Below are 72,089 nucleotides of genomic sequence, written 5' to 3' on the forward strand. Positions count from 1 at the left end.
ATCAACAGGTTTCTATGCCACTGTTTGCATAGTTTGGATGCTGGAAAAATATTTTGGTGAACGTGCGCAGGTAGACTACAGGAGGTTTTAATGTAGCCTAATCAGATGGGAATCAGAGTTAAGCTTTTCTGAATAACTGGGCCTGCTGGGAGCATATTATTATAAAACAACTGATCGAAATGGAATTAAATATGCCATTTACAGAATATAGTAGAATTGCGTGCACACTTGAAAAAAATTATGCAATTAATTATTCATTTCAATGTGGTGTTGTAGGCTAGTCTAGGTAGCCTTGTGCATCAACAAGAAGAATTGAAGAAGAAAACCATCCTTAAAATAGAATCAGAATTTAATTGGAATTTAGACTGCCTGAATTGGAATTGAATTGTAAAATAAAAACAGAATTGGAATGAAATTTGAATAAAACATTCTAATTGTGCAAATTCCATTTACTGGATTTAATGCATTTAGCATTGACATTGAATGCAGATGTTATTTTAAATCAAATAATTACAAGTATTACTGTTTATAAATATTTTTTTTTATTTTGGTCCAATTAAAGTGATAGTTCAGCCAAATGACATATTGGTTTCTTTACCCTTAAGCAGTCTATGAACTATGTCATTTTGTCGATGCATTTTATATGGAGGCAGAATTTGAATTCTACTAATTTATTGTTTACTCAATTATTGCATCTACAACATATACATCTATAACATATGCCATTTAGCAGAAACCTTTATGAGAAGCAACTTACAGTGACGTACGCATACATTTTTTTACCTAAGGGTGTTCCCGGGTATTGGGAATACCCTTAGGTGTTTGTCCCCATGTGCAGTTGCAAACCGTAGTCTGGCTTTTTTATGGCTGTTTTGGAGCAGTGGCTTCTTCCTTGCTGAGCGGCCTTTCAGGTTATGTCGATATTGAACTCGTTTTACTGTGGATATAGATACTTTTGTACCTGTTGGTAGAGCATGGCACTTGCAACGCCAGGGTTGTGGGTTTGATTCCCACGAGGGACCATTACAAAAATATATGCACTCACTACTGTAAATTGCTCTGGATATAAGTGTCTGCAAAATGACAAATATGTTGCAAGAGCCATGCGCTACCAACTGAGCACTGCAACATTCTGTATTGCTTACTTTTAGACTTGGAAAAATACATTATAAATGATGTCAGGGGACTGATCAAAATCATTCCCAGCATGCTGTTTTGATGGTCTATTTTTCAAATTATTTGATGATATGTGTGTGTTTTTGGATGTACAAGGATTGTTATTTATATTATGTTGAGCAAAGACAAACAACAAATATTTTTTAAAGTCTACTATAATCTGTTAGTGGTTGGATTTTTTTGCAACCGTTATTGAGATGGTGGAACCAGTTAATATGGTTTGGGTTGTTTGGGAGCAATATGTTCCCAACCTTGTCCAAATGTATAAAGTTGGTGATGCAGTATTCTAAACTTGACATTTTGCTAGATTTCAGTGGGAATGAAAGAAGAAGATCATTGAAATTTTATGAAATGTGTTGTATAAATCCAATACAGTTGTAGTCAGAAGTTTACATACACCTTAGACAAATACATTTAAACTCAGTTTATCACAATTCTTGACTTTGAATCTTTGTAAAAATTCCCTGTCTTAGGTCAGTTAGGAACAAGACTTTATTTTAAGAATGTGAAATGTCAGAATAATAGTAGAGAGAATGATTGATTTCAGCTTTTATTTCTTTCATCACATTCCCAGTGGGCCAGAAGTTTACATACACTCAATTAGTATTTGGTAGCATTGCCTTTAAATTGTTCAACTTGGATCAAACGTTTCGGGTAGCCTTCCACAAGCTTCCCACAATAAGTTGGGTGAATTTTGGCCATTCCTCCTGACAGAGCTGGTGTAACTGAGTCGGGTTTGTAGGCCTCCTTGCTCACACATGCTTTTTCAGTTCTGCCCACAAATTTTCGATAGGATTGAGGTCAGGGCTTTGTGATGGCCACTCCAATACCTTGACCTTGTTATCCTTAAGCCATTTTGCTACAACTTTGGAAGTATGCTTGGGGTCATTGTCCCTTTGGAAGACCCATTTGCGACCAAGCTTTAACTTCCTGACTGATGTCTTGAGATGTTGCTTCAATATATCCACATAATTTTCCTCCCTCATAATACCATCTATTTTGTGAAGTGCACCAGTCCCTTTGGAAGACCCATTTGCGACCAAGCTTTAACTTCCTGACTGATGTCTTGAGATGTTGCTTCAATATATCCACATAATTTTCCTCCCTCATAATACCATCTATTTTGTGAAGTGCACCAGTCCCTCCTGCAGCAAAGCACCCCCACAACATGATGCTGCCACCCCTGTGCTTCATGGTTGGGATGGTGTTCTTCGACTTGCAAGCCTCCCCCTTCTTGCTCCAAACACAACAATGGTCATTATGGCCAAACAGTTCTATTTTTGTTTCATCAGACCAGAGGACATTTCTCCAAAAAGTACAATCTTTGTCCCCATGTGCAGTTACAAACTGTAGTCTGGCTTTTTTATGTCTGTTTTGGAGCAGTGGCTTCTTACTTGCTGAGTGGCCTTTCAGGTTATGTCAATATTGAACTTGTATTACTGTACATATAGATACTTTTGTACCTGTTTCCTACAGCATCTTCACAAGGTCCTTTACTGCTGTTCTGGGATTCATTTTGCCCTTTTCTCACCAAAGTACGTTCATCTGTAGAGGACAGAACACATCTCCTTCCTGAGCGGTATGATGGTTGCGTCGTCCCATGTTATTTTTACTTGCGTACTATTGTTTGTACAGATGAACATGGTACCTTCAGGCATTTGGAAATTTCTCCCAATGATGAACAGGCTTGTGGAGGTCTACAATTCTTTTTCTGAGGTCTTGGTTGATTTCTTTTGATTTTCCTATGATATCAAGCAAAAAGGCACTGAGTATGAAGGTAGGCCTTGAAATACATCCACAGGTACACCTCCAATTGACTCAAATTATGACTCAATTATTGACTCAATTAGCCTATCAGAAGCTTTTAAAGCCAAGACATAATTTTCTGGAATGTGCCAAGCTGATTAAAGGCACAGTCAACTTAGTGTATGTAAACCTCTGACCCACTGGAATTGTGATGCAGTGAATGATAAGTGAAATTATCTGTCTGTAAACAATTGTTGGACAATATACTTGTGTCATGCACAAAGTAGATGCCCTAACTGACTTGCCAAAACTATAGTTTGTTAACAAGATATTTGTGGAGTTGTTGAAAAACGAGTTTTGATGACTCCAACCTAAGTGTATGTAAACTTCCGACTTCAACAGTACATAATTTTGCTGTGCAAAGGAACAACAATCAACAATGTACAGTCTGGTATTTTAACAACATTTTGATACACAAAAATGTGAACTCTTAATCAACCGCAACCTGCATTTAGAATAACTGCAAGCATTTGGAGCAGGGGGACTACCTACTGTACATCATTTAAACTGGAACAACCATCTCAGTTATGGGTGCAATAAGTCCAACTACTAACATATTTAATTAGCTTGGTAATAAGCTAATTCTGGGAAATTTGATCGGCATGGTTTTGACTAAGTGTTTTACTACAGAGTAAAAATGACATAATCACACTCAACTCTGGTTATTAACACCGACAGGTTCTTTTACAAACTGAGTGTTAATTTAACTCCTGAATAAATAAACATCTCATTAATTTTATGGAGAGTGGAGTTCCACTGTACCTTTAGTATTTTTCTTTATTTAGACAGATACATAGCATGAAATAAGGAGAAGGGAATAACATACATATGTAACATTTACAAATGTTGTCAAGTGCTTAAATGCATAGTTCGAAAGAAGATTCGTGATAGAAATGAGAGGATTGTCCAGAGCCATGGGCGTGTGGGCAACACTCCCAGCAACACGCTAATGTGTGCTTCCCCACCGGAGACCAAGGTTCAATTGAAGGATATGTTACATAAAGGGGTTTGTTTGAATATAAAAAAATGTATGATTTTGTTTTTTAGGTGTTTCCCAATCTCATTAAATCTCAATTTTTTTGTTTGTTGAGCATTGGGCTTTGTTCCACAGTGTGCCAAACAAATTGGGGGGAAAACTGTATAATGTAATATTGAATAATACAGTAGCCACTACCGACTGGAATAGAGTATTTAGCATTTTCAGCATTATTTAATGCTGTTCCTTTTAAACAGCTTTAACTTATCAATGATATTCACTAATTGGATGGGTTATATTTAGAACAATGTTTTACATCTTTATGATTGTGTGTTTAAATTTGAAAAGCATCTTATTGTGTTATTTAATATATTCTGCATGTTAAGCTTCCTGAAACTTTTCAGAATTAAGGGGACATTTTGAGTTTTACCAGGAATATTCCCTCTTAGTTCGTGAAGGGGTTAATTGATGTCTTTTATAGGGAGAGGGAATTGAATTGGAATTGAATTTGTGGAATTTGACCCCAACCCTGCTGGAGTTTTGACTTTAATTGACAGAATTTATAGGGAGAGATAATTGCATTGGAATTTAATTTGTGGAATTGACCCCAATCCTGCAACCCTCCCCTAATTTGGACCCCCACTCCAGTAAGTTTCTAACTGTCCCTAAATTCAAAATTGCACCTTGAGAATTGTACTATTCAAACTCTCAACTGTAAGTTGAAAGCCCAACTGTTTTCCTAGAGCTCGAGGCCCCAGGGCACATGCCATGCGTCCCCCATCAGTAATCAGGCCCTAAGTGGAAGGCCCAGAGCTAAGGATAAGCTCTGGGCCAAGACAAGGAATGACAATAGTACCAAGAGAAAGAGCCTACTGAACAATGGCTAAATTAAACTCTTGAACACACACTCGCACCTGTGTGGTTGAATAAAAATAGCATTGGGCAAACTCTGACCCTAAACATTGGCGCATGTCATAAGCATGTGGTCTCTGTAGCTGCAGACAGTCACTATAACGTAGCAAGGCGTACACTGATTACATTCTACACATACTCTGTCATTGACTTATGAGGATAGTTGGCTGGTGTCTCCTGAAGTATATTTCTTGGAAACTACACTTACTCAGTTTCACTTGTAAATATCTGTTACTGTCTGTAGTTATTTGTTTTGTATGTGTGATTTCAACTAGCTCTCAACTAGCTCTCACAGTCTCATATCAGAATTAGATGTTCATCCATGTTTCTTAAAAATGTCAAAGTTGTTGCAAATGTGTTTAAGGTTAAGTTTAGAAATTAACTCCACATTTTTAAGGTGAGGGTTAAGTTTAGGCATTAACTCTGAAATCTTAAGGTTTGGCATTAACTCTGAATGCTTATGGTAAGTGTTAAGGTTTTGGATAGGGTTAAAAAAAACTCTCAAAAGCAACTTTGTATTGCTGGATTTGAACTCACAACCTTTGGAATCAGAGGCTGATGTTCCCATCCACCATCCCTGTCCACAATACCCTAGCAAAACTCAAATCTACTTGAAGGTAACAGCGCCCACTGTTGTCCCTAGTGGCTGGTTTCCACGTCATCTCCCAACATCCTCAGATATGGATGGACGTTGAATACTGACTTGTAATCAAGGGTGACCTGGTTGGTATGTATTGTGTTGCTGCAAAATGAATTGCCTCATTGAGGACTTAAAGTTTTCAGTTTCTGAATCTGAAACACAGCACCACTGGCCTGAATGGAATTTACTGTAGAAACAAGGACCCAGAGATCATACGTTTTGACACACACATACACACTCTTAAGATTATGTCTTGTAATATAAACAAATAAGGGCTCAATTCAACCCTTATAGTGGAAGATCCTCTGTATAGGGCGATTTAAATTTGAAGTCCCACTCCAGCAATGTTTGTACTTTTCCTGTTAAAAAACGATATTCCAGGTATAAATACATATTTTGAGCAAAATTGTGTTTTTGGACACAATTGCGAAATTTAAGGGTTTGGCAATTCAAGGAATTTGATGGTGCACTCTGATGTCATCAGCTCCCCCCCCTGCTTACAGGAACAATAGAGAAGCAATTGAAGACCAAAGGCCAACCCCCCCACTTGTGCCATGTCAGAGGACACCTGGACCACCTATCAGGTGATCAATTAAGTTCTAGGGAGGCTGGAGTGGGTCTTTAAAGGCAATGTTCACTAGTTTGCGGAGACTACATTCACTGTTAATGCTGCATATGCTGCATATGTCCGCTCAATCAGAAATTAGCTTTACATTTAAATTGCGCTATACCGTATCACTATTGCGATAAGGTCGGAATCATGCCCTAAACCTTTGAAGTTGTGTTTGGTTTTAATTGGGACCATATTTCACATCCCATCCTGTACAGAGAGGCACAAGAGGATCTTAACTTAATGTGGGTGTGTTTGAACTTCAGTTCTAACCCAACCATTATGCAATGTGCATGCCAACCAAATGTACTCTTACTCCTGTTTTTACTTGTAGTAGGCATAGTACCTTCTGGTCTGCCTTGAGAGCTCTCACGTCACTTTGGAAGTTACTAAAGTAATATATTGTGCGAGCCAAACCAAGATGTACTCTTAAATTACCGCTGTATATACTTCTAGTAGTACCCACTGATCCGCCATGACAGCTCTCATACATGTCTCTGTACGAGACCAAGCTGTTGCCTACCTGTTGCCTGGTGTCAGGGGTCATTAAAACGATGAGCTGGGTGATCTTGTGCTGTCAGTGGAAAAAAGTGTGTTGCAGGCTCATCTGTGGTGCTTCAGCATTGTGTAGGTGAGTGTGGCAGTGCCATTGTAACAGCTTGTGCCACATAGTCGTGTGGTGGGGTTTTCTCTATCATGGTTGCTGCATATATAAAGTAATGTCCTCTGTTGTTCAAAATCATTGTGCACTGTATGAAAAATACCACTTTAATTCAAATATATCTGTTTGATATGCATTGAATTGTATCATGCTTGCAGTGTGTCGTGTTTTACACCGCATCTCAACTGTTTTGAAAATAAATGTATGTGGTTGTTCAATAACCCAGGTTGTGAATTAATATGTTTGACAGAGTTTCACAGCACAGCAGGATTAACAGGTATTTTATGAATGCCGGCATAGCAAGCATTTTATTCATGTTACATAGACCCATAACTTTACTAAAAACATGTAATAGTTTAGGATGCGTGAGATATAAACTAACAGTTTAGGATGCGTGAGATATTTATATTTTCAGTAATGAATGGCTCATCAGTCCATTGGGACCTTTTTTCCCCCTCCGTCACCAGGAAGATTATCTTGAGCAAGTGAGTCTCTCTATACATCACATAGTGACCCTACAATTTACAAAAAAATTGCGCCCAAGTTATTCAGCACAAATGCAGACAAAAATGTATGAGCTCTGCGAAATCAAATCAAATCAATTGTTATTTAAATCAAATCAAATTTCATTTGTCACACACACATCAATAGCAGATGTTAATGTGAGTGGAGCGAAATGCTTGTGCTTTTAGTTCCGACTGTGCAGTAATATCTAACAAGTAATCTAACAATTTCACAACAACTACCTTATACACACACAAGTGTAAAGGAATGAATAAGAATATGTACATAAAAATATATGGATGAGCGATGGCGGAACGGCATAGGCAAGATGCAGTAGATGGTATAGAGTACAGTATATACATATGAGATGAGTAATGTAGGGTATGTAAACATTATATAAAGTGACATTGTTTAAAGTGGCTAGTGATACATTTATTACATCCAATTTGTTATTATTAAAGTAGCTAGAGATTTGAATCAGTATGTTGGCAGCAGTCACTCAATGTTAATGATGGCTGTTAACAGTCTGATGGCCTTGAGATAGAAGCTGTTTTTCAGTCTCTCGGTACAAGCTTTGATGCACCTGTACTGACCTCGCCTTCTGCGAGCGGGGTGAACAGGCAGTGGCTCGGGTGGTTGTTGTCCTTGATTATCTTATTGGCCTTCCTGTGACATCGGGAGGTGTAGATGTCCTATCTCCTGTCCTGGAGGGCAGGTAGTTTGCCCCCGGTGAAGCGCTGTGCAGACCTCACTACCCTCTGGAGAGACTTACGGTTGTGGGTGGAGCAGTTGCCGTACCAGGCGGTGATACAGCTCGACAGGATGCTCTAGATTGTGTATCTGTAAAAGTGTTTTTGGTGTCAAGCCAAATTTCTTCAGCCTCCTGAGGTTGAAGAGGCGCTGCTGCGCCTTCTTCACCAAGCTGTCAGTGTGGGTGGACCATTTCAGTTTTTCCGTGATGTGTACGCCGAGGAACTTAAAACTTTCCACCTTCTTCACTACTGTCCCGTCGATGTGGATAGGGGGCTGCTCCCTCTGCTGTTTCCTAAAGTCCCCGATAACCTCCTTTGTTTTGTTGACATTGAGTGTGAGGTTAGTTTCCTGATACCACACTCCGAGGGCCCTCACCTTCTCCCTGTAGGCCGTCTTATCGTTGTTGGTAATCAACCCTAACACTGTAATGTCGTCTGCAAACTTGATGATTGAGTTGGAGGCGTGCATGGCCACGCAGTCATGGGTAAACAGGGAGTACAGGAGAGAGCTGAGCACGCACCCTTGTGGGGCCCCTGTGTTGAGGATCAGCGGGGTGGAGATGTTTCCTACCCTCACCACCTGGGGGCCACCCGTCAGGAAGTCCAGGACCCAGTTGCACAGGGCGGGGTCAAGACCCAGGGTCTCAAGCTTAATGACGAGTTTGGAGGGTATGGTGTTAAATGCTGAGCTGTAGTCGATGAACAGCATTCTTACATAGGTATTCCTCTTGCCAGATGGGTTAGGGCAGTGTGCAGTGTGATTGCGATTGCGTCGTCTGTGGACCTATTGGGGTGGTAAGCAAATTGGAGTGGGTCTAGGGTGTCAGGTAGCGTGGAGGTTGTATGGTCCATGACTAGTCTCTCAAAGCACTTCTTGATGACGGAAGTGAGTGCTATGGGGCGATAGTCATTTAGCTCAGTTACCTTCGCTTTCTTGGGAACAGAAACAATGGTGGCCCTCCTGAAGCATGTGGGAACAGCAGACTGGGATAAGTATTGATTGAATATGTCCATAAACACACCAGCCAGCTGGTCTGCGCATGCTCTGAAGACGTGGCTAGGGATGCCGTCTGGGCCGGCAGCCCTGCGAGGGTTAACACGTTTAAATGTTTTACTCACGTTGGCTGCAGTGAAGGAGAGCTACCAGGTTTTGGTACTGTATTGTTCTCAAAGCAAGCGAAGAAGTTGTTTAGTTTGTCTGGGAGCAAGACATCGTGGTCCGCGACGGGGCTGGTTTTCTTTTTGTAGTCCGTGATTGACTGTAGACCCTGCCACATACCTCTCGTGTCTGAGCCGTTGAATTGCGACTCTACTTTGTCTCTATACTGAAGCGTAGCTTATTTGATTGCCTTGCGGAGGGAATAGCGACACTGTTTGTATTCGGTCATGTTTCCGGTTGCCTTGCCCTGATTAAAAGCAGTGGTTCGCGCTTTCAGTTTTGCGCGAATGCTGCCATCAATCCACAGTTTCTGGCTGGGGAAAGTTTCAATAGTCGCTGTGGGTACAACATCACCGATGCACTTGCCAATAAACTTGCTCACCGAATCAGCGTATTCATCAATGTTATTATCCAACACTATGCGGAACATATCCCAGTCCACGTGATCGAAGCAATCTTGAAGCATGGAATCCGATTGGTTGGACCAGCGTTGAACAGACCTGAGCACGGGCGTTTCCTGTTTTAGTTTCTGTCTATAGGCTGGGAGAAACAAAATGGAGTAGTGGTCAGATTTTCCAAAAGGAGGATGGGGGAGGGCTTTGTATGCGTCGAGGAAGTTAGAGTAACAATGATCCAGAGTTTTGCCAGCCCGGGTCGCGCATTCGATATGCTGATAACATTTAGGGAGCCTTGTTTTCAGATTAGCCTTGTTAAAATCCTCAGCTACAATAAATGCAGCCTCAGGATATGTGGTTTCCAGTTTGCATAGAGTTCAATGAAGTTCTTTCAGGGCCATCGATGTGTCTCCTTGGGGGGAGATATACACGACTGTGATTATAATCGAAGAGAATTCTCTCGGTAGATAATGCGGTCGGCATTTGATTGTAAGGAATTCTAGGTCAGGTGAACAAAAGGACTTGAGTTCCTGTATGTTGTTATGATCACACCACGTCTCGTTAATCATAAGTCATACACCCTCGCCCTTCTTTTTACCAGAGAGATGTTTGTTTCTGTCGGCGCAATGCGTGAAGAAACCAGGTGGCTGTACCGACTCTGATAACGTATCCCGAGTGAGCCATGTTTCCGTGAAACAAAGAATGTTACAATCTCTGATGTCTCTCTGGAAGGCAACCCTTGCTCGGATTTTGTCTACCTTGTTGTCAATAGACTGGACATTGGCGAGTAGTATACTTGGGAGCGGTATGCGATGCGCCCGTCTACGGAGCCTGAGAATGCGGCGCCGTTGTTTTGGGTCACTGGGATTCGCTGGGATCCGATCCATTGTCCTGGGTGGTGGAACAAACAGAGGATCATCTTCGGGAAAGTCGTATGCCTGGTTGTAATGTTGGTAAGTTGATGTTGCTCTTATATTCAATAGTTCCTCCCGGCTGTATGTAATAAAACTTAAGATTTCCTGGGGTAACAATGTAAGAAATAATACATAAAAAAACAAAATTGTTTCCTAGGAATGCAAAGCAAGGCAGCCATCTCTGTCGGCGCCGGAAGTGTCTGAAGGTTGTGCTGAAGGTGTTCTAAAGGAGGATACTTGGCTATATATATATTTCTCCTGATGAGCTGTGTGTGAGGGAAGAAGAGTACAAACAAGAATGCCGTTACCAGAAGAGAATCAAAAAAGGTGATACAACCATATTGAACAGAGGCCTACAAAATACTCAGTACTGTCTATATTTATTCATATAGATAGTATATGTATAAGTATTCTTGATGTGTTGCTTTACTAACCCTCCCGCCTGTCTTTTAATTCAGTAAGTTATGACAAAAACATAATAAAACATATCCTTTGACATCCTTCAAAGCGATACAAATGCCGTATTTACACAGGCAGCCCAATTCTGATCTTTTGCAACTAATTGGTCTTTTGACTAATCAGATTCAATATTTTGTAATTAATTGGGAAAAATATCAGAATTGGGCTGTCTATGTAAACGCAGCCATGGTCTCACACATATGCTGCCATACAGTGCCTTCGGAAAGTATTCAGAGCCATTGACTTTTTCCACATTTTGTTACATACAGCCTTATTCTAAAATGGATTAAAAAAAACATTTTTAAATCCTCAGCAATCTACACACAATACTTCAGAATGACAAAGCAAAAACAGGCTTTTAGAAAAAATGTGCTACTTTATTAAAAATAAAAACCAGATATACATTTTTTACATGAGTATTCAGACCCTTTGCTATGAGACCCAAATATTTTCTCAGGTCCTGTTTCCATTGATCATCCTTGATATGTTTCTACAACTTGATTGAAATCCACCTGTGGACATGATTTGGAAGGCACACACCTGTCTATATAAGATCCCACAGTTGACAGTGCATGTCAGAGTAAAAACAAAGCCATGAGGTCGAAGGAATTGTCCATAGAGCTCAGAGACAGGATTGTGTCGAGACACAAATCTTAGGATGGGTACCAAAACATTTATGCAGCATTGAAGGTCCCCAAGAACACAGTGGCCTCCATCATTCTTAAACAGAAGAAGTTTAGAACCACCAATACTCTTCCTGGAGCTGGCTGCCCAGCCAAACTGAGAAATTGGTGGTGGGATACCCAATGGCCACTCTGACAGAGCTTCAGAGTTCCTCTGTGGGAGAACCTTCCAGAGGGACAACCATCTCTGCAGCACTCCACCAATCAGGCCTTTATGGTAGAGTGGCCAGACGGAAGCCACTCCTCCTGAGTATGCCAAAAGGCACCTAAAGACTCTCAGACCATGAGAAACAAGATCCTCTGGTCACATGAAACCAAGATTGAACTCTTTGGCCTGAATGCCAAGCATCAAGTCTGAGGGAAACCTGGCACCATCCCTACGGTGAAGCATGGTGGTGGCAGCATCATGCTGTGGTGATGTTTTTCTGTGGTAGGGACTGGGAGACTAGTCAAGATTGAGGGAAAGATGAACGGATCAAAGTACATAGAGATCCTTGATGAAAACCTGCTCCAGAGGGCTCAGGACCTCAGACTGGGACGAAGGTCCACCTTCCAACAGGGCAACAACCCTAAGCACAAAGCCAAGACAATGTAGGAGTGGCTTTGGGAAAAGTCTCTGAATGTCTTTGAGTGACCCAGCCAGTGCCCAGACTTGAACCCGAACAAACATCTCTGGAGAGACCTGAAAATAGCTGTGTAGCGACGCTCCCAATCCAACCTTACAGAGCTTGAGAGGATTTGCAGAGAATAATGGGAGAAACTCCCCAAATACAGGTGTGCTAAGCTTGTAGCGTCATACCCAAGAAGACTAATCGCTGCCAAAGGTTCGGGAACAAAGTACTTAGTAAGGGTATGAATACTTATGTAAATGTGATATTTCAGTTTTTATTTTTTAAATATTTGCAAAACTGTCTATTAACCTGTTTTTGCTTTGTCATTATGAGGCATTGTGTGTAGATTGATGAGGGGAAAAAAATATTTAATACATTTTAGAATAAGGCTGTAACATTACAAAATGTGGAAAAAGTGGTGGTCTGAATACTTTCCGAATTAACTGTATATTAGCTCTGATCATAACACATTAATCACAATGTCAGACAGCACTGACAGACCCATAGAGATGTTATATCTCTAAGGACAAACTTTGTGGTGAAAGACCCATACGGTTCACAATGATGCACTTTAATGTCTCCCTCCATGCAGGAATATTGGATGTAAATATAATCATTACGCACAATTAGACTACATGGATCAGTCGCGTAAAATAATAATCCCTTTGCACAAAGACTTTGTACTCTGGACAATATAACTGCTTAGTCTTTCTCTGTGCCAATCTGATTATAGAATAATTGGGAGAGAAAACAGAGAACCAGAAGAATACAGAGACAAATCACTGTGACTGTACTGGAGAGAAACCTCTACTCCTGTTATGTCATATACATTGTCCTCGGCGTCCTCTGCAACAATGGAAATATGACCTCCTTAATATGGTTATAATTAAAGGTACAATCAGCAATATTGCCTCATCCCTCTGCTTTACAGCCAACCAAGTGGCACAGCTGCCATTTGGCTGCACTGTAAAAAGTGGGATGGCACTGTTGTTCATCTAAGTGCTTTTTCTGATTAGTATGAGGCAAAATGACGCTTTGGTTCATTCAACCTATTCTATTCAATTTGTCTGAAAGTAAATAACAAATTTGACAGATAAAGTACATTCAATTTTTTTACTGAATGAAAGCTTTTAATTTGCTTTCAATACCTCATGCACATTCACATTGCGTAGCGGGGGGTGCAATGTAGCTGCGGCAGCGTATCAGAAGAGTTGGAGGCGTGGACTATTGGGAGCTGGATTTCAGTTTATTTTTGGCTACCAGTGACAGTGGATGTCATATTCCAGGTAATGTGGTCAGTTTTTCTTTCAGTTTTTTTTTGCATTACCTGTTCACTGCCAGCACTGAATCTTAAATTATATCTGTGTAAGTATTGGGATATTAAAATGCAAGGAATAGTGACCATTAATTAGATGGTCACTATTTAGTTACAATGTTGTAACCAGTTAATGTGAAATTTTTATGAAAATAAAGTCTTTGGAGTCATTATTTCATATTATGTAACCAATTTAAAATCAGAAAATGTATTTAGGCCTAAATTCAATCAGATCAAACGCTAACCGGTGATAGACACCCGCATAGCCGATGTTTTGGCCGTGTCTCATGTACTGTAGCCTCTCATGTACTGTAGCCTCGTACGAACCATCCTGATCTTGCAAGCTGACATTCTGTTTCTCTATACAGATACAGACTGGCCACGACCATATTCAAACCATTTGAGCCCCGCCCTCTCCCTCCACCATATGGCCGGACTAATCAGCATCCTATGATAATCTAAGAGAGTGGTTTAGTTCATGGTGACAACGAGAAGGGCCTGTACTGGGCGCTGATGTCGAAAATCATAACAATGACATGTTCGCTCTTGAGGAGGTTGGTTGCTATAGAAGCAGTTATAGCAGAACTGGAGGGCATAACTTCATTGAATGAATAGCAAATAACTGCGTTGAAGGCTTTTCTCAGGAGAGAAGATGCTTTCACTCTTCTCCCGACTGGATTCGGCAAGAGCTTGATTTACCAGCTAGCTCCGCTGGGATGGATCGAGAACCCAATTCTCACTGTTGTGTTGCTGTTGGACGCCTTCATGGAGGACCAGACTGGCTGCAAAGCTGGGGATCAATCAAATCAAATTTTATTTGTCACATGTTGGAGTTGTGCTTGGCCACACAGTCATGGGTGAACAGGGAGTACAGGAGGGGACTAAGCATGCACCCTTGAGGGGCCCCAGTGTTGAGGATCAGACCCTTACCACCTGGGGATGGCCCATCAGGAAGTAGAAGGATCCAGTTGCAGAGGGAGATGTTTAGTCCCAGGGTCCTTAGCGTAATGATGAGCTTTGTGGGCACTATGGAGTTGAACGCTGAGCTGTAGTCAATAAACAGCATTCTCACATACAGTGAGGGAAAAAAGTATTTGATCCCCTGCTGATTTTGTACGTTTGCCCACTGACAAAGAAATTATCCGTCTATAATTTTAATGGTAGGTTTATTTGAACAGTGTGAGACAGAACAACAACAACAAAATCCACCAAAACACATGTCAAAAATGTTATAAATTGATTTGAATTTTAATGAGGGAAATAAGTATTTGACCCCTCTGTAAAACATGACTTAGTACTTGGTGGCAAAACCCTTGTTGGCAATCACAGAGGTCAGATGTTTCTTGTAGTTGGCCACCAGGTTTGCACACATCTCAGGAGGGATTTTGTCCCACTCCTCTTTGCAGATCTTCTCCAAGTCATTAAGGTTAACGGCTGATGTTTGGCAACCTTCAGCTCCCTCCACAGATGTTCTATGGGATTAAGGTCTGGAAACTGGCTAGGCCACTCCAGGACCTTAATGTGCTTGTTCTTGAGCCCCTCCTTTGTTGCCTTGACCGTGTGTTTTGGGTCATTGTCATGCTGGAATACCCATCCACGACCCATTTTCAATGCCCTGGCTGACGGTACATGGCCCCGTCCATCGTCGCTTTGATGCAGTGAAGTTGTCCTATCTCCTTAGCAGAAAAACACCCCCAAAGCATAATGTTTCCACCTCCATATTTGACTGTGGGGATGGTGTCCTTGGGGTCATAGGCAGCATTCCTCCTCCTCCAAACACGGCGAGTTGAGTTGATGCCAAAGAGCTCCATTTTGGTCTCATCTGACCACAACACTTTCACCCAGTTGTCCTCTGAATCATTCAGATGTTCATTGGCAAACTTCAGAAGGGCATGTATATGTGCTTTCCTGAGGAGGGGACCTGGCTTCCCTTGACACTTGTTTTGGGTGAGCCAGGACCATTCACAGTTGACCTCACTTATTTGAGCTCAACCCCATTTAGCAAATATTTTAGATTATTTTTATAGAGGGACGCCAAATGCTCGCTTGCTTCCCTTGCTATTGAATTCAGTGCTATGGGCGGCAACAATGCCATACACTTTTAGGCCAGACAGCATCAGATACATGGGCTACATATACACTGACTGTACAAAACATTAGGAACACCTGCTCTTTTCATGACATAGACTGACCAGGTGAAAGCTATGATCCCTTATTGATGTCACTTGTTAAATCTACTTCAATCAGTGTAGATGAAGGGGAGGAGACAGGTTAAAGAAGGATTTGTAAGCCTTGAGACTATTGAGACATGATTGTGTGTGCCATTCAGAGTGTGAATGTGCAAGACAAAATATTTAAGTGCCATTGAACATGGTATGGTTGTTAGGCTCACCGATTTGAATGTGTCAAAAATTGCAATGCTGCTGGATATTTTAAAGCTCAACAGTTTCCCATGTGTATCAAGAATGGTCCACCACCCAAAGGACATCGAGCCAGCTTGACACAACTGTGGGAAGCATTGGAGTCAACTTGGCCAGTATCCCTGTGGTACACTTTTGACACCTTGTAGAGTCCATGCCCTGATGAATTGAGGCTGTTCTGAGGGCAAAAGGAGGTGCAACTCAATATATATATTTAGGAAGGTGTTCCTAAATGGTTTGTGCACTCAGAGTACTGAGCCAGAGGGTCGTTGTTTTGCTCGCTCCGAGACATTCAGCCTCTTGTAAAACTGAAGAAATATTTTGAAACAGAGAGATGATAGCTAAATTATTTTAGATGTTTTTTTCTTTTTTTCTTGGTACATTTTTGGGGGAAGCCTGGCTTCCCTTGGCATCCACTAATACGCGCCACTGCTTGAGATCATTGTCACGATCACTGATCATTGTCATGAAGCCACACCTGCCCCACTCATGTTAGATGTTCAGATTGAGAAATTTAGGATGTAAAGAAATAATTGCACTCAAATTGAAAAATCATTCAAATAAATAAGGAGGACATTCCAGTGTTCAAACATGGGATTTCTGTTAATGCGACTCCGTGCAGCCAATGCCAATGTCCGCCACATTGAATACTAATGCTAGTCATTGCTAGCTTGCCTTAGTGGCTGTCACTGGTATATTAAAAACACAATTCATTATTAAATGAATTAAGGTGAATTATGAATGAATGAATTACTTCAATTATTTGTATTACTATTAATATCACACATTTAGGTTTACTACACTTTTTCAGAAATAAAATGCAAGCACCACTATAAGGTTTTTTCCAGCACCCCACAACATTGCTACACTAAAATATATCTTAGTTGCTTGAATAAAACACACAAATCCACTTAATCACTTCTTGAATGAATTTCAGTAGAGCATGAGAAAGCAAGTAATAGGATTTGCATTTAGGCTAAGCAGGGCCTGAAACTAAAGTAACCCCCATGGAAGCTAGTCCTGGGCCAAGCTGGGTGACTCTTGCCAGTACTCTGCTTAAATCTTCTGAAAACACTTTCTTGAAATTTCAAATGTGGCGCTTACATGGGTTGAATGGGGGGGTATACGTGCATGTCAATCTCTCCTGGCTCAAAGTAGAGAGATTGACGCATCACAACATGTCTTTGTGAGAGGTATTGACATGTTGAGTAGCTGTCTGTTCAAACGACCAGCACACAGCTCAGACATCCATGCAAACCCATGCATACCCCGACAAGACACATTCACAAGACATGCAACCAGGGGTCTCTTCACAATCCCTGAGTCTAAAAGAGAGGCTAGAAAACACACAGTACTACATAGAGCCATGACTACATGGAAGTCTATTCCACATTAAGTAACTCAAGGAAGCAGTAAAATCAGATTTAAATCAGATAAAACTACACCTTATGGAACAACATGGACAGTGAAGACACACACACACACAGGCACACATACACACGCATAAGCACACACACGCAATCTACAGACACGTATATTATAATGATGTAATATTGTTTTAATGTAGATATGTGGTAGTAGAGTAGTGGTGTAATAATATGTTGAATGATGTACTGTTGTTTGTGTGTGTGTGTGTGTGTGTGTGTGTGTGTGTGTGTGTGTGTGTGTGTGTGTGTGTGTGTGTGTGTGTGTGTGTGTGTTTGATGTAATTGCCTTGATCTTGTTTGGACCACAGGAAGAGTAGCTGCTGCCTTGGAAGGAACTAATGGTAATACATAATACACACAAAAAATACCTCAGGCGGAGGAATATGAACGGGCCTAAAAATAAGGGTTCCTCAAGGGTTCTTTGGGAAGGGTGATAGTTCTATGTGGAACCATAATGACTAAAATAACCATTTGAGCTCTTCAAGGGTTATTTGCTGTTCACAAAAGGGTTCTTTGCTCTTTTAGTGATATTTCTAGATAATTGCTAGCTAGCTATTCATGGGTTTTTGTTACATTTAATACACAGTTCTCTTCTATAATGTGTGTGTACAATTAGCACTGTATACATAGAGTGAATGTGTATTTAGTGGTTAAAAAGTAGCCTGCTAAAAGTAGCTAGCTAGAAGGGCGAAATGGCAGACTAGATAACGCCTAGCACTGAGCTATAGAACATTAGCTTTTAGCAATTAGCATGTGGCCATTAGATACAAATGTAATAAAAAGTAAACTTCTAAAATAGATATCATTAGCGTGGTTCATATGTACATGTGTAAATTCACTTAATATGAGCCATAATTTGTCAAATATATATACATACACTACCATTGAAAAGTTTGGGGTCACATAGAACTGTCCTTGTTTTGGAAAGAAAATGTAAAAAATTGTCCATTAAAATAACATCAAATTGATGAGAAATACAGTGTATACATTGGTAGTGTTGTATTGTGGCTGGAAACAGCTGATTTTTAATGGAATATCTACATAAGCGTACAGAGGCCCATTATCAGCAACCATCACTCCTGTGTTCCAATGGCAAGTTGTGTTTGCTAATCCAAGTTTATCATTTTAAAAGGCTAATTGATCATTAGAAACCCCTTTTGCGGGGGAGCACGTGATGCCGCAGAGCTGAGCAGACATTGACAAACCGAGCTCTTCAAAGTTATTCTATTTTTACCTAAATAACAACCTCTTGCGAGCCTGCCGACATGCTGGCTACTCTCCTCCGGGAAATTCAGGATGGTAACAGAGGTATTTCTATGAAAATTGATAAGAAATCGGCTGAACTCCATTCTTCCATTGACGACCTGAGATCCTCCATGAATGATCTCCTTTTGAGAATGACTGAGGCAGAGTTGCGCAATAGCACAGTTGAAGATACCATCGCTCGACATGACCAGGTCTTGATACAACTGCAAAAGGACAATGCCTACCTCAAAAACAAGGTAGATCAGCTGGAGAACCAGAGTAGACGTAGTAATATCCGTGTGGTGGGATTGAAAGAGGACAGCGAGGGCCGTGACCCGGTCCGTTTCTTCACTCAATAGATCCCGGAGGTCCTAGGCATAATCAACTTCACCAAGCCGCTGGAAATCAAATGCACCCACAGAACATCAGCGCCGAAACCCTGGCCAGATGAGCCCCCATGAGCCGTTCTGATCAGGTTCCTCCGTTTCCAAGACAGAGAGAAGATACTGCAACTCTTAAGAGCCAAAGGGGACATCACCATCGATGGAAAGAGGGTCAGCCGTTTCCCAGATATGAGCGCGGATCTCGCCAGACGTCGCAAGCAGTTCAGACCTGCCGCCAAAGCACTGAAGGAGAAGAACATCACCGGCTACCTCATCCACCCTGCGCGGATGAAAGTTCAGTACATCGGCCGAAGCCATCTCTTCAACAACACCGGGAGAAGTGCACACTTTTCTCAAAGAACTGAGCAACGTCTGAGCCAGGACGGTCTCTCTGGGGGATAAAATGCAGTTTGTTTGTTTTCTCTTATCCGGACTGAACTGCTGGTATCTCCCGGTCACTATAATTGATTTGTACATTTTCAACTAACCGTATCTTTCCGGGGTGAGTTCTATTACATTTACAGGAGAGTATATTTTGGTTTAGTCCATATCCACTGGGCGAAGCAATAAGTGGGCTTAGGCCCACTGCTTTCTCCCTCATTTATGTTAATCTTTTGAAAAGAGACTCAAGCAGCCCTTACCTTGGGCAGTAAATATTCAGCCATAAATATCTATTCACAACGTTTGTTTTCAACTTAGAGAGCTCGCAGGTTTTAGTTTACGCCAAGGTTTAGCTAGTAAGAGCAAGATGGAAAGCGAGCAGCAACGTATCTCTACAAGTGTATTCATGTTTGATTGTTGGGATTGTTGTTTTAGTCTGACAATCGGGGTGGGTGGGATTATTATTATTATTTTTTTTTTCTTCCTTTTTTCTATGTTCATTGTTTCCTTCCTAAAAAGACACATAGGTCACTTTTGTGCTCAAACCAAAGTTGAAACATTTCCTAATTATCTGCATATGATAGATTTCCATTCAGTTACATATTTGAAACCCAACCTATGCTTAATCCACTAAAATATGTCACATCCAACGTAAAAGGTCTTAACAGCCCGATTAAAAGGAAAGAGTCTATACATACCTTATTAAGAAATTAAAGGCTGACATTATGTTTTTACAAGAAACACATCTTACAGCCAGTGAACACAAGAAATTGAAGAGGGAATGGGTAGGACAAGTTTTTGCATCCTCATTTAACTCCAAAGCAAGAGGAACTGCAATTTTGATAAGTAGACACATCCCCTTCTGCGTCAACAACACCATCTCTGATCCCTCGGGCAGGTTTGTTTTGGTGCAGGGGCATATGTTTTCAGAGTCTTGGACCCTATTGAATATTTATGCTCCTAACTTCGATGACCATATGTTTATTCAGAATGTCTTCCTTCAGGTCACTCAAGCACCACCAGGATGGCAACTGGTTGGAGGATATTTAAATTTTTGCCTAGATACAGTTCTTGATAGGTCTTCTGATAAACCCTCACTTCTTACCAAAGCCGGCAAGCTCACCATGTCATTCATGAAAGATCTCAATTTACTAGACATCTGGAGACAGTTGCACCCACAGGATAGGGACTACTCTTTTTATTCACACCCACACAAGACACACACACGCATAGATAACTTTTTACTTTCGACAGAACTGTTTCATAGAGTGTTAGATGTCGAGTATCTCCCCAGATTGCTTAGTGACCATTCTCCTCTGGTATTATCAATCTCCATTCCTACCAAGGTAAATGGAGAATATAGATGGAGACTAAATTCTACACTCCTAAAGCAACCTGAATTTTGTGCATTCATCAAAGAGCAGATCAATATTTTTTACTTTGACAAACAAACCCTCTGCTCCTGACAGCTTCATTCTTTGGGAGACATTGAAGGCCTATCTGAGGGGACAGATTATTTCCTATACTAAAGGGCTGAAGAGAAAACACGGTGCGGAACTGAGTGCCCTTGAATCTGAAATCTCCGAGCTAGAGAAAACCTACCAAAGAGGCCCGACTAAAGATGTATACAGGCTTTTGGTAAATAAAAAACTTAAATATAATATTCTGAACACATATCAAGCTGAGAGGGCCATCACTAAATCAAAACAGCGTTATTATGAGCTTGGAGAGAAAGCTCACAAAGTAATGGCATGGCAACTGAAAGCAGAGGAAAGTAAGAGGAGAATTAATGCCATAGAAACTCTAACTAATGAGATATCTTTCGACCCTACTGAAATTAATAATACTTTTAAGAAATACTATGAAGACCTCTAAACTTCTCAATCAAGCGATGATCTATCAGAGATCGACTCCTTTCTCTCCTTTCTCAACCTCCCATGCGTGTCAGAGGAAGACAGAGAGCACCTGAGTGAACACTTCTCAGTTCCTGAATTGTTGGAGGCCATTAAATCCTTACCTTCTAATAAATCTCCTGGGGAGGATGGCTTCCCTCCAGAGTTCTATAAAGAATTTAGGGAGCTGTTGGTCCCCTACCTTATGGAGGTACTTAAAAAAGCCAGAGAAGACAACTGCTTTCCAGAGCCCATCTCTCAAGCAGTGATTACTGTAATCCACAAGAAAGGGAAAAACCCGCTAAAGTGCGCCTCCTATAGACCAATCTCTCTCCTTAACACAGATTGTAAACTGGTCACCAAGATGCTATCTAAGAGACTGGAGTCATGTTGGTCAACCCAGATCAGACTGGCTTCATAATTAATAGATTGTCCTCCAATAATCTCAGAAGGTTCTTTGACATAATTCACCTTGCTAACAAAAACAAAATACCTAGTGTCACAGTCTCCCTCGACGCTGAAAAGGCCTTTGATAGGGTTGAATGGCCATACCTCTTTCACGTCTTGGAAAAGTTTGGTTTAGGCAGTGTTTGTAAATTTGATAAAATCACTCTACAAATCTCCTAAAGCTAGGATTGCTACCAATGGGATTATTTCCACCTCTTTCCCTCTTTATAGGGGGAACAGACAAGGTTGCCCAATTAGCCCCCACCTCTTTGCCCTCGGCATCGAACCGTTGGCTGAGGCTATTAGAATGTGCCCTGACATACATGGCTTTGAGGTGGGCCCCCATACCCATAAATTATCACTCTTTGCGGACGACCTTATCTTATTTCTAACAAACCCAGAACACTCCCTCTCTCACTTGCAGATCCTACTACAGTATTATAGTTCTTTCTCTGGATATAAGGTCAATTTTGGTAAAAGCAAAATCTTACCGTTGTCTGTCTTTGACCATCATACCATCAAGCACAAGTTTCCTTTTAGATGGTTGCCTATGGGCTTCACATATTTGGGCATAATGGTGGATGGTAATCTGAACAACCTCTATAAACTCAATCTGGCCAGTTTGTTGCAAAAAGTGGAGGTTGACCTTTGTAAATGGATGGACTTACCTCTCACTCTACTGGGTAGAATCAATGTAATTCAAATTAATGTCCTGCCCAGATTTCTATATCTGTTTCAATCTCTCCCTATCCCTGTTCCCGCAGCATTTTTTTCCTCTCTCGACAAGCTGACCAGACGGTTTATCTGGCACAGCAAAACCCCTAGGGTTGGCCTGGATAAACTGACCCTTGATTACAGTCAAGGGGGCTTAAACCTCCCCAATTTTGGAATGTACTACTGGGCTGCACAGTCTAGGGTGACTCTCAAGGGACAATGGAACCTACCTAAGATGTCACCTATTGAACAACTCTGCCACGCAGACCAACCACTGTTCAAGACCATTTCCCATGTATACGATGCTCTTATGTCAGGAATAACACTGCCTGGGCTAGATAAACCCCGACTTAGATGGGAAAAAGATCTGGGTATTGATCTTGATGAGGATCTATGGAGTGACCTATGCAGGGATGGTGTTACATCCACATTGAACTCCAGATACAGACCGATCCAGTTTAATTTCCTCCATCAGCTCTATATCACCCCGTCTAGACTGCACAAGTTCAACCCAGATATCTCCTCCCTATGTTTTAGATGTGGCTCAGATGAAGGAACATTCCTCCATTCCACTTGGCAGTGTTCAAAACTACACGGTTTCTGGCAGGGGGTATGCGATACCATATCCTCAATTCACGGGGTTGCATTTCCTTTAGACCCGGAGGTCTGTCTACTGGGTAACTTTACTAACACCAATCTTAGGCAAAGCCATACTATAAAGCTAACAGAAATATTGCTAGCGATTGCCAAGAAATGTATTGCCTTGAAATGGAAATTGGATTCCTCCCTGCCAGTTGCAATGTGGCTATCGGAAGTTAATAGTTGTATCCCTTTGGAGAAAATCACTTACTGCTTGAGGAATAAGTTAAAGACATTTTACAGAATTTGGCAACCTTTTATTTACTATATGGAGAATCTCCCCCCACATCTCATTGATTGAATCTATATATAATCCTCACATAACGTTTCACTCGTAATGTATAATATGTAGCCTACAGCAGGTGATCCAATGTCTCATTATTTTTTTCTTATTGTTTGTTTGTATATATAATTACAATTATTATTATTTTTTGTTACGCTCGTCTGTTACTGTCACTTTTTCCTATCGTTGTCTAATATCTTTTCACTTTTGTTTTGAATGTTCTTAATTGGAAATTGCAAAAAAATATATTTATAAAAAAAGAAACCCCTTTTGCAATTATGTTAGCACAGCTAAAAACTGTTGTGCTGATTAAAGAAGCAAAAAAACTGTCCTTCTTTAGACTAGTTGAGTATCTGGAGCATCAGTATTTTGTGAGTTCGATTACAGGCTCAAAATGGCCAGAAACAAATAGCTTTCTTCTGAAACTCGTCAGTCTATTCTTGTTCTAAGAAATTAAGGCTATTCCATGTTAGAAATTACCAAGAAACTGAAGATCTTGTACAAGGCCCATTCCTCCTGACAGAGCTGGTGTAACTGAGTCAGGTTTGTAGGCCTCCTTGTTCGCACACGCTTTTTCAGTTCTGCCCTCAAATTTTCTATGGGATTGAGGTCAGGGCTTTGTGATGGCCAATCCAATACCTTACTTTGTTGTCCTTAAGCCATTTTGCCACAACGTTGGAAGTATGCTTGGGGTCATTGTCCATTTGGAAGACCCATTTGCGACCAAGCTTTAACTTCCTGACAGATGTCTTGAGATGTTGCTTCAATATATCCACATCATTTTCCTGCCTCATGATGCCATCTATTTTGTGAAGTGAACCAGTCCCTCCTGTTGCAAAACACCCACACAACATAATGCTGCCACCCCTGTGCTTCACGGTTGGGATGTTGTTCTTCGACTTGCAAGCCTCCCCCTTTTTCCTCCAAACATAACGATGGTCATTATGGCCAAACAGTTCTATTTTTGTTTCATCAGACCAGAGGACATTTCTCCAAAAAAATACCATTTTTGTGCCCATGTGCAGTTACAAATGGTAGTCTGGCTTTTTTATGTCTGTTTTGGAGCAGTGGCTTCTTCCTTGCTGAGTGGCCTTTCAGGTTATGTCGATATAGGACTTGTTTTACTGTGGATATAGATACTTTTTTCCTCCAGCATCTTCTGTTTATAATAGAAAAATAAAAAATAAAAACATCTGAGACGCCATCTTGTTCTCATTCATTTACAAACAAAGTTAGCTAGCTTAGCTTGGCTACAATCATATAAATTGGAAAATGTCACACATTTTTCACTCGGTCAAAACACTTAAATTATACATAAAAAGGACCAGAAAAGTTTAGATATACATGTTGTCTATAGATTTTGAAAAGGAATCAATGCTTATAAATGTTACAAAGCTGAAAACAGGATAAATAAGGAGACACAGAGTGTTGGCTGTTCACTGGGCTTCTCTTCCAACACATGAAGAAGTAGAGGCACGCACCTGCAGCCGTTGAGAGTTTACGTGACACAGTCTGGAAATGTATTTTTAATGCATAATCAGGAATTTCCTATCCCAGAAATATCCGTATCACACAAGTGTTCTTGGATGCGCAGGAGTGCGCAGGAATCCACACCCTCACATGGGAAAATCCCACTCAGGACCTTGTGAATATAGCAGTTCGAATTTCACCCAGAAACTGCTTTCATGCCGTGAGATGTTTATCTACAAATCTACTTTTAAAAGTTTGGAAGGTTATAACCAGAAGTATTTAACTTGACTTGAGTCTGCCTGGAGTCTGAAGAATACGGGGTCACCAAAGTTCCTTTCTTTCTGTATGTTCACTTTGTGAAGCTTCACCCTTCTTATTCACACAGTTTAGTAGTCTTCCTGAGTTCACCAACTAAAGCCTTGTTGATTCCGTTTCTCAGCATGGTAATGTAGTTACCAGTATGACAGGAATGACCTTCTCCAGAATCCATCAACAAGCTGAGTCATTGTCACTTGTTTCCAGGTGTTACAATGAGGAATAAGACTTTTTGTCTAATAGAAGAGTCTCAAAAAAAGTACCAGTAATTGTGTTTATGGAGTGTTTACTTCCAGGAGCAGGGCTGGTGTTACCTTTGATTATAAGTTGAGACCTTTGACTTATTGTTGGGACAGATTCCGGCTCGACTTCTGTTCTTTAACGTGTTTTTGTTGTTGTTGTCATTGTTGTCTCAAGATTTTCCTCATTGCGTACATTTCATCTGATTGAAGACACTTTCGGAAAAGTACTGCTGTTGCAAGTAGCAAGCCGTACCCAATTTAGTCGTCAATAGGGTGCCATTGCGTAATGAATAATGATGTGAGTTGATCAGCGTGTTTAGAGTTTTTGCATGCATGAGCTTACATCTTTACAGCATGTGTGTGTTGTGAGCATGGATGTTGTTCAGCTCTCTCCAGTAGCCTGCTGATGTGTTCAAAGAAGGTGAAGAGACCTAATAATGGTACATTAAGTTAGGAATGATTCTGATAACACAATAAGGCATAATGGAGAGTTGTGTTGTTGTAGAACAATTGCATGATAAAGACTGAGGACATCCTGCTGAGACTCATTATACCCAGGTCTCTCCATTCTCCATCATAGAGGGGGGTAGTGAACTGAGGGTTCTGACTATGTCCAAATCGCACCCTATTCCCTAGTGCACTACTTTTGACCAGAGCCCTATGGGCCCTTTGTAGGTAATAGGGTGCCATGTAGGATTCAGCCTTTGTTTCAGACAGGGGTAGTGAATGGAGTGTTGTGCCTCAGAAGGGAATTAACGGAGGGTTCTACCTACCTTCAGTGTCAGGCCCCCCTTGGCCTGATTATCCTAATAGGGTCTGATAGAGGAGCCGTGATCAGGGCCCATATTCGCAAAATAGTCTCATAGTAGTGACCTCTGTAAAATGGGTCAGATGAGGCACACTTTAGTTTCTGAATTAGAGAGCCCAAAATAACGTTGAAAATAAATATTTTCCAGACGTTGACATCGTGCATTTCAGGCGCTGATTGAAAGGCTAGAAGACGTCTTATCCGGACATCAAAAATATGTTTTTTCCGGACATTGAAAATATGTCTTATATGGACGTCGAAAATGCGTCTTAAATGTCTGTTGAAAATACATATTTTCCGGACATCGAAGAGATGTCTTATACAGACGTTGAAAATACCTCGTCAAATATTTGTATTTTTCGGTCATTGATTTAATGGACAAATTTCAACTGCACATACATTCTCAATAAAGTAAATATGATATCACAATAATAATTTTTCAAGTCTCTTAATATAGGAAAGAGGAGCCAAATGAAGAGTGCAACAGAATATTTATGATTGCTCCCATATGTCACATGCACTTATGTTAGATTTCTCATAAGCTTTAAAACTGGAATTGAATTAACCAACAGACTACTTTAACTACAATAATAATCTTAGTAACGATTACAGATTTTTTTATTATCTTGCTATGACTGTATATGTTGTTCTTTTGTCTGCGTTGGTTGAATGCACTGATTGTCAGTCGATATGGATAAGAGCGGCTGCTGAATGACCAAAATGTAAATGTTGGAAAAACAAACACTTGCAAAGCATGCTGGGTAAACAAGTTCAAATTTGGTCGGTGTGGACCAGATCCAAATCTGAACGAATCATAGATGTCTAGCTATGCTTGACAAGTTTGAACATCACATTTCAGAATGGCAGTTTAGTATAGTAGAGTACAGTACAGTACGGTATGGTACGGTACAGAACAGTTGAGTTTTATTCAGTAGAGTACAGTATGGTACAGTACATCACAGTACAGTAGAGTTAAATTCAGTAGAGTACAGTAGACTACAGTACAGTAAAGTTTAATTCAGTAGAGTTTAATTCAGAGTACAGTATTACAGTACAGTAAAGAAAAGTAGAGTATAGTACAGTAGAGTTTAGTTCAGTAGAGTAGAGTACATTGGAGTAAAGTAGGGTACAATACAGTCACTATACTTACATTTTCTTTACTGTACAGTACAGCATGGTACAGTAGAGTTTAATTCAGTAGAGTATAGTATTATAGTACACAGTACAGTAAAGAAAAGTAGAGTATAGAACAGTAGAGTTTAGTTCAGTAGAGTAAAGTACATTAGAGTAAAGTAGGGTACAATACAGTCACTATACTTGAATTTTCTTTACTGTACTGTGTACAGTAATGTACTGTACTGTGTACAGTAATGTACTGTACTCTGTTGTGCTCTACTGTATTGTACTGTGCTTTCCAAACTTGTGAAACATAGCAATCTATGATTTGTTCAGATTTGGTCCGGTCCGGACTGAACCAAATCGATCCCAAAAAATATGACCATGGAAGTGGAAATCAAGGCCGGTCCGGAATGCACAAAAAAAAAAAAAAAGACATCCGGACCAAAATAAGATGTCACCGTCAGTAAATGCTTAGTGGGTAGTGTAGGCCTATACTCGTTCACTAAAGTACTTCCCACAAATCTAAAACAGGATCCGTGGAATTCTGGGCTAGTAGAAGGAAATTCCACCATATTGCTTAGGTTATATTGATGTTTCACGGTCATGGCTGCCATCACATTTCTGACACCAACGTGACGAACAACAAACCCAGGTCATGGCGTGAAAGGCAAACACCCTTCTGGACTAATTTTGACGTCTATATTTGGGCCAAATCATGCCCAGTCAAGAACGGACCAAATCTGAACCAATCATAGACATCATTTTTTGGGGTCAAATCAAGACCAGTGCGGACCGGACCAAATCTGAACCAAATATAGACGTCTATGATTGGATCAGATTTGGTCAGGTCCGAAATGAAGGCACCAAAAAATAAAAATAATAAAGACAGCCGGTCCGGACAGGACCAAATGCCAAGTGGGAGAACAATGACAAGAACACCCAAGATAGGTTGAGTCCTTTATGCTGTGCTGCCACCTCTACATTTCTACACTATATATACACAAATGTATGTGGACACTCCTTCAAATTAGTGAATTTGGCTATTTCATGCACACCCATTGCTGACAGGTGTTTAAAATCAAGCAAACCATGCAATCTCCATAGACAAACATTGGCAGTAGAATGACTTTCAACGTGGTACCGCTATAGGATGCCACCTTTCCAACAAGTCAGTTCGTCAAATTTCTGCCCTGATAGAGCTGCCCCGGTCAACTGTAAGTGCTTGTATTGTGAAGTGGAAACGTCTAGGAGTAACAGTGGCTCAGCCGATGTGGTAGGCCCCACAATCTCACAGAACGGGACCGCCGAATGCTGAAGCACTTATTGCGCAAAAATATCTATACTTGGTTGCAACACTCACTACCAAGTTCCAAACTACCTCTTTAAGCAACTTCAGCACAACAACTGTTTGTCGGGAGCTTCATGAAACGTGTTTCCATGGCATAGCAGCCGCACACAAACCTAAGATCACCGAGCACAATGCCAAGCATTGACTGGAGGGGTGTAAAGCTCGCCACCATTGGACTCTGGAGCAGTGGACCTCACTAATACTCTTGTAGCTTAAATGGAAGCAAGTCCCTGCAGCAATTTAAATGGAAGCAAGTCCCTGCAGCAATGTTCCAACATCTAGATGAAACCCTTCGCATAAGAGTGGAGACTGTCATAGCAGCAAAGGGGGTTCCAACTCCATATTAATGCCCATGATTTTGGAATGAGATGTTTGACGAGCAGGGGTCCACATACTTTTTGTCATGTAGTGTACATCTGTGCTTTCTGTGAAAAGAAGAGTCAGAAGAACTTGGTGTGAAATGCACCTTTAACAAAAAGCTAATCACTGAAACATTCTGTTGTTGGCACCTTAGAAAACCTATAATTAATCACAAATGTGGGGATAGAGAGATAGAATCTCTATACTTCCGCACAGCATTAGTTTCCAAGGCAACTTCTAATGAAATGCTTCAATCAGTGCATAATTTTTTTTAGGATTTTTAGAACAAGATGCTCCCTTTCTAAATGGAAAACTCTTCAATCAAGACCCAATTTAAAAACACATCCATGCTCTGGTTGGCTTCAATATGTAAAACAATGTCAAATATAAATGTGGGTCATCAAGTGCATAGCTGTTATTTACAGTGCATTCGGAAAGTAGTCAGACACCTTGACTTTTTGAACATTTTTTTATGTTACAACCTTATTCTAAAATTGATTAAATTGTTTTTTTCCCTCATCAATCTACACATAATGACAAAGCAAAAACAAATTTTTAGAAACTTTAGCAAATGTATTAAAAATATAAAACTTGAATATAAGATTTACATAAGTATTCAGACACTTTACTCCGTACGTTTTTGACACACGTTTGGCAGTGATTACAGCCTCGAGTCTTCTTGGGTATGACGCTATAAGCTTGGCACACCTGTATTTGGGACGATTCACCATTCTTCTCTGCAGATTCTCTCAAGCTCTGTCAGGTTGGATGGGGAGCGTTACTGCACAGCTATTGTCAGGTCTCTCCAAAGATGTTAGATCGAGTTCATGTCCGGGCTCTGGCTGGGCCACTCAAAGACATTCAGAGACTTGTCCCAAAGCCACTCCTGCGTTGTCTTGGCTGTGTGCTTAGGATCGTTGTCCTGTTGGAAGGTAAACCTTCGCCCCAGTCTGAGGTCCTGAGCACTCCTGAGCATGTTTTCATCAAGGAACTCTCTGTACTTTAATTAATCTTTCCCTCAATCCTGACTAGACTCCCAGTCCCTGTTGCTGAAAAACATGCCCACAGCATGTTGCTGCCACCAACATGCTTCACCGTAGGGACGGTGCCAGGTTTCCTCCAGACGTGACGCTTGGCATTCAGGCCCAAGTGTTCAATCTTGGTTTCATCAGACCAGAGAATATTGTTTCTCATGGTCTGAGAGTCCTTTTGGTGCCTTTTGGCAAACTCCAAGAGGGCTGTCATGTGCCTTTTACTGAGAAGTGACTTCTGTCTGGTCACTCTACCATAAAGGCCTGATTGGTGGAGTGCTGCAGAGATGGTTGTCCTTCTGGAAAGTTCTCCCATCTCCACAGAGGAACTCTGGAGCTCTGGAGCTCCCTGACCAACGCCCTTCTCCCCCAATTGCTCCATTTGTCCATGTGGCCAGCTCTAAGAAGAGTCTTGGTTGTTCCAAACTTCTTCCATTGTGTCACTGTGTTCTTGGGGACATTCAATGCTGCAGACATTTTTTGGTACCTTTCCCCAGATCTGTGTCTCGTTGCTCTACGGACAATTCCTTTGACCTAATGGCCTGTTTTTTTCTCTAACATGCACTGTCATGCGTGTGACCTTATATAGACAGGTGTGTGCCTTTCCAAATCATGTCCAATTAATCAAATTTACCACAGGTGGACTCAAATCAAGGTGTAGAAAAAAACTAGAAAATAGGATGCACCTGAGCTCAATTTCGAGTCTCATAGCAAAGGGACTGAATACGTATGTATGTAAATAAGGTTTTTCACTTCATTTAATACATTTGCAAAAATTTCAAAAAACAGTTTTTGCTTTGTCATTATGAGGTACTGTATGGTGTGTAGATTGATGATTATTTTTTTTTTACAATAAGGCTGTAACATAACAAAATGTGGAAAAAGTCAAGGGTTCTGAATTAGAGGTCGACCGATTATGATTTTTTCAACTCTGATACCGATACCGATTATTGGAGGACCTGAAAAAAGCCGATACCGATTGATCGGACGATTTTTATATATATATTTTGCAATAATGACAATTACAACAATACTGAATGAACACTTACTTTAACTTAATATAATACATCAATAAAATCAATTTAGGCTCAAATAAATGATGAAACATGTTCAATTTGGTTTAAATAATGCAAAAACAAAGTGTTGGAGAAGAAAGTAAAAGTGCAATATGTGCCATGTAGTAAAGCTAACGTTTCCTTGCTCAAAACATGAGAACATATGAAAGCTGGTGGTTCCTTTTAACATGAGTCTTCAATATTCCCAGGTAAGAAGTTTTAGGTTGTAGTTATTATGACTATTTCTCTCTATACCATTTTCATTTCATATACCTTTGACTATTGGATGTTCTAATAGGTACTTTAGTATTGACAGCCTAATCTCGGGAATTGATAGGCTTGAAGTAATGAATAGCGCAATGCTTGAAGCACAGCGAAGAGCTGCTGGCAAATGCAGGAAAGTGCTGTTTGAATGAATGCTTACGAGCCTGCTGCTGCCTACCACCGCTCAGTCAGACTGCTCTATCAAATCATAGACATAATTATAATATAATAACACACAGAAATACGAGCCTTAGGTCATTAATATGGTCAAACTCGGAAACTATAATTTCGAAAACAAAACGTTTATTCTTTCAGTGAAATACGGAACCATTACGTATTTTATCTAACGGGTGGCATCCATAAGTCTAAATATTGCTGCACAACCTTCAATGTTATGTCATAATTATGTAAAATTCTGGCAAATTAATTACGGCCTTTGTTAGGAAGAAATGGTCTTCACACAGTTCGCAACGAGCCAGGCAGCCCAAACTGCTGCATATACCCCGACTCTGCTTGCACAGAACGCAAGAGAAGTGACACAATTTCCCTCGTTAAAAGAAATTCATGTTAGCAGGCAATATTAACTAAATATGCAGGTTTAAAAATATATACTTGTGTATTGATTTTAAGAAAGGCATTGATGTTTATGTTTAGGTACACATTGGTGCAACAACAGTGCTTTTTTCGCGAATGCGCTTGTTAAGTCACCCGTTTGGCGAAGAAGGCTGTGATTCAATGATAAATTAACAGGCACCGCATCGATTATATGCAATACAGGACAAGCTAGATAAACTAGTAATATTATCAACCATGTGTAGTTAACAAGTGATTATGTTAAGATTGATTGTTTTTTATAAGATAAGTTTAATTCTAGCTAGCACCTTACCTTGGCTCCTTGCTGCACTCGCATAACAGCTAGTCAGCCTGCCACGCAGTCTCCTTGTGGGGTGCAATGTAATCGGCCATAATCGGTGTCCAAAAATGCCGATTACGGATTGTTATGAAAACCTGAAATCGACCCTAATTAATCGGCCATTCCGATTAATCGGTCGACCTCTAGTCTGAATACTTTCCGAATGCACTGTATATCCAACCTCTCTCTGCTCTATCGTTCATTAGGGAATCTATTAGACCTTGACCTCTTGAACTGACCATTGATATTGCCTACTCTGCTGTCACAAACTCCCCTCAAGAACTGACATAAAAAAACATTTAACAAGAACTTTTCCCACTAGCACTGACTTTGCTGATAAATAATTTGGTGGGGGAAAATGTACTTGATACGATTGTGTTGTGATCTATTTCCAAGCTATTTTAAGATGAATGCACTAATTGTATGTCGCTCTGGATATATGACTAAAACGTAAATAGAAACACTTGCAAACAATGCTGGGTATTAGTATTAATGTAGAGGAGCTGAATAATAAGGCCAAGTTTCCAGCAATAATCCTACTCCTCTACCTTCCTATTGCTTTGACCTTTCCAGCAATAATCCTACTCCTCAACCTTCCAGTTGCATCTACCTTTCAGACAATAATCATACTCCTCAGCCTTCCCATTTCTTTGACCTTTCAAACAATAATCCTACTCAACCTTCCAACAATAATCCTACTCCTCAACCTTCCTATTGCATCTATCTCTCGAATGCCCATCTCCAAGTTCTACAACTGATATGTCGACTCAATCCAAACATTAGCTATCTCTCAACATTATTAGCATTTTGATGATTTCAGGATTTGGTGTGGTCGGAGAGTAGTATCTTATAAAATGTACAGATCCGGCCACGCAATCCTTGTCATGCATTATTGCTGTATTCATCCAATCTGAACATATATTCTAGATTAAGCTAATACCTTGAAACAAATGGTTTCAAAGATTAAACTAATAGTTTCACCAGAATAACCATAATTTGGAATAAATGACAATAAGTGACAACTGGTAATTCTATTCTATTCACATCTGATACCTTTTCAATTAGATTAGTTATTAGTACACAACACATTGACTGGACAATTATATGTAGCTACTGTGCTGTTATGTAATTGCATTACCCACCACCAACAAAACAATAACAACATCATCGCAAATCACAGACTTTGCTTTATTAGATTCAGATGCTCATTGATTGGAGAACAAGAAAATTACATATAAATACTTTACTATATAAAAAAGAGCATAAAGTATGAGACACCCATAGGGCAATGGGTGTCTCAGGGGAGGCAGGAGCTCTGGGGTTTATTCAGTAAAACTTTCCAAATGTTGCAGATATAAATAGAATGAATAGAGGTGACACAATTCCCTATTTTATCTGACAGACAATCATATCTGTTCTACACAATGCATTTCTATGTGAACGTTACATCCTCCTGAACAGGCCCGAGTCGTAGGGGACCCAGGAGGTTGAGCTGAGTGTTATGAGGGTTGGGGGTATGGTTACTTTGCGGGTGTGGTCAATGGGCGTGGCTTAGGCTGAGGTATCAAAAAGCCTCTCGATCATCTCCTCCACCTGCTCTGGACGATACTTGTGGTATTTCTCAGGATTTTTGGTGAACGAAATGTTGGCGTATCTGTGAAGGAATTCAACATTCATGAGTAACAATGTTTTGTGTAAACTTACAGCCGTCCTTCTTAACTGAGCTGCGGAGAGAAAGGAAACCCTTTAGCGAGGTTCTGACTAACAGAAGACGAAACCAGAAAATAAATACATTTCCTACAAGTTACAATGGTTACCATCCTTTACAATATGTGAGAGAGAGGAGGAATAACACAGATGTCACAGTAGTGGTGGTGCTTAAGACTCACCTCTGTAGGAAGGCCCTGTAGGCCTCGGATACCACTCTCCTCTGGGCGTGGCGGATGGAGTCTCTCTGCTCCTTGTCTGGGATGGCCCACACCTTCTGGATCTTACACAGCTCCTCCAGACCGTCGTTGAATCCCTACAGAGACCAAGGGATCAGTCCATAAGGATACGTTTAAACCATACGTTCATGGAGCTTGAGATTAAATTGAAGGCATTTCAACTGATATGTTGGCACATTTAAAAAGTATCCAATTCATCACTCTTGAATCCTCAGTATATCCTTGGTAGGGATTGAATGTGTTTTGTGTTACCTGTATGCTGTTGGTTACTTACCTTAAACTTGTCTTTGATCACCTGACGCTCTTTGTCTTTCAGCTGGTGAGAGGGAACATATGAAAGGCAATTTACTTCACATGTACAGATAAAATAGCAAATGTGCACAGCAAGCTAAGCATCGCAAACAAGACTGTATGCTTTGTATATACACCAAGTGTATATCCTTCCTTGCATTGAGTTGTCTTCAAAACAGCCTCAATTCGTCGGGGCATGGATTCTACAAGGTGTTGAAAGCATTCCACAGGAATGCTGGCCCATGTTGACTCTAATGCTTCCCAGAGATGTGTCAAGTTGGCTGGATGTCCTTTGGGTGGTGGACCATTCTTGATACACATGGGAAACTGTTGAGCATGGAAAAACCCAGCAGAGTTGCAGTTCTTGAAACAAACCGGTGTGCCTGGCAGCTACTACCATACCCCTCTGACTGGCACACATACACAATCCATGTCTCAATTGTTTTAAGGCTTATAAATCCTTCTTTAGCCTCTATCCTCCCCTTCATCTACACTGATCGAAGTGGATTTAACAAGTGACATCAATAAGGGCAATCATAGCTTTCACCTGGATTCAATCTATCATGGAAAGAGCAGCTGTTAATGTTTTGTACACTCAGTATACATACGCATATCAAGTAAACAGTCACACCTTGGTTCCTGGTTGGAAGGCAGGCATGTTCCGGTCCGTAATATGCTCTGTGACCTTGTACCAGCTAAAGAAAAGCAAGACAAACAACAGAATAGTATGTTATGTAAGATCACAGGAGATAGTTTACGTAGTGCAGGTACTAGCTAGTGACTCAGGAACATGCTGTAGCTACATCTAAATGAGAGTGTACCCAGATGCCCTTCAGCCCATTATGTATTTACCTGCGCTGGTATATCTGTTTCTGCTGTTCTATCAGCTCTCTATATGAACTCTCAGCCTTCTTCTGAGTCACTGTCACTAACTGGATCAGCTCAGACCTGAGGGAGGGACCGACACACACAGGGTAATATGGTTAAAATAACATGTGACTTTGACTAAGTACAGTGCCTTGCGAAAGTATTCGGCCCCCTTGAACTTTGCGACCTTTTGCCACATTTCAGGCGTCAAACATAAATATATAAAACTGTATTTTTTTGTGAAGAATCAACAACAAGTGGGACACAATCATGAAGTGGAACGACATTTATTGGATATTTCAAACTTTTTTAACAAATCAAAAACTGAAAAATTGGGCGTGCAAAATTATTCAGCCCCTTAAGTTAATACTTTGTAGCGCCACCTTTTGCTGCGATTACAGCTGTAAGTCGCTTGGGGTATGTCTCTATCAGTTTTGCACATCGAGAGACTGACATTTTTTCCCATTCCTCCTTGCAGTGAAAACAGCAGTTTTCAGTTCTTTCCACAGCACCTGGATATGTTTATTTTTGAACCATTCCATTGTAGATTTTGTTTTATGTTTTGGATCATTGTCTTGTTGGAAGACAAATCTCCGTCCCAGTCTCAGGTCTTTTGCAGACTCCATCAGGTTTTCTTCCAGAATGGTCCTGTATTTGGCTCCATCCATCTTCCCATCAATTTTAACCATCTTCCCTGTCCCTGCTGAAGAAAAGCAGGCCCAAACCATGATGCTGCCACCACCATGTTTGACAGTGGGGATGGTGTGTTCAAGGTGATGAGCTGTGTTGCTTTTACGCCAAACATAACGTTTTGCTTTGTTGCCAAAAAGTTCAATTTTGGTTTCATCTGACCAGAGCATCTTCTTCCACATGTTTGGTGTGTCTCCCAGGTGGCTTGTGGCAAACTTTAAATTACACTTTTTATGGATATCTTTAAGAAATGGCTTTCTTCTTGCCACTCTTCCATAAAGGCCAGATTTGTGCAATATACGACTGATTGTTGTCCTATGGACAGAGTCTCCCACCTCAGCTGTAGATCTCTGCAGTTCATCCAGAGTGATCATGGACCTCTTGGCTGCATCTCTGATCAGTCTTCTCCTTGTATGAGCTGAAAGTTTAGAGGGACGGCCAGGTCTTGGTAGATTTGCAGTGGTCTGATACTCCTTCCATTTCAATATTATCGCTTGCACAGTGCTCCTTGGGTTGTTTAAAGCTTGGGAAATCTTTTTGTATCCAAATCCGGCTTTAAACTTCTTCACAACAGTATCTCGGACCTGCCTGGTGTGTTCCTTGTTCTTCATGATGCTCTCTGCGCTTTTAACGGACCTCTGCGACTATCACAGTGCAGGTGCATTTATACGGAGACTTGATTACACACAGGTGGATTGTATTTATCATCATTACTCATTTAGGTCAACATTGGATCATTCAGAGATCCTCACTGAACTTCTGGAGAGAGTTTGCTGCACTGAAAGTAAAGGGGCTGAATAATTTTGCACGGCCAATTTTTCAGTTTTTGATTTGATAAAAAAGTTTGAAATATCCAATAAATGTCGTTCCACTTCATGATTGTGTCCCACTTGTTGTTGATTCTTCACAAAAAAATACAGTTTTATATCTTTATGTGTGAAGCCTGAAATGTGGCAAAAGGTCGCAAAGTTCAAGGGGGCCGAATACTTTCAATGCGTTTGTTGATTAGTGTTTACTGTAGGCTATATATATATATATATATATATATGTGTGTTTGAGTAGCTGATATCAATAGGGTTACTAGTAGTTTCGAAAGATATCAATGGAAATGGTTTGTGTGTGAGGTCATGCAGGCACGTTGGTGGGATAATAAGGGGATATCGGGGCCTACTTCTCCAGGGACTTGAGGATGTAGTTGTAGTTGTTGTGGAGGAAGATGGCACTCAGTGCAGAGTCCTCGTACACCTTGGATTTACTGAGAAGATTCAGCTGCAAGTTCCCCAACACTTTACCTGAGAGAGAAGCAAACCAGATTCAGAATCAGAGCCAAGGACATTCGTAAACTGTGCTTGGTTGGTTCCAACTGTATGCACATTTGAATCATCTAGTTATATAAGATCAACTTTATTGTCATTGAGGGGACGTTTGTGTTGGAGAAAAGTTATATAATGTGACCAAAACAATTCAATGGTCTGTCCTTTATATAGCTACTGTACAAATGGATTACAAGCGTGTATCTTTACTTAAAGGTAGACTCAGCGAGATGACGTAGATGCAATGTAAACAGCAGCAATTCATTTCCGCAACAACTAAGAGCGTTGAAGGGTGAAGGTTAAACTTCTCCCCTGTTTTGGTCCTGTAGCAACCACCCTGTAACAGCGTGAAGCGAACCTTTGCACATGCGCAGATACTCTGTGTGACAGCAAAATCTTGCATCGCGTTAATCGCAATATCAGCAGTGCTGCTCGTGGCAACATTAAAACGCCAAGTCTACCTTTAATTAAGCTCTTGATTTTCTTTATAACATGCAACGTTTTAACATACACATCTTCACTTCCTAAACTTACATATGTAGGTGCTGAGAAGTCTCCTACTGAACTCAGAGCTGCTGGCTGACGAACTGGTCTCTGCAGATTGTAAAACAGTGTTAACATATCTATAACCGCTGAGTTACATAATCCACTGTGTCACTGCTAATCCCTCAACTGGGATATAATATCATATCATCTTTCTGTTAATCTCCCATGATCTCTTTTGGGATTTGAATTATAGTCATTTTTATTCCTGTTTGAATAACTTAATTCATTAGAGGCGAAAGCTTAATTACAATTGAAATGTAAAATATATGGGAGAGTGTGACTGGCTGGAAAAACGCAATTTCCATAATAATGTAAGCACCTCAGTAGCATGATCCATGTTCCACAGTCTTTACAATCATATAAGGATGCAATACTACTACCCATACATACTATCGATGTATTTCTGTTAAAGGGTTTTGTGTAACATTACTCATCCATTTACCCAATCCTAAACAACATGTTGATAAAAACCTGAGACCATTCATAAAGTCAGAAACGTATTAATGGCTCTGTCCTTCCCTACTCCTCTGGTAGTGAAGCACCTGTCTTGTGTTGGCTTACCTCGGGGGTCTAAAGGGATATTGTACGTGTCCCCCAGTACTTTAGGGCAGAGGCAAGGCAAAAAAGAGAGAGACAGAAAAGATGAGAGAAGCAAAGTGCAAAAGGTTAGAAAAGATATGTTAGTGCAGAGTAAGCAAAGTACTGTTAACAGCCAGACAGCGATAGGTAGAGAGTATGGTGGTTTATGGGTAAGGGGCATGGGGTGAGTGTATAGGGTCACGGTACTGGGATGCAGGAGGGGCAGGAGGGACTAACCCGAACAGTGGGGGCCCCTTTTCATCCTTATTGCTAGTGTGATTGGTCTTGTTATGACGGTCCATATCTAACCCTCTCAAAGGGTTCAAATGCTGATATGTGTGGTCATTGATGTTAGAAATGGTCACCCAGATAGTCCCTAGAAAGGGAACAGCCTGTCCATAGTACAGTATATGGAGTGTCTAGGGGCTCCCTCTAGAGGCAGAGAAAGGCGGTGCAGCAGCGATGGTGAGGAAGAGGTGAAGAAGAGATGAGTTCAAGTCAGCAACACATTAGAGGAAGTTATAGACACAGACAGAGGAAGAAGGGCCAGAAAGAACTCTGGAGGAGAGAAATGCTGATGTGACGTAACTGGAGATAAGGAGGATGTTTCGTTTCTATTACAAACATCAGTTGGTGGATACATGGGACTTCTCAGACAAAGATGGGATGGTCTACTACTACCGTTTCAGAACAGACAAACAATGGACAGACAGAAGCTGGTGGACACTAACAGCAGACCCGGAGTCCGTCCCAAATGGCACCCTATTCCCTATATAGTGCGCTACTTTTGAACAGAGCCATATGGGTCCTTGGTCAAAAGCAGTGGACCTTATAGGGAATAGGATGCCTGGACAGGACAGTCCACTCAGCCCTCCCTACCTTGAGAGGCCAGCATAGCTCCGGCTGTCTCCTGGAAGTCCAGCAGCTGCTGAAGGAACAGGATGGCCTGGGGAAGAGAGAGAGACCAGGGTGAGGAATAATGTAAGGGATGACGGTATGTGACATGGAGAGGCTAACAGCAACATATGCTACTATATAAACTCCAGACTGTATGTCAAGAGGGAGGGTGCTGGTTTACATTGCTGGTGAGCTCATGGACAGTTCCATCCTTAGGCATGTTGTACTCCTTGTCAGGGTCATTCTGTCATAGAAAAGAGAGACGCAAATTTGTCTTCAATATTTTTTCTCTCTTACAAGAACACTAGGAGATGCTGGTCCTAATAAAATGTCCATACATATTATACTGTAAATAGTTTAGGAATAGTTTGTTAATGGGTTCAAGCTGTGTATAGTATGGTTGAAAGAGCTAAGGAGTGATCGGTGGAGGGTAGTTGCTCTTACCTTGATGCTGTCTGCAAACTCCTCCAGAGCTTTGGCTCCGATAGTCTCCATGGACGTGATGAGGGTAGGTAGCTTGTTCTTGGTACTGGCAGCTGTGCCCTGTAGATACATACCATGAAGGGAAAAGGGAAATTAGATCATAATACAATTTAATTCAAAAAGCTTTTTGTTGTCCAACGTAAAATTGGCTTTGGCATTACATTTCAGATTGTTTATTGTTAATTCATGCATCTACTTAAGTGAGGCCTGTAGGTTACATTACCTGGAGCGTGGAGTCAAAGTCTGGCTTGGTCTGTTTAAGGTGCCTGAGGATGGGGAAGATGGTGAGGACAGCAGAGTAGTCGTGTCTCATGATGGCCCGCCGTGCTGCCGCAACTATGTTGTCACCCTCCAGCATTAGGTTGTCCAGGGCTTCCTAAGACAAAAGAGATCAGACAGAGAAACAGGAGGAGTCAGCTTCACCACATTATATCAGAGAGCCAATATCAAAGCCGGTACTTCACGCCTCTGTCAACATTCCTATTTTACTACTTTGTATTACTTATTTCTTTACCATTTTGATAACGTGTATTGTACTGTAGAGGAGAGCTTGCAAGTAAGTATTTCACCGTTCCATTTACCCCCTGTATCCTGTGCATAAGGCCAATAAACTTTGATTTGACAACATTCTCTTTGAAAACAATCTTGTTATTTGCACAGACACAGTAAACTCAGGAGACCATAGATCATGTTATATTAGTCTTCTTCTGGGTAAGAAATGCCTATTGTTCACCTGTCTTTGGTTGAGACCTGACCATACAGTGAGCTATGATATTACTGTCCTCATCTGACATGAAAAAAAAAAAGGCAACCGAAATGAAAAAGGCCTGTGACTTGCCTGTCTAAGGCCTGACCTGTATGAGGGAGTCATAAAGGCCTGTGGCTTGCCTGTCTGAGGCCTGACCTGTATGAGGGAGTCATAAAGGCCTGTGGCTTGCCTGTCTGAGGCCTGACCTGTATGAGGGAGTCATAAAGGCCTGTGGCTTGCCTGTCTGAGGCCTGACCTGTATGAGGGAGTCATAAAGGCCTGTGGCTTGCCTGTCTGAGGCCTGACCTGTATGAGGGAGTCATAAAGGCCTGTGGTTTGGCCTGACTGAGGCCTGACCTGTATGAGGGAGTCATAAAGGCCTGTGGCTTGCTTGTCTGAGGCCTGACCTGTATGAGGGAGTCATAAAGGCCTGTGGCTTGCCTGTCTGAGGCCTGACCTGTATGAGGGAGTCATAAAGGCCTGTGGCTTGCCTGTCTGAGGCCTGACCTGTATGAGGGAGTCGAAGGTCTTCTTCTGGTGGTGTTCAGGGATGATCTCTGTGAGCAGGACGTATTCACTCTGGGCCAGCTTCACAAAGGCACTGATGCAGTGGATGTAAGAGTCGATCTCTATGTCCAGGACATCATCCTTCCCTGAGGGGCACATGGTGAGGTCAGTTAGGGGACAGGATGGAGATGAGACTTGGTGGACCAGAGGCATTGGGCAGGTTGCAATAATACCAACAATCCTGACTGAGAATTATGACTGTTTAGATATGTGTATTTACAGCATGCTTACTTGTGCTATTTCCACGAATGGTGTTTTTTCCCCCAAGGGAGATAAATATTGGGCAAGTATTTGTTCAAAATTATATTCACTGTATTTCAAAAGCAAAATGGAGAATGCCAGTAGGGGAGAATTTACTTCACATTGATATAATGACATTACCTGACCAGTATATAAGCTGAAAGGAACCACTGACTACTATTTGATGAGGTTTTTTAAACAATAATAGCTAACTTTTTAACTGTCAGCACATATCCACTGGCTTCCATAGCTGTCAATGGATGTGTGCTGAACCTGGTATCACATCCCACGGGCTTGAATACCGGTGGGTGTCTTGTTCCCCATATGGACATTTTGGAGCAAACTTCCCCCTTACTCACCTGCTGCTGCCCCATGCTTGTCGGTCAGGGCGTCTGACTGGTGTTTGACCCGCTGGTCATGATCGTGACCTGATGGGTGGGGGGGATAGTCATGGAACCAGGCTCACTCCTGGGGCCTATAGGCCAAGTGGTAAGCCTGGGACTCGTCTAGAAACATATACTGACCACCAAGCACCCAGCGGGGAAAGCAGAGAACACCCTTGTTGGGGGGCAGGGGGAGGTCAGGGGGACCAGTGGGTTTGTGAGTTTGTTTGACCTGTGTCTGAGATAGTTAGTGGATGTTATAGCTTTTACAGGAACCAGATTTACATGACTTTGAAAGCCAGAAGTCACACCAGTTTAGACCTGCTGCAGTTCTAACACGTGTTGCAAGTAAACATCTATTACCAAATACTACATTTCAATGTGGTATATTTCAGGCTAGCTAAAAAGGAGTTATAACATTCACCTTACACTGAAGATGAAACATTTGAATTACAACTATATTTTGTATTCATTAAACAACATAGCTTTTAAATTATTTGCAGCGTCTAACAGCCAGTGACTCTGTAGAGGCTCCTGTGTGTCTGTTGTTTAACAAAAACAACAAGTTAACCTGGACAAGAGCAACAGACCAGTAACCCCAGTACACTGGCATAGTGATAGAAAGAGAAAGACACCGAAGAGAAGACAACAAAGCCAGGGTGCGTTACCTTCCAAAGGAGTGAGGTTAGAGCCCCCCTTTTTCCCATCCAGACCATGCTGAGAGTACTGTTTGAGAAGGTTCTGAGCCTTGCGAATGGTCCCTGCTCCCACAGAGTGACACACAGAGACAATCCAGGGGTCCACAGAGAAGAAAAGAAGATAGAGAAACGAAGTAGGAACGGGGGAAGAGAGATGAGAGGAAGAGAGCTAGGAAGTGTGATGAAGATACACCAACGCCACATCCCTTCACCACCACCAATCATGAGTGAGAAGAGATGGGGGGGCAATGGGAACCGTGGCCTAGCACCGCTACTACACAACACAGAAATACAACTACAAGGTAGAACTACAGCACAGCTAGATAAACACACTATGACGGGGTGCGCCGAAGCACACTCCACCAGCAAGGTAACAAAAAGAAAATGTAAAGGTTAGGTTCATTATACAAACACAAACAAAACAGCCATCAGAATTAACAATACATTCATTTCAGCATTGTTATTATGGACATTCACTCACACTACTACTGTTATAACATTCACGTAGCATTGGTAGGTAAAATTGTTACATGGTTATATGTTTTACATCTTATAGACGTATAGATTCATACAAAAGCCTGAGTTAATGCAAACATAGAGAGCAAGTAAAACAGTACACGATTACGACTTGGGTTTGTGTGTTAGTAAGCAATTGATGCATTATTAGTAATATCAATGAAGTGGGAGACAGAATAGAAATAATGATGCAGAAATAGATCTACGTAGAAATGTCTGAAACAATCCTTATTCCTCAACCTATGCTTTGCCTATGATGTTTTCAATTCTAGCAACGTAAGCTATTACTGAGCAATTGTTTTGATCAATTATAATAGAATTGAATATAAGCCATGTAGCAAATGCATTGTTATAGCATAGGAGCATTTAGTTATCGGATGTTGCAGGCCATGTGGTTAAATTACTTCTACATCAAGCGGTATAAATATGTTCATGTTCTGCAATTGGCTGATTTTGATGGAGAAAATGTTAGCTTTCAGGTCAGTCAATATAAACCATCTATAAACTACCTTAAAATACTTTATAACTTTTTATATTGGTTGCAGAGCAGTCACAATACAGACAAAACCCCAAACACTCCTGGCAAACACCAAAGAAACCACAAAACTGGGAGGTCAAAATAAAGACATGCAAGATGCTTCTGTCAAGTCTGCCTCTTCCTCCTGTATCCAACTACATCAAGAAACCCCACTGGAGGTGACCAACTAACCTAAGTGACAAAAACAACAAACTATCAATCACGCTGAATAGGGGAGTGGTAGCATAACTGTTTCCACGTCAGATGGCATGATTCTACTTCAAGGTGTTCTGGTCACTGATTACGGCACCCTCGTTTGTGGTAAAATGTGGCGTCCAGTTAACAGAAGCAAGAGATGGTAACGAGACGATAGAGAGACACACTAAAGCTTTTCTCTTTACCTGGGATGTAGACTGTCATCACCATCATCACAATACACATGAGGATTATAAAACAAGAGGAAAGCAGAGGGGTTAGTCGGGGTCATGACAAGGAGAGAGAAGGCAAAATCACAGGAACATATAGTCTACGTCCCAAATGGCACCCTATTCCTTACATACAGTAGCGCACTACTTTTGACCAGGGACCCTGGTCAAAAGCAGTGTACTATATAGGGAATAGGGTTGCATTTGGGATGTAATCATAGAAGAGGTGGTGAGGGACACTGTCGTCCATTAATAAGGCTGATGATGCTAAAGAAGCTCGGTAGTCGTGACGACAATGATGAATCATGCTCTCAGTGATTTGGAGGACACTTGAAACAGAATAGAATTACGCAAGAGGGGGAACTACAACCAATCATCTGATTCAGAATGTTCAGACCAGAGGGACATTCTTAAGTGTGTGAGCTGTCTGAAATTGTATTACAGTGTATGATAAGATTATTTTGATATCTACACTGAGTGTACAAAACATTAGGAACAGATTCCTAATATTGAGTTGCACCTTCTTTTGCCCTCAGAAGAGCCTCAATTCGTTGTGGCATGGACTCTACGATGTGTCAAAAGCGTTCCACAGGGATGTACAGGGATGTAGACTCCAATGCTTCCCACAGTTGTGTCAAGTTGGCTAGATGACCTTTGGGTGGTGGACCATTCTTTATATACACGGGAAACTGTTAAAGAAGAGAAAAACCCAGCAATGCTGCAGTTCTTGACACACTCAAACCGGTGTGCCTGGAACCTACTTCCATACACTGTTCAAAAGGAACTTCAATCTTTTGTCTTGCCCATTCACCCGCTGAATGGCACACACACATTCCATGTCTCAATTGTCTCAAGGTTTAAAACTCCTTATTTCACCTGTCTCCCCTCCCCCATCTACACTTACTATGGTGGATTTAACAGGTGACATCAATAAGGGACAATAGATTTCACCTGGATTCACCTGGTCAGTCTGTCATGGAAAGAGCAGTTGTTCATAATGTTTTGTACACTCAGAGTGTATATTCCTGTTTGTGGTGACTGTGATGAAGTAATGCATTCTGTGAACTTGTGGTAGATATGAACCTGTTTGTGGTGGGTATGATTTTAGCATACGGATGAGAGTGATAGTGACACTATAGCTATAGTTGAATCATCAAGGAGGCACAGCAGAGTGTAATGTTACCGGGCCGCAGCAGGGCACTGACCTGGTCTCTTGGGTGCCTTCTTAGTGGGAGTGTCCTTGCGTTTGGTCTGAACGGCTGGTGAGTAGAGGATGCCAGAAGAGGCAGAACTCTTCCGGAAGTGGTCTTTCAAACCCTTGATGGAGCGGTCTAACTGATTGGAGCGGATCTGGAAGTAAACGTTCATAAAGTCTGCAGAGCAGAGAGGAGATGTGGTCAAGAGGAGAGGACAACTATCATACATAAATATGGTTATGAAATCTACATCTGTGTTAAGAGCAGGTTGAGTACAACTGTTGAACATAATCATGAAGTCTGCAGAGGTAGAGAAGAAGTGGTCAAAACTGGACGATAACCACCATAAAACCCATAATTATGGAATTGACAAGGGTGTGGTAGGTTCTGAGTACACCAATGCAAGGAAAAGGTTTTCAACTTATCATGTAGTGTGCTGAACGGGATCCTTGGGACGTCCTAACTCTGACCTCACCCCATTGAAGTTGAAAACGGTTAGGGTTAAGTTAGGGGTATGGTTAGGTTTATGGTAGGGGTGTCCCAAGGATTCCGGATAGCACTAACCATGAGAGAAGGGGCAGCTAGTCTGTTTCTGCCACTTACGGTTCCTGAGGGCGAGATGGGTTGATGCTGTTAGGGATCTCATCTGACCCTATCCACCGTCCTGCTACTGCTCTTCCTGCTGGCTGACTGAATCCTCATCCTCCTCATTGACACTGGCTTCATCTGAGTGACCTGTACTGCAATCTCCTATTGCCCTGTTATCTCTCCTCAACACGTAATCCACATAACATCTATATAATAGTATTAAGTCTACACGTAATGGGGCAGGTTGAGAGTTTCAAGTTCCTTGGTGTCCACATCACCAACAAACTGACATTGTGCAAGCACACCAAGACAGTCCTGAAGAGGGCACGACAAAACCTATTCCCACTCAGGAGACTGAAAAGATCTGTCATGGGTCCCCAGATCCTCAAAAGGTTCTACAGCTGCACCATTGAGAGGATCCTGATTGGTTGCATCACTGCCTGGTATGGCAAATGCTCAGCCTCCGACCGCAAGGCACTACAGAGGGTCATGCATAAGGCCCAGTACATCACTGGGGCCAAGCTTCCTGCCACCCAGGACCTCTACACCAGGCGGTGTCAGAGGAAGGCCCTAGAAATTGTCAAAGACTCCAGCCACCCTAGTCATAGTCTGTTCTCTCTGCTACTGCACGGCAAGCGGTAACGGAGCACCAAGTCTAGGTCCAAGAGGCTTCTAAACAGCTTCTACCCCAAAGCCGTAAGACTCCTGAATAATCAAATCAAATGGCTACCAGACTATTTACATCCCCCCTCCACATGACTCTGTACTGGTACCCCCTGTATATAGCCTCGCTATTGTTATTTTACTGCTGCTCTTTAATTTCTTATTTTTTTTAGATATTTTTCTTAAAACTTCATTACGGGTTTAGGGCTTGTAAGTAAGCATTTCACTGAAAGGTCACCAGTTGTATTCGGCGCATGTGACCAATAAAATTTGATTTGATTTATGTACTATAAAATAGAATCAGCATCCTTTGAAAAGAAACCGATGACACCTTCAAACATGAAATGGACATCAATGGAAGAGTGAGTGCATTTCATGTACAGTACAAGTACCCTGGTTGAGTCCATACTCCAAGGGACTATGCTAAAGGAGAAATGACTGGGGACAGAGATCAGTGACAATGTATAAAGTGTGGGTGATCTACCCTGGTTGCGTCCGTACTCCACCAGCCAGCCAGAGATACAGATGATATCCTGTAGCACGGCCTCAGGGAGGTGTTCTAGAGTCACCTCCTCCTGAACCTCCAGCTCCTCATCTACAGTGATGGCATCCAGGATCAATATGGGAGGAACAGGCTTACTGTAGCGGGTCAGCAGACCACGGAACTCAGCCTCCAGGAGCTCCTTACCCTTCTCAAATCGTGCTTTCTGTAGATAGCAAAAAGTACAGCGAAGTAAGTATTTATTGTTGAGAATGTATTGTTATTGATAACAGGATGTGAGGAATGAGATTAGAGGGAGTGAGAGAGAGCGACAGAGACAGGGGATGAGAGAGAGAGGGGGGAATGAAAGAGAGAAAGAAGAGAGAAAGAGAGAGAGCAAGAAAACAAGAGCGAGTGAGAGAGACCGATATTTGAGTACTGTACCACTGTATTGAGCTCAGGGCTATCTGGGTTGTTGTCCTGAAAGTACTCAACAGCTTTCTGGATCTTGGCAATGCAGGCCAGGTACTCATCTAGTCTACCCGTTGGCCTGGAACATAGAAACATAGCACCAGGTATCAGCTTTGGTCTGTTATCCCAAGCTAAGACATTTTGCCTGGACTGTTAGCTAGTAGTTAATAGCTAGTAGTTAACAGCACTGCTTACAGTACTCTATACTCTAACACAGGAAGCAATATGACAGTGCTGACTCTGACCCCTCTCTGATGATCTTGTCGGTGTCCTTGGCTACATGGTAATAACTGATAACATGGTCCATGCAGGACAGGGTCTTATCCACATTCTCCTGAAGCCTCTGTAGGTTCTCTGTCTGCTTGTGTACTGGGATGATGGAGTTCTCCAGCTGCATCAGACGACTCTCAAACGATGACAAGATGGACACCTGCATGGGAGCAGTGGTGGGTTGCAGAAAGAGTCAGCAGTAAAATAACAGTTTATGTGGAATTACTAGGCCCAGGTTTCAAGTGTACAGTACAGATTATGAGAATGTCAAAAAATAGTTGTCTGGAAAGGAACCATTGACTTTTGTATTCACCAACTATATGAAATATATTTCTATGAGTATTGAGTGGGAAAAGAGTGTCAACCTGCAACATACCATCCCTTTAGTCAGCTGATCACTCTTCTCCATATTCTCTCGGATGAAGGACAGGGTTTCCTGTTCCTGTTACTCATAGAGGGAATGAACGAATTATGACAACAGCGCCCGAGACGCAGGATAGTGACAGGGATGTCTACAATACAGCCTAGCTTGGTTCTGTTGGAACATCTGCTTATCAACCATTCCTAGTGTAACGTTAAAGGTCTGAGAACGCTAATCAAAGCAAAACGCCTCTGTGTGGCTGTGTTACGACAGGTCAAGTCGGGTATGACTGTGCAGTGTACACTTGTAAACTAATTTGAACAAATTACACTTATAACATGCATAGAGAGGACAACATGTAGTAGCCAAAGTCAAATGTCGCTTTGCTAGTAAATAATGCTAGCTATCTAACGTTAGCTAGCTAGAGATTTCTCCCATTTCCTTCCCTTCCCATTTCCTGAAACCGACCTGCTTTAGTTTCTCCTCTATCTCCCTCTTCCTCGCGGACGCATCCTCGGTCGGAATCATCCTGGGTGTTCTTTGGCAAACGTAGATACAGAAGAAAGGCCACCAATATTGAAAATATAATAGCAAAAGCTATTCAACAAAATAATAACAATGACCCCCAGATTCTCATCAGCTGGGGCGGGGCAATCAAAACGAGTTCGCTTCCGTATCCGTCTTCTTCACATCAGTCATGAACAGTGGCCATCTTTGTTGTGGCAGAAAACGTTGCAATAAGGTTCCACAAGGTGACGCTGTCGATCCTAACATTTATTGCGCACTGAATCTAACATGACCAACGCACCACTGACGTAAAGTAGGCTTATGAGTTACTTTAAAATACTGATTCAATTATGCCACATCATTTAATTTAATGAAATCAAGTCCATCAAGTTCCCATGAGTAAAACTATGAAACAGAGGGGTGTAATCAAATCAAATTGTATTTATCACATGTGCCAAATACAACAGGTGTAAACCTTACCCATGAAATGTTTACTTACAAGCCCTTAACCAACAATGCAGTTAAGAAAAAAAGAGTCGAGAAAATATTTACTAAATAAAATAAATTAAAAAGAAAATAAATAAGTAACACAATAAAATAACAATAATACAGGGGGTACCGGTACCGAGTCAATGTGCGGGGGCACAAGTTAGTCGAGGTAATTTGTATTTGTAGGTAGGGGTAAAGTGACTATGCATATATAATAAACATCAAGTAGCATCAGTGTAAAAACAAAGGGTTCCTGTGTGTACTCTTTGACCCCACACATCAAATTAAAATGAAAGATTTTAGATTCCTAAAAGTTTAGTAATGCACTTCATGAAGTAAATCCAGAAAAACTCAAAAAAACACAGCTCATTTTGGAAATGTTATAAATGTATTTCCGCAAAAATATGCCTCACTTTTTTTGTTGTTGACATAAATATACTATTTACACATGAACTTGATCTTCTATATTGCTTTACAACCATCAGTTTTATACAGGCAACATGTTTGTATAATACAAGTCAGAAACAACATTTCACCGTATTGTATAAAGTCTAGGGATAAAATGCAAAACAACAAATAAAACAGATAAGGCTTTGAGTCAGTATAGCTACAGTGGAAAAGCACAGACTTATCTAGAAATGATCCTTTTTCTCACTTTAAATGGTATCATAATGTGAAAACTCTTGTCACAAAATGTTTCTATTTTGCATTAGTTTCTAGTAAAACTCTAAATATACTAGTATTCAAAATAATGCAAACATAAGTGAAAATCTGAGAGCAGTCACCCTTCTCTATGACTCTTCTTGTTTAGTCATTGCCTGTCAGAGAGAAAACACACAAAACAAAAACACAACATTAGATACGCACACAAAATCATGATTTAAATAAATACAGACAGTTCTTGTCCATTTCAGTAAGGCCGACACGTTGCATCCCAATTCTCCATCCGTCTCCCGAAGTATGTCAGGGAGCCTTCAAGTGCACACTTCTGGAAATGGATGGAGAATCAGGACTTTTATTTATTTTATTTTATTTCACCTTTATATAACCAGGTAAGCTAGTTGAGAACAAGTTCTCATTTGCAACTGCGACCTGGCCAAGATAAAGGAAAGCAGTTCGACACATACAACAACACAGAGTTACACATGGAATAAACAAACATACAATCAATAATACAGTAGAAAAATCTATATACAGCATGTGCAAATGAGGTAGGAGAAGAGAGGTAAGGCAATAAATAGGCTATGGTGGCAAAGTAATTACATTATAGCAATTAAACACTGGAATGGTAGGATGTGCAGAAGATGAATGTGCAAGTAGAGATACTGGGGTGCAAAGGAGCAAGATAAATAAATAAATACTGTATGGGGATGAGGTAGATTGGATGGGCTAATTTACAGATGAGCTATGTACAGGTGCAGTGATCTGTGAGCTGCTCTAACAGCTGGTGCTTAAAGCTAGTGAGGGAGGTAAGAGTCTCCAGCTTTAGGGATTTTTTCAGTTTTTTTCCAGTTGAGTAGAGTGAGTAGAGTGAGTGTTGAGTAGAGTGTTGGAGGCTGTTTTGTAAATGACATCGCCGAAGTCGAGGATCGGTAGGATGGTCAGTTTTACGAGGGTATGTTTGGCAGCATGAGTGAAGGATGCTTTGTTGTGAAAATAGGAAGATGATTCTAGATTTAATTTTGGATTGGAGATGCTTAATGTGAGTCTGGAAGGAGAGTTTACAGTCTAACCAGACACCTAGGTATTTGTAGTTGTCCACATATTCTAAGTCAGAACTGTCCAGAGTAGTGATGCTGGACGGGCGGGCAGGTGCGGGCAGTGATCGGTTGAAGAGCATGCATTTAGTTTTACTTGCATTTAAGAGCAGTTGGAGGCCACGGAAGGAGAGTTGTATGGCACTGAAGCTCATCTGGAGATTAGTTAACACAGTGTCCAAAGAAGGGCCAGAGGTATACAGAATGTTGTCGTCTGCGTAGAGGTGAATCAAAGAATCACCAGCAGCAAGAGCGACATCATTGATGTATACAGAGAAGAGAGTCGGCCCGAGAATTGAACCCTTTGTGGCACCCCCATAGAGACTGCCAGAGGTCCGGACAACAGGTCCTCCGATTTGACATACTAAACTCTATCAGAGAAGTAGTTGGTGAATCGGGCAAGGCAGTCATTTCAGAAACCAAGGCTGTTGAGTCTGCCAATAAGAATGTTGTGATTCGAGAGTCGAAAGCCTGGGCCAGGTCGATGAATACCTGGTGCATAGTAATGTCTCTTATCGATGTCGGTTATGATATCGTTTAGGACCTTGAACGTGGCTCAGGTGCACCCATGACCAGCTCTGAAACCAGATTGCATAGCGGAGAAGGTACGGTAGGTTTCAAAATGGTCGGTAATCTGTTTGTTAACTTGGCTTTCGAAGACCTTAGAAAGACAGGGTAGAATAGATATAGGTCTGTAGCAGTTTGGGTCTAGAGTGTCTCCCCCTTGAAGAGGGAGATGACTGTGGCAGCTTTCCAATCTATGGGAATCTCAGATGATACGAAAGAGAGTTTGAACAGGCTAGTAATAGGGGTTGCAACAATTTCGGCAGATATTTTTATCATTTCTGCTTGAAAAAGCTAGCCTTAGCTTTTTATTTTATTGATTTATTTTACCTTTATTTAACCAGGTAGGCAAGTTGAGAACAAGTTCTCATTTACAATTGCGACCTGGCCAAGATAAAGCAAAGCAGTTCGACAGATACAACGACACAGAGTTACACATGGAGTAAAACAAACATACAGTCAATAATACAGTATAAACAAGTCTATATACAATGTGAGCAAATGAGGTGAGAAGGGAGGTAAAGGCAAAAAAGGCCATGGTGGCAAAGTAAATACAATATAGCAAGTAAAACACTGGAATGGTAGTTTTGCAATGGAAGAATGTGCAAAGTAGAAATAAAAATAATGGGGTGCAAAGGAGCAAAATAAATAAATATATTAAAATTAAATACAGTTGGGAAAGAGGTAGTTGTTTGGGCTAAATTATAGGTGGGCTATGTACAGGTGCAGTAATCTGTGAGCTGCTCTGACATTTGGTGCTTAAAGCTAGTGAGGGAGATAAGTGTTTCCAGTTTCAGAGATTTTTGTAGTTCGTTCCAGTCAATGGCAGCAGAGAACTGGAAGGAGAGGCGGCCAAAGAAAGAATTGGTTTTGGGGGTGACTAGAGATATACCTGCTGGAGCGTGTGCTACAGGTGGGAGATGCTATGGTGACCAGCGAGCTGAGATAAGGGGGACTTTACCTAGCAGGGTCTTGTAGATGACATGGAGCCAGTGGGTTTGGCGACGAGTATGAAGCGAGGGCCAGCCAACGAGAGCGTACAGGTCGCAATGGTGGGTAGTATATGGGGCTTTGGTGACAAAACGGATTGCACTGTGATAGACTGCATCCAATTTGTTGAGTAGGGTATTGGAGGCTATTTTGTAAATGACATCGCCAAAGTCGAGGATTGGTAGGATGGTCAGTTTTACAAGGGTATGTTTGGCAGCATGAGTGAAGGATGCTTTGTTGCGAAATAGGAAGCCAATTCTAGATTTAACTTTGGATTGGAGATGTTTGATATGGGTCTGGAAGGAGAGTTTACAGTCTAACCAGACACCTAAGTATTTGTAGTTGTCCACGTATTCTAAGTCAGAGCCGTCCAGAGTAGTGATGTTGGACAGGCGGTTAGGTGCAGGTAGCGATCGGTTGAAGAACATGCATTTAGTTTTACTTGTATTTAAGAGCAATTGGAGGCCACGGAAGGAGAGTTGTATGGCATTGAAGCTTGCCTGGAGGGTTGTTAACACAGTGTCCAAAGAAGGTCCGGACAGCAGACCCTCCGATTTGACACACTGAACTCTATCAGAGAAGTAGTTGGTGAACCAGGCGAGGCAATCATTTGAGAAACCAAGACTGTCGAGTCTGCTGATGAGGATGTGGTGATTGACAGAGTCGAAAGCCTTGGCCAGATCAATGAATACGGCTGCACAGTAATGTTTCTTATCGATGGCGGTTAAGATATCGTTTAGGACCTTGAGCGTGGCTGAGGTGCACCCATGACCAGCTCTGAAACCAGATTGCATAGCAGAGAAGGTATGGTGAGATTCGAAATGGTCGGTAATCTGTTTGTTGACTTGGCTTTCGAAGACCTTGGAAAGGCACGGTAGGATAGATATAGGTCTGTAGCAGTTTGGGTCAAGAGTGTCCCCCCTTTGAAGAGGGGGATGACCGCAGCTGCTTTCCAATCTTTGGGAATCTCAGACGACACGAAAGAGAGGTTGAACAGGCTAGTAATAGGGGTGACAACAATTTCGGCAGATAATTTTAGAAAGAAAGGGTCCAGATTGTCTAGCCCGGCTGATTTGTAGGGGTCCAGATTTTGCAGCTCTTTCAGAACATCAGCTGAATGGATTTGGGAGAAGGAGAAATGGGGTAGGCTTGGGCGAGTTGCTGTTGGGGGTGCAGTGCTGTTGACCGGGGTAGGAGTAGCCAGGTGGAAAGCATGGCCAGCCGTAGAAAAATGCTTATTGAAATTCTCAATTATGGTGGATTTATCAGTGGTGACAGTGTTTCCTATCTTCAGTGCAGTGGGCAGCTGGGAGGAGGTGTTCTTATTCTCCATGGACTTTACAGTGTCCCAGAACTTTTTGAGTTAGTGTTGCAGGAAGCAAATTTCTGCTTGAAAAAGCTAGCCTTGGCTTTTCTAACTGCCTGTGTATAATGGTTTCTAGCTTCCCTGAACAGCTGCATATCACGGGGCTGTTCGATGCTAATGCAGAACGCCATAGGATGTTTTTGTGTTGGTTAAGGGCAGTCAGGTCTGGGGAGAACCAAGGGCTATATCTGTTCCTGGCTCTAAATTTCTTGAATGGGGCATGTTTATTTAAGATGGTTAGGAAGGCATTTAAAAAAAAATATCCAGGCATCCTCTACTGACGGGATGAGATCAATATCCTTCCAGGATACCCCGGCCAGGTCGATTAGAAAGGCCTGCTCGCAGAAGTGTTTCAGGGAGCGTTTTACAGTGATGAGTGGAGGTCGTTTGACCGCTGACCCATTACAGATGCAGGCAATGAGGCAGTGATTGCTGAGATCTTGGTTGAAGACAGCAGAGGTGTATTTAGAGGGGAAGTTGGTTAGGATGATATCTATGAGGGTGCCCGTGTTTAAGGCTTTGGGGAGGTTCCTGGTAGGTTCATTGATAATTTGTGTGAGATTGAGGGCATCAAGTTTAGATTGTAGGATGGCTGGGGTGTTAAGCATGTTCCAGTTTAGGTCGCCTAGCAGCACGAACTCTGAAGATAGATGGGGGGCAATCAGTTCACATATGGTGTCTATAGCAGGCGGCAACGGTGAGAGACTTGTTTTTAGAGAGGTGGATTTTTAAAAGTAGAAGTTCAAATTGTTTGGGTACAGACCTGGATAGTAGGACAGAACTCTGCAGGCTACCTTTGCAGTAGATTGCAACACCGCTCCCTTTGGCAGTTCTATCTTGTCTGAATATGTTGTAGTTTGGAATAAAATTTCTGAATTTTTGGTGGTCTTCCTAAGCCAGGATTCAGACACAGCTAGAACATCCGGGTTGGCAGAGTGTGCTAAAGCAGTGAATAGAACAAACTTAGGGAGGAGGCTTCTAATGTTAACATGCATGAAACCAAGGCTATTACGGTTACAGAAGTCGTCAAAAGAGAGCGCCTGGGGAATAGGAGTGGAGCTAGGCACTGCAGGGCCTGGATTCACCTCTACATCACCAGAGGAACATAGGAGGAGTAGAATAAGGGTACGGCTAAAAGCTATGAGAATTGGTCGTCTAGAACGTCTGGAACATAGAGTAAAAGGAGGTTTCTGGGGGCGGTAAAATAGCATCAAGGTATAATGTACAGACAAAGGTATGGTAGTATGTGAATACAGTGGAGGTAAACCTAGGTATTGAGTGATGAAGAGAGAGATATTGTCTCTAGAAACATCATTGAAACCAGGAGATGTCATTGCATGTGTGGGTGGTGGAACTAATAGGTTGGATAAGGTATAGTGAGCAGGACTAGAGGCTCTACAGTGAAATAAGCCAATAAACACTAACCAGAACAGCAATGGACAAGACATATTGACATTAAGGAGAGGCATGCTTAGTCGAGTGATCAAAAGGGTCCAGTGAGTGGAGAGGTTGGTTGGGGGTCACGGCGATTTAGACAGCTAGCCAGGCCATCGGTAGCAAGCTAGCATAGGATGGAGGTCTGTTGTTAGCCACCTCTTGCGTTCCGTCAGTAGATTAGTGGGGTTCCGTGTGGTAGAGGGGATCAATCCAAATCACACAACAACAACAAAAATAAAATCAATAGATATAGTTATAGAGGCCCAAGAAGAAAACATAATAATAATAAAAATAAATAAATTGTCTGATTGTCTATTCAGATAGCAGCCGGTAAGACAGCTAACGGTTAGCAGGCCGCAGATGGGCGTTCAGGTAACGTCGCGACGGAGGAGCCAGCCGGATCTCCTTCGGGTAGATAACGTCGGCAGTCCAGTTGTGAAGGCCCGGTGGGGCTCCGCGTAGGCAGTAAAACGGGTCCGGATAGGTGACTGCAGCCCAGGAGTGATTGATGGAACTCAGGAGTGATTGACAGAGCTGGCTAGCTCCGGAATAATTGATGTTTGCTCCGGAATCGACGAAGGCCGATAGTCACACGGATAGCAGCTAGCTAGCTGTGAGATCCGGGTATGAATGTCCAGAGAGCAGTCGAAATCCAGGGACATGGAGAGAAAAATTGGTCCGGTATGTTCCGTTCCGAGCCGCGCTGCGCCATACAGAACTGGCGATAGATTTTCGAGCTAAAGGATAGCTGATGACCACAAACCGTGGTTAGCTGAATACTAACGATTTGCCAGTAAAGAAGCTAACTAGCTTCTGAACTAGCTTCTGATTAGCTTCTGGATTAGCTTCTGGCTAGTTTCAGGCTAGCTTCTTGGAGTTTCTGGCTAGCTTCTTGGAGGATTACAGATTTGAGGTAAATAATACTTTTTTCTAAATATAAATTGGTTAGGCGGGTTGCAGGAGAGTGTTTTGAAGATGAGTTGATGGAAAATAAAATAAAATGTATGTGAAAAAAGTTGTAAATATATATATATACAGGACACGACAAGACGAGGACAAAAGACGTCTGAACTGCTATGCCACCTTGGAGAGATGTAGCTTTCCTAACTGCCTATGTATATTTGTTCCTAACTTCCCTGAAAAGTTGCATATCACGGGGGCTGTTCAATGCTTATGCAGAACGCCACAGGATGTTTTTGTGCTGGTCAAGGGCAGTCAGGTCTGGAGAGAACCAAGGACTATATCTGTTCCTGGTTCTCCATTTTTTGAATGGAGCATGTTTATTTAAGATGGTGAGGAAGGCACTTTTAAAGAACAAACAGGCATCTTCTACTGACGGGATGAGGTCAATATCCTTCCAGGATACCCGGGCCAGGTCGATAAGAAAGGCCTGCTCACTGAAGTGTTTTAGGGAGCGTTAGACAGTGATGAGGGGTGGTCGTTTGGCTGCAGACCCATTACGGATGCAGGCAATGAGGCAGTGATCGCTGAGATCTTGGTTGAAAACAGCAGAGGTGTATTTGGAGGGCAAGTTGGTTAGGATGATATCTATGAGGGTGCCCGTGTTAACGGATTTTGGGTTGTATCTGGTGGGTTCATTGATAATTTGTGTGAGATCAAGCTTAGATTGTAGGATGGCCAGGGTGTTAAGCATGTCACAGTTGTCAGACTGAATTCAAAAAGTTACCTGTCCAAAATAGTTAGTAGCCATGTTCTTCAAACTGGTCCTACCACCCACTTTACAGCGAACATATCCGTACAGGTTAGCCCCCTGTAGCACCACGCCCATGATGACCAGGGCCTGGGTGGAGGAGAGAGGTGCGAGATTATAAGAACTGGTCATTTATGGCTGACATCGGAGCAACATCCTCATAGTAAAAGAACACTGGCAAGGCTAAAAAATAACTAGCCCACTTCATTTTGAAAGAGACGATGGTGCTGATGAGTAATGTGAGCAGTGACGTCTTACACAGTATGTCTGACAATGAAGCAATCTCCACAAATTGAGAGAGCACTGGCAAAGCAAAAAAACTAACACTTAACTCAGCTGTGTTGACACCCATGTGATATTCACTTTAAAATATAATCGACTAGATTTGACTAACCAGCCATTTGATCTTGAAGGAGAAGAGTCTCAGGATGGTAAGTTGGTGGTTGAAGATATCCCTCTAGTGGTGTGGGGGCTGTGCTTTGGCAAAGTGGGTGGGGTTATATCCTTCCTGTTTGGCCCTGTCCGGGGGTGTCCTCGGATGGGGCCACAGTGTCTCCTGACCCCTCCTGTCTCAGCTTCCAGTATTTATGCTGCAGTAGTTTATGTGTCGGGGGGCTGGGATCAGTTTGTTATATCTGGAGTACTTCTCCTGTCCTATTCGGTGTCCTGTGTGAATCTAAGTGTGCATTCTCTAATTCTCTCCTTCTCTCTTTCTTTCTCTCTCTCAGAGGACCTGAGCCCTAGGACCATGCCCCAGGACTACCTGACATGATGACTCCTTGCTGTCCCCAGTCCACCTGGCCATGCTGCTGTTCCAGTTTCAACTGACCTGAGCCCTAGGACCATGCCCCAGGACTACCTGACATGATGACTCCTTGCTGTCCCCAGTCCACCTGGCCATGCTGCTGCTCCAGTTTCAACTTCCACCTGACTGTGCTGCTGCTCCAGTTTCAACTGTTCTGCCTTATTATTCGACCATGCTGGTCATTTATGAACATTTGAACATCTTGGCCATGTTCTGTTATAATCTCCACCCGGCACAGCCAGAAGAGGACTGGCCACCCCACATAGCCTGGTTCCTCTCTAGGTTTCTTCCTAGGTTTTGGCCTTTCTAGGGAGTTTTTCCTAGCCACCGTGCTTCTACACCTGCATTGCTTGCTGTTTGGGGTTTTAGGCTGGGTTTCTGTACAGCACTTTGAGATATCAGCTGATGTACGAAGGGCTATATAAATAAATTTGATTTGATTTTGATTTGAAGAGTGTGCTGAAGACAAAGTAGACCCAGATGACTGGACACATGACCAGGACCAACCAGAAGATCCTCGACTTGGATCTGACACCAGCTGCTTCAAATTCCCCCAAGGCTGATAGGAAAGAGAGGACATTCTCACATCTGTGAGTGCCAACTAGCTTGTTGACCAAGTAAGTATTTGGCAATACAAAGTGCTGGTTAAATTCTAGGATTGAGGGTTATAATGCTTTGAGTGTATCCAAAGAAAGTACTTCTCAAGATTGGGAGAGACCACATGTATATACAGTAATAGGCTTTGTTATGACATCACAATCCAGAGTCGATGCAGGTTCTATGGAATTAGGTTTTACCCCTACAGAAGAAGGTAATTCAGTGGAGAGCAGTTAGTTACTATCTACCCCGAAAAGATTGGAATGTGTGTGACCTACCTTTCTGGACTCAAACAACCCAGTGGCTTTTTCTATCATCCATCCACCTTGTTCCACCACCTCAGGCCCACCATCAACCACCCAGTGATGTTCTGAAATATGGTAGAGGAGTCAATACATCATTAGGCTACTTAGTTAAACAAAAGAGACAGAGGGTTGACAATATTTACACATGTTATATTGATATTTTATTGGTCTTCTATTGCGGTTCTATTGGAGTTATATTACTATTCTATTCTATTAGTATTCTATTACTATTCTATTGCTGTTTTGTTCTACAGTATTACTGTTTAGGGCCTACCTTAACGGTCCAGAAGTCAGCTGACAGGAAGAGGATGACGGTGACCATGCAGACAATGAAGCTACTGCTGAGGACCTCACAGAGTAGGGGTCACACAGCTACTCATTGTGGATTTTGACATTATCAATCATAGTCTGTTGCTGGAAAAATGTATGTGTTATGGCTTTACACCCCCTGCTATATTGTGGATAAAGAGCTAACTGTGGACCCTGTGCAACTGGGTCCTAGACTTCCTGACGGACTGCCCCCCAGGTGGTGAAGATAGGAAACAACACCTCCACTTCGCTGATCCCCAAGACAGGGGCCGCACAAGGGTGCGTTCTCAGCACCCTCCTGTGCTCCCTGTTCACCCATGTCTGTGTGGCCACGCACGCCTCCAACTCAATCATCAAGTTTGCAGACGACACAACAATAGTAGGACTGATTACCAACAATGACGAGACAGCCTACAGGGAGTAAGTGAGGGACCTGGGAGTGTGGTGCCAGAAAAATAACCTCTCATTCAATATCAACAAAACAAAGGAGCTGATCGCGGACTTCAGAAAACAGCAGCGGGAGCACCCCTCTATCCACATCGATGGGGCCGCAGTGGAGAAGGTGGAAAGCTTCAAGTTACTCGGTGTACACATCACTGACAAACTGAAATGTCCACCCACACAGGCAGAGTGGTGAAGAATGTACAACAGTACCTCTTCAACCTCAGGAGGCTGAAGAAATTTGGATTGGCATCTAAAACACTCACAAACTTTTGCAGATGCACAATTGAGAGCATCCTGTCGGGCTGTATCACTGCCTGGTATGGCAACTGCACCGCCCGCAACCACAGGGCTCTCCAGAGGGTGGTGCGGTCTGCCCAACGCATCACCGGGGCAAACTACCTGCCCTCAAGGACACCTACAGCACCCGATGTCACAGGAAGGCCAAAAGATCATCAAGGACAACAACCCCCCAAGCCACTGCCTGTTCACCCTGCTATCATGCAGAAGAAGGTGAGGTAAGTACAGGTGCATCAAAGCTGGGACCAAGAGTCTGAAAAACAGCTTCTATCTCAAGGCCACCAGACTGTTAAATAGCCATCACTAGCACCTTAAAGTGTTCGTGTATAGTCTACCCTATATACAGTGGGGCAAAAAAGTATTTAGTCAGCCACCAATTGTGCAAGTTCTCCCACTTAAAAAGATGAGAGAGGCCTGTAATTTTCATCATAGCTACACTTCAACTATGACAGACAAAATGAGAAAAAAAATCCAGAAAATCACATTGTATGATTTTTAATGAATTTATTTGCAAATTATGGTGGAAAATAAGTATTGGTGGCTGACTAAATACTTTTTTGCCCCACTGTACATACCCTTGCAATCACTGGACACTTTAATAATGTTACATATATTTCACTACTCTTCTCATATGTATATACTGTATTATATTCTACTGGGCTTCTACACCTGCATTGCTTGCTGTTTGGGGTTTTAGGCTGGGTTTCTGTACAGCACTTTGAGATATCAGCTGGTGTACGAAGGGCTATATAAATAAATTTGATTTGATTTGAATTGATTTACTGTATCTTAGTCTATGCCGCTCTGACATTGCTCGTCCATATATTTATATATTCTCAATTCCATTCCTTTACTTAGATTTGTGTCTATTATGAAATTGTATGATATAACCTGTTAGATATTACTGCACTGTTGGAGCAAGAAACACAAGCATTTCGCTACACCTGCAATAACATCTGCTACAGTGGCATGCAAAATTATTCACCCCCTTGGCATTTTTCCTATTTTCTTGCATTTTAACCTGGAATTAAAATGCATTTTTGGGGGGTTTGTATCATTTGATTTACACAACCTACCACTTTGAAGAAGCAAAATATTTTTTTTTGTGAAACAAACAATAAATAAGACTTGAGCATGCATAACATAAGTCAATACTTTGTAGGGCCGCCTTTTGTCTCTTGGGGTATGTCTCTATAAGCTTGGCACATCTAGCCACTGGGATTTTGCCCATTCTTCAAGGTCAAAATTGCTCCAGCTCCTTCAAGTTGGATGGGTTCCGCTGGTGTACAGCAAACTTTAAGTCATACCACAGATTCTCAATTGGATTGAGGTCTGGGCTTTGACTAGGCCATTCCAAGACATTTAAATATTTCCCCTTAAACCACTCGAGTGTATGCTTAGGGTCATTGTCCTGCTGGAAGGTGAACCTCTGTCCCAGTCTCAAATCTCTGGAAGACTGAAACAGGTTTCCCTCAAGAATTTCCCTGTATTTTGCGCCATCCATCATTCCTTCAATTCTGACCAGTTTCCTAGTCCAATGAAAAACATGGTGTTCTTGGGGTGATGAGAGGTGTCGGGTTTGCGCTAGACATAGAGTTTTCCTTGATGGTCAAAAAGCTCAGTTTTAGTCTCATCTGACCATAGTACCTTCTTTCATATGTTTTGGGAGTCTCCCACATGCCTTATGGTGAACACCAAACATGTTTTTATCTTTAAGCGATGGCTTTTGTCTGGCCACTCTTCTGTAAAGGCCAGCTCTGTGGAGTGTACGGCTTAAAGTGGTACTATGGACAGATACTCCAATCTCCGCTGTGGAGCTTTGCAGCACATTCAGGGTTATCTTTGCTCTCTTTGTTGCCTTTCTGATTAATGCCCTTCTTGCCTGGTCTGTGAGTTTTGGTGGGCGGCCCTCTCTTGGCAGCTTTGTTGTGGTGCCATATTCTTTCCATTTGTTAATAATGGATTTAATGGTGCTTGTGGGCTGTTCAAAGTTTCTGATATTTTTTATAACCCAACCCTGATCTGTACTTCTCCCCAACTTTGTCCCTGACCTGTTTGAAGAGCTTCTTGGTTTTTGGGGTGCCGCTTGCTTGGTGGTGTCCCTTGTTTAGTGGTGTTGCAGACTCTGGGGCCTTTCAGAACAAGTGTACAGTTGAAGTCGGAAGTTTACATTCACCTTAGCCAAATACATTTAAACTCAGTTTTTCACAATTCCTGACATTTAATCCCAGTAAAAATTCCCTGTTTTAGGACAGTTAGGATCACCACTTTAATTTAAGAATGTGAAATGTTAGTAGAGAGAATTACTTATTTCAGCATTTATTTATTTCATCACATTCCCAGTGGGTCAGAAGTGTACACTCAATTATTATTTGGTAGCATTGCCTTTAAATTGTTTAACTTGGGTCAAACATTTCAGGTAGCCTTCCACAAGCTTCCCACAATAAGTTGGGTGAATTATGGCCCATTCCTCCTGACAGAGCTGGTGTAACTGAGTCAGGTTTGTAGGCCTTCTTGCTCACACACGCTTTTTCAGTTCTGCCCACAAATTTTCTATAGGATTGAGGTCAGGGCTTTGTGATGGCCACTCCAATACATTGACTTTGTTGTCCTTAAGCCATTTTGCCACAACCTTGGAAGTATGCTTGGGGTCATTGTCCATTTGGAAGACGCATTTGCAACTAAGCTTTAACTTCCTGACTGATGTCTTGAGATGTTGCTGCAATATATCCACATAATTTCCCTCCCTCATGATGCCATTGATTTTGTGAAGTGGACCAATTCCTCCTGCAGCAAAGCATCCCCACACCATGAGGCTGCCACCCCCTTGCTTCAACGTTGGGATGGTGTTCTTCGACTTGCAAGCATCCCTATTTGTGCTCCAAACATAACGATGGTCATTATGGCCAAACAGTTCTATTTTTGTTTCATCAGACCAGAGGACATTTCTCCAAAAAGTATGATCTTTGTCCCCATGTGCAGTTGTAAAATGTAGTCTGGCTTTTTTATGGCGGTTTTGGAGCAGTGGCAGGTTATGTCGATATAGGACTCGTTTAACTGTGGATATAGATACTTTTGTACATGTTTCCTCCGGCATCTTCACAAGGTCCTTTGCTGTTGTTTTGGGATTGATTTGCACTTTTCGCACCAAAGTAAGGTCATCTCCAGGAGACAGAATGCGTCTCCTTCCTGAGCGGTATGACGACTGCGTGGTCCCATGGTGTGTATACTTGTGTAATATTGTTTGTACAGATGAACGTGGTACCTCCAAGGATGAACCAGACTGGTGGAGGCCTACAATATTTTTTCTGAGGTCTTGGCTGATTTCTTTTGATTTTCCCGTGATGTCAAGCAAAGAGGCACTGATTTTGAAGGTAGGCCTTGAAATACATCCACAGGTACACCTCCAAATGACTCAAATTATGTCAATTAGCCTATCAAAAGCTTTTAAAGCCTTGACATCATTTTTGGGAATTTCCCAAGCTGTTTAAAAGCCACAGTCAACTTAGTTTATGTAAACGTCTGACCCACTGACATTGTGTGACTTCTGAAGGTAATCGGTTGCACCATATCTTAGGGTGAATAGCAAAGGGGTGAATACATATGCACGCAGCACTTTTCCATTTTTTCTTTTCAATACATTTTTTTTTTAAATTATTATTTTATTTTACTTCACCAATTTGGACTATTTTGTGTATGTTCATTATATAAAACCCAAATAAAATGAATTTAAAGTGGTGGTATCTGTCAAACACAGTACATTGCAAAGTCACAGTACATAGTGAACAGCAAAAGCAGTCCCAAAGTTTACCGAAAAAGTCCACCATTTAAACAGAGTCATGGTATCACAACTCCTAAGCATTATATTTAAACAAAAAAACAAATAAAAAGTCACCCATCACATTAGAAGTAACCTAAACATTGCCATTATACCAAGATTAGCCATGCATAATAACACAGCAAGAATATATATATAAAGTGGGGTCCAAAATTGACACCCTTGATAAAGATGAGCAAGAATGACTATAAAATAAATCATTCAAATACTGAACTATACTGTATGCTCCCCCCAAAAATCATACCCTCAAGACATAACCTCTGTTATTGTTAGTGGTGAGAGGTTAGCATGTCGTGGTGGTACGATCTTTGAACCTCTGTAACTTTCTCACTCATCATTATTCACGATTCATTCAGGAATATCCATAATCATGGTAGCATCCACATATTTAATTCTTATTTATAATAAAAGTGACAAAAAAAAAATGTCACAATATATTATTTAACATGAATTTCTGTTGGGCACAAAATAATCTGAAACACAATCCAAATGAACTGCAAATGCATCCAACAAGTTTGTAGAGTCACAAGCTTGATGTAGTCATTGCGGGATAGGAATATGGCATGAAATACTCAACTTTTGACAACTTTATTTATGAGAATCTTTAAGGGTGTAAATTTTTTTGAGAGGAGAATATATTACTTGTTAAACAAAATCTAATTCTCTAACCAATTGAATTAGTAGAACATTATACAATTCCCCATAAAATGTAGCGTACAATACAGCTCAGTATTTGAATAAATTATTTTATTGAGTAATTATTTCTCATCTTTATCAAGGGTGTCAATCATTTCAGACCTCACTGTGTATATATATATATATAAATATATATATATATATACACAGTACCAGTCAAAAGTTTGGACACACCTACTCATTCAAGTGTCTTTCTTTATTTGACTATTTTCTACATTGTCTTGAAGGAGTTCCTGCATATGCTGAGCGCTCGTTCACTACTTTTCTTTCACTCTGCGGTCCAACTCACCCCAAACCCTCTCAGTTGGGTTGAGTTTGGGTGATTGTGGGGGCCAGGTCATCTGATGCAGCACTCCTTCACTCTCCACTTGGTCAAATAGCCCTTACACAGCCTGGAGGTGTGTTGGATCATTGTCCTGTTGAAAAATAAATTATAGTCCCACTAAGCGCAAACCAGATGGCGTGGCGTATCGCTGCAGAATGCTGTGGTAGCCCTGCTGGTTAAGTGTGCCTTGAATTCTAAATTAATCACTGACAGTGTCACCAGCAAAGCACCCCCACACCACCAGTCCAACGTTTGGACACACCTACTCATTCCACAGTTGACAGTGCATGTCAGAGCAAAACCAAGCAATGAGGTCGAAGGAATTGTCCGTAGAGATTCGAGACAGGATTGTGTCAAGGCACATATCTGGGGAAGGGTACCAAAACATTTCTGCATCATTGAAGGTCCCCAAGAACACAGTGGCTTCCATCATTCTTAAATGAAAGAATATTAGAACCACCAAGACTCTTCCCAGAGCTGGCTGCCCGGCCAAACTAAGCAATTGGGGGAGAAGGGTCTTGGTCAGGGAGGAGTCCAAGAACCTGATGGTCACTCTGTAAGAGCTCCAGAGTTCCTCTTTGGAAATGGGAGGACCTTCCAGAAGGACAACCATCTCTGCAGCACTCCACCAATCAGGCCTTTATGGTAGAGTGGCCAGATGGAAGCCACTCCTCAGTAAAAGGCACATGACAGCCCACTTGGAGTTTGCTAAAAGGCACCTAAAGGAATCAGACCATGAGAAACAAGATTCTCTGGTCTGATGAAACCAAGATTGAACTTGTTGACCTGAATGCCAAGCGTCATGTCTGGAAAAAAACTAGCACCATTCCTACAGTGAAACATGGTGGTGGCAGCAACATCCTGTGGGGATGTTTTTCAGCGGCATGGACTGGGAGAATAGTCAGGATCGAGGGAAAGATGGATGGAACAAAGTACAGAGAGATCCTTGATGAAAACCTGCTCCAGAGCGCTCAGGACATCAGACTGAGGCGACAGTCCACCTTCCAACAGTACAATGACCTTAAGCATACAACCAAGACAAAGCAGAAGTGGCTCCGGGGCAATTCTCTGAATATCCTTGAGTGGCCCAGCTAGAGCCCGGACTTGAACCCAATCAAACATCTCTGGAGAGACCTGAAAATAGCTGTGCTACGACGCTTCCCATCCAACCTGACAGAGCTTGTGAGGATCTGCACAGAAGAATGGGAGAAATTCCCCAAATACAGGTGTGCCAAGCTTGTAGCGTCATACCCAGGAAGACTTGAGGCTGTAATCGCTGCCAAAGGTGCTTCAACAAAGTACAGAGTAAAGAATCTCAATATTTTTATAAATGCCCCCCGGAAGTTTGTGGAAGGCTATCCTGAAACGTTTGACCCAAGTTAAACAATTTAATGGCCATGCTACCAAATACTAATGGAATGCATGTAAACTTCTGACCCACTGGGAATGTGATGATTTTGTATTTTCTACATTGTATAATAATAGTGAGGACATCAAAACTAAATGACACATATGGAATCATGTAGTAACCAAATAAGTTTTAAACTACTAAAAATATATTTCATATTTTATATTCTTCAATATAGCCACCCCTTGCCTTTGACAACTTTTCATGCGCTTGGAATTCTCTCAACCAGCTTCACCTGGAATGCTTTTACAACAGTCTTCTATGGTCAGGGTGTGACAGTACACCCCCCCCAAGGTGCGGACTCCGGCCGCAAAACCTGAACCTATAGGGGAGGGTCTGGGTGGACATCTGTCCGCGGTGGCGGCTCTGGTGCTGGACGTGGCCCCCACTTCACCATAGTCTTAGTCCCCCACCTTGTCCGCTTGCGTAGCTTCCTAGCCACGGCGACCCTACTTAATGACCCCACTGGATAGAGGGGCAGCTCGGGACAGAGGAGCGGCAGCTCGGGACAGAGGGGCGGCAGCTCGGGACAGAGGGGCGGAAGCTCGGGACAGAGGGGCTCTGGCGCCTCTGGGCTGAGGGGCGGCCCCTGGCTGACTGGCGGCCCCTGGCTGACTGGCGGCCCCTGGCTGACTGGCGGCCCCTGGCTGACTGGCGGCCCCTGGCAGACTGGCGGCACTGGCGGCGCTGGGCAGACTGGCGGCACTTGCGGCGCTGGGCAGACGGGTGGCTCAGGCGGCGCTGGGCAGACGGGTGGCTCAGGCGGCGCTGGGCAGACGGGTGGCTCAGGCGGCGCTGGGCAGACGGGAGGCTCAGATGGCGCTGGGCAGACGGGAAGCTCAGATGGCGCTGGGCAGACGGGAAGCTCTGGCAACGCTGGAGAGGAAGGCTCTGGCAGCGCTGGACTGAGTAGCTCTCGTAGCGCCGAACAGGCGGGAGACTCCGGTTGCGCTGGAGAAGCGGGAGACTCCGGCAGCGCTGGAGAGGCGAGGCGCACTGTAGGCCTGATGCGTGGTGCTGGCACTGGTGGTACTGGGCCGAGGACACGCACAGGAAGCCTGGTGCGGGGAGCTGCTACCGGAGGGCTGGGGTGTGGAGGTGGTACTGGATAGACCGGACCGTGCAGGCGCACTGGAGCTCTTGAGCACCGAGCCTGCCCAACCTTACCCGGTTGAATGGTCCCGGTCACTCTGCCAGTGTGGCGAGGTGGAATAGCCCGCACTGGGCTATGCAGGCGAACCGGGGACACCGTGCGCAAGGCTGGTGCCATGTAAGCCGGCCCAAGGAGACGCACTGGAGACCAGCTGCGTAGAACCGGCTTCATGGCACTTGGCTCAATGCCCACTCTAGCCCGGCCGATACACGGAGCTGGAATGTACCGCACCGGGCTATGCACCCGCACTGGGGACACCGTGCGTGCGCTTCACAGCATAACACGGTGCCTGTCCGGTCTCTCTAGCCCCCCGGTAAGCACAGGGAGTTTGCGCAGGTTTCCTACCTGGCATAGCCATACTCCCTGTGAGCCCCCCCCCCAATACATTTTTGGGGCTGACTCTCGGGCTTCCGTCCACGCCGCCGTGCTTGCTTCGCCAACTCCATTCTCCGATAACCTTCCGCGCACTGCTCCATCGAATCCCAGGCGGGCTCCGGCACTCTCCCTGGGTCGACCGCCCACCTGTCTATCTCCTCCCAAGAAGTATAGTCCATACTCTTGCAGTCCAAACCGTACTCCCATGTCCATTCCTCTTTGCGTTGCTGTTGCCCGTTACCACGCCGCTTGGTCCTGTTGTGGTGGGTGATTCTGTAACGGTTCTCTTGTGGTGAAGGAGAGGAGGACCAAAACGCTGCGTGGTGGTTATTCATGTTTCTTTAATGAAGACGCTATACATGAATAAACTAACGAAAACAATAAACGTGCGAACTCAAAACAGCCCTATCTGGTGCAAAACACAAAGACAGGAACAATCACCCACAAACACACAGTGAAACCCAGGCTACCTAAATATGGTTCCCAATCAGAGACAATGACTAACACCTGCCTCTGATTGAGAACCATATCAGGCCAGACATAGAAATAGACAAACAAGACATCCAACATAGAATGCCCAACCAGATCACACCCTGACCAACCAAAACATAGAAACATACAAAGCAAACTATGGTCAGGGTGTGACACCATCACACCTCCTCCGCCATGCTTCATGGTGGGAACCACACATGCTGAGATCATCCGTTCACCTACTCTGCATCTCACAAAGACACAGCGGTTGGAACTAAAAAATAAAAAATGTGTACTCCTCAGAACAAAATACAGATTTTCACAGGTTTAAAGTCCATTGCTCATGTTTTTTGGCCCAAGCAATTCTCTTCTTCTTATTGTTGACTTTAAGTAGTTGTTTCTTTGCAGGAATTTGAACATGAATGCCTGATTCACGCAGTCTCCTCTGAACAGTTGATGTTGAGATGTGTCTGTTACTTTAACTCTGTGAAGCGTTTATTTGGGTTACAATTTCTGAGGCTGGTAACTTTAATGAACTCATCCTCTGCAGCAGAGGTAACTCTGGGTCTTCCTTTCCTGTGGCGTTCCTCATGAGAGCCAGTTTGATCATAGTACTTGATGGTTTTTGCGATTGCACTTGAAGAAACACTCAAAGTTCTTGAAATGTTCTATATTGACTGACCTTCATGTCTTAAAGTAATGATGGACTGTTGTTTCTTTTTGCTTATTTGAGCTGTTCTTGCCATAATATGGACTTGGTCTTTTACCAAATAGGGCTATCTTCTGTATACCACCTCTACCTTGTCACAACACAACTGACTGGCTCAAACGTATTAAGACGGAAAGCAATTCCACAAATGAATTTATAAAAAGGCACACCTATTAATTTAAATGCATTCCAGGTGACTACCTCATGAAGCTGGTTGAGAGAATGCCAAGTGTGTGCAAAGCTGTCATCAAGGCTATCACGACTTCCGCCGAAGTCGGCTCCTCTCCTTGTTCTGGCGGCTTTCGGCGATCGACGTCACCGGCTTTCTAGCCATCACCGCTCCATTTTTCATATATCCATTTGTCTTGTCTTGTTTCCATACACACCTGGTTTTCATTTCCCCAATCAATCTACTTGTATTTAACCCTCTGTTTACCATCATGTTTTGTGTGTAATTGTTTCATGTTTTGTGGTGTTAGTTTAAGCACTTTACTTTTATGTTCCGTTTTTTGAGCGTGTTTGATTTATCTAGTGCTCGCGTTTTTGGAACTTTAATAAAAGTGCGCCTGTTCATTATACTCTGCTCTCCTGCACCTGACTTAGCCTCCAATACACCATTGACAAAGGCAAATGGTATTTAGAATATCATTTACAAATCTAGTGAGGTTTATTGTCACCTTATTGGGATATACAGTGCATTCGGAAAGTATTCAGACCCCTTAACTTTTTCCACATTTTGTAACGTTACAGCCTTATTCTGAAATGGATTAAATAAAAAAATCCCCTCATCAATCTACACACAATACCCCATAATGACAAAGTGGAAAACAGGTCTTGGAAATCTTTGCAAATGTATTAAAAATAAAAACAGAAATATTTACATAAGTATATGTATAAGTATGGGGCCAGCTGATGCACTTCCTTTTCCATTTCTTCTTGCATTCTGAAACTTTTGCGGGTTGACAGGGGAAATTTACCACTGACAACTGAATCATTGATCAACAACAGAAGATACTGTGAAACGGCTGGGGGGTGCAACATCGGTGTTTGGGGGTGAGTTAGGAGGAGAGGGGCTTTTCAGTGTCAGCGACTCCCCAGGTCCAACAAGCTCTATCACGTTCTCCTTCTTCGACAGCCAGAAGGCTGGGTAGAGAGGCTCCAGAAAGTCAGCCTTGTATTTGTGAATGAGGGTCATGCCGACAGCATTATCCACCCCATAGAAGGCCAGTAGGCCACAGCTGAATTCCACATAGACCCCAATACGTGTGAACTTCTCCACTTTCAGAGGCGTCTCCACATCACTGTGCCAGGCAGAGAAGCTGCGGCCGTTCCATTGTAGACACCATGAGAAGTCATTGCCAGTAATGCAGCTGTTGTTCTTTGGGCCCTTGCGATCGATGCTCTTGTAGGTGAGTCCGACGTACGTGCCCTCACCGCTCACGTCCACCTCGAAGTAGTGTCGACCAACATAGAAGCTCTCTGTGGCCAGTACCTGGCGCCAGTTCTCAAAGCGCTCAGGGACATCGGGGTACGGGTGTTGCCAGGGTGTGGTGTTGGTCACCTTACTGTTTTCCTCAGTCAGACGCAGGAACTTATGGGCCGTGTCTGCGTCAAAACTCACAGGCCCGGCATCTGCACAGCGTGAGAGAGAATAACAAGAACATAACAGTAATGAGAAAGAATAGCAAAACAGGATCAACAACTTAGGCAAGGCTAACTTTACACATCCAAAACAACAATACTGCAATAATACATGAGCATTCAAGTGCCGGGGCGGCAGGGTAGCCTAGTGGTTAGAGCGTTGGACTAGTAACCAAAAGGTTGCAAGTTTGAATCCCTGAGCTGACAAGGTACAAATCTGTCGTTCTGCCCCTGAACAGGTAGTTAACCCACTGTTCCTAGGCTGTCATTGAAAATAAGAATTTGTTCTTAACTGACTTGCCTAGTAAAATAAAGGTTAAAAAAATTGAAGGATTGTTTTGCTTCTATAAGGACCTGAATGGTATAGAAGAGACTTACACTTTAGAAAGTCATCCCGCGTCTTTGGGTCTGGCACAGTCATGTTCTGTTTGGCTGCGATTGTTTCATGGACTGTGGTTTTTATCCCCATCTTGTCTGAAGAGTAGAGAGAGAGAAAAATCACATGTTTTAATGTAAAAAAATCACATGGCCAACTTCACTTTTTAACTCCCAGGCATGAATTTTCCTTTTGAATGTAGCTATTTTTTCTGCAAGGACAAATATGACATTGTGCATGAAAGAACACATAGTCACTGTAATACTAATCTCCTTCAGGCAACATTTTTTGTCCTTGATGTCTCAAATGTGGTGACTCACACAGCTCAGAGCTGGGCTTCACTCTAGTGACAGACAGTCCAAGATTAGACGCTCTCAACTGTTTTTATCTTTCTGAGACTTCAGTCAACCTGTTGTTACCAGAGCACTACACCTACTGTATGACACACTGTCTGAAGGATTGATCAGGTCTGCAGAGAAGTATGAACACATATGATCTCCCTGCTATCTGGAGCACAAAGCTGAAGTGTTATTCTTTCTCTTGTAACACTGTCACTTCCTGTTTACTTACTCCTTTCTGTATGACCAGGGTGAGGGATGCCGTGGTGTGTTGACCACAGGAGGTTTGTGGTACCTTAATTGGGGAGAACGTGCTTGTAGTAATGACTGGTGCAGAATCAGTGGAATAGTAGCAAATACATCAAACACATGGTTTCCAGGTTTTTGATGCCATTCCATTCACTCAGTTCTGGACATTATTATGAGCCGTTCTCCCCTCAGCAGCCTCCTGTGGTGCTGACCCTTCCCAGCAAATAAACATAGATCGGGACTTGCTGAGGCTTGCCGCCAGCCGCTATGGCAGTTTTTTCCTTTGCTCGCCAAACGGTGACTGCACTCACCATTTTTGCAGGTCTCTTTGAGTGTCTCTATGAAATTGGACAGCAGCTTCTCACACAGCTCCTGTGTGGAGGTAACAATTACTCTGCTGAAGGAGTTGAGCCGGTCCATAAGGCCGATGTGTAACCCAGGTAGGGTAATGTCAGGGCTGTCCTTCTTCCACTTAGAGTACTCCTGTAAAACACACAACACAGCTTCGTTCACTGTTTTGGACCTGGTTGGCAAATAATGATGAACTGTATTAATGTCGCCATGTCCATACTTGTACATCAAGCTGCCTTGCACTACAGAAACAGGAGATGGGCGCATGCCCCTATGGGCCATTCTGGGTTGTTCCAAAGGGCAGGGTAGCCTAGTTGTTAGAGCGTTGGACTAGTAACTGAAAGGTTGCAAGTTCAAATCCCTGAGCTGACAAGGTACAAATCTGTTGTTCTGCCCCTGAACAGGCAGTTAACCCACTGTTCCTAGGCAATCATTGAAAATAAGAGTTTGTTCTTAACTGACTTGCCTAGAAAAATAAAAATGTTTTTTTTTAAACTTAATGTTAATGGCAGCCTT

The 72,089-nt window shown here is 42.3% G+C and overlaps 2 protein-coding genes and 1 long non-coding RNA gene across 16 annotated transcripts in view; all 3 read right to left on the minus strand.

Annotated features, from left to right (window-relative positions):
- Positions 1-33,498: 33,498 nt before the first annotated feature.
- Positions 33,499-48,733, minus strand: exoc7 (exocyst complex component 7). 14 transcript variants are annotated; one of them, XM_042326340.1, is made up of 22 exons: positions 48,534-48,733; positions 48,081-48,146; positions 47,680-47,864; positions 47,408-47,513; positions 46,967-47,189; positions 45,241-45,408; positions 44,012-44,023; positions 42,548-42,640; positions 41,856-41,924; positions 41,197-41,342; positions 40,165-40,317; positions 39,903-40,001; positions 39,640-39,702; positions 39,441-39,507; positions 38,544-38,582; positions 37,971-38,030; positions 37,295-37,415; positions 35,419-35,514; positions 35,198-35,261; positions 34,550-34,591; positions 34,219-34,352; positions 33,499-33,983 (listed from the first exon to the last, which is right to left on the minus strand). In XM_042326340.1, exons 1-22 carry the CDS (start codon positions 48,591-48,593, stop codon positions 33,881-33,883), a joined length of 2,169 nt encoding a protein of 722 aa, XP_042182274.1. In that variant the 5' UTR covers positions 48,594-48,733; the 3' UTR covers positions 33,499-33,880. The 14 variants fall into 14 exon arrangements, with proteins under 14 accessions (XP_042182274.1, XP_042182277.1, XP_042182291.1 ...); XM_042326343.1 differs by lacking the exon at positions 44,012-44,023; XM_042326357.1 differs by lacking the exon at positions 42,548-42,640 and having other exon boundaries at positions 48,534-48,732.
- Positions 48,734-49,235: 502 nt separating this feature from the next.
- LOC112257928 lies at positions 49,236-57,416 on the minus strand. The gene is made up of 3 exons (XR_002954660.2): positions 57,281-57,416; positions 56,863-56,976; positions 49,236-49,879 (listed from the first exon to the last, which is right to left on the minus strand). It is a non-coding gene; the product is annotated as an uncharacterized LOC112257928 (long non-coding RNA).
- An 11,838-nt stretch (positions 57,417-69,254) lies between these two features.
- The window catches only part of LOC112257933 (tripartite motif-containing protein 16), a 19,766-nt gene continuing 16,931 nt past the window's right edge, over positions 69,255-72,089 (minus strand). The window contains exons 5-7 of the mRNA XM_024431886.2: positions 71,534-71,705; positions 70,638-70,733; positions 69,255-70,250 (exon numbers count right to left, since the gene is read on the minus strand). Coding sequence (XP_024287654.1) covers positions 69,610-70,250; positions 70,638-70,733; positions 71,534-71,705 — 909 coding nt within the window. The 3' untranslated portion in view covers positions 69,255-69,609. The remainder of the gene's footprint in view (positions 70,251-70,637; positions 70,734-71,533; positions 71,706-72,089) is intronic.

Source organism: Oncorhynchus tshawytscha, linkage group LG01 (assembly GCF_018296145.1).
Source record: "Oncorhynchus tshawytscha isolate Ot180627B linkage group LG01, Otsh_v2.0, whole genome shotgun sequence".
Classification (NCBI taxonomy): Eukaryota; Metazoa; Chordata; class Actinopteri; order Salmoniformes; family Salmonidae; genus Oncorhynchus; species Oncorhynchus tshawytscha.

What these genes read in the sequence shown, in the direction of transcription:
- exoc7 (XM_042326340.1), bottom strand. Translation starts at nt 48,593, where the DNA reads ATGATTCCGACCGAGGATGCGTCCGCGAGGAAGAGGGAGATAGAGGAG. An exon ending in CAAGCATGGGGCAGCAGCAG is followed by an intron (nt 41,343 to 41,855) that starts GTGAGTAAGGGG and finishes TGTGCCCCTCAG; the next exon opens with GGAAGGATGATGTCCTGGAC. An exon ending in TGATCAAAGACAAGTTTAAG is followed by an intron (nt 34,353 to 34,549) that starts GTAAGTAACCAA and finishes TGGTCTCTGTAG; the next exon opens with GGATTCAACGACGGTCTGGA.